Source organism: Bubalus kerabau, chromosome 4 (genome assembly GCF_029407905.1).
Source record: "Bubalus kerabau isolate K-KA32 ecotype Philippines breed swamp buffalo chromosome 4, PCC_UOA_SB_1v2, whole genome shotgun sequence".
In the NCBI taxonomy this organism is placed as follows: Eukaryota; Metazoa; Chordata; class Mammalia; order Artiodactyla; family Bovidae; genus Bubalus; species Bubalus kerabau.
In genome coordinates this window covers 31,436,859-31,508,947 of record NC_073627.1, presented here as the reverse complement: position 1 = coordinate 31,508,947, position 72,089 = coordinate 31,436,859, and the positions used below count along the sequence as shown (strand labels likewise).

General features: G+C 42.7%; 1 protein-coding gene across 1 annotated transcript; it reads right to left on the bottom strand.

The window, feature by feature from the left end:
- Window positions 1–15,897: 15,897 nt before the first annotated feature.
- Window positions 15,898–49,193, bottom strand: TEKT3 (tektin 3). The gene is made up of 8 exons (XM_055580039.1): window positions 49,104–49,193; window positions 40,182–40,789; window positions 36,786–36,869; window positions 31,527–31,597; window positions 26,614–26,757; window positions 24,764–24,986; window positions 22,503–22,657; window positions 15,898–16,332 (listed from the first exon to the last, which is right to left on the bottom strand). The coding sequence occupies exons 2-8, from the start codon at window positions 40,758–40,760 to the stop codon at window positions 16,116–16,118; spliced, it is 1,473 nt and encodes a 490-aa protein (XP_055436014.1). The 5' UTR covers window positions 40,761–40,789; window positions 49,104–49,193; the 3' UTR covers window positions 15,898–16,115.
- Between the last annotated feature and the right edge of the window lie 22,896 nt (window positions 49,194–72,089).

Genomic DNA, 72,089 nt, shown 5'->3' with positions numbered 1-72,089 from the left:
AAGGTGTTATCACACTTTCACAACTTAAAAAACAAAAAAGAAAGGGGAAAATATAGTCATTAAAAAAATCACTGGAAGGCACAGGCCTGCGTCCTTACTCATATACTGCTGACACGGTGAATACCAAGTCCAGCTGCTGAGAATCTAATTACACTTTATTGCATTTCTTTCTTTTTTTAATTTCCTTATTGATGTTCTCCTTCTAGGCTCTAGTCTTGGAAGGCTGAGACTTGTCTTACCACTCTTCCATTCCTATGGCTAACTTCAGTCCCTGGCATAACATACACACTTTATTAATATTTGTTGTATGTATGAATGAAGGGGTTGTTTGAAAACACATACAAATCTCCAAACCTCTGTGTTTCGCTAGAAATCTGCACATGAAGGTGGGGATCCCCTGTTTATATGCACTACACTCTGACTGTTGAATATTGCTTTGAGTTGCTTTACAACTCATTTATTTATGTTACTTCAATATTTAAAATTTCCAACCTCTTGGCTCATCAGCTATGCTTTCTGCTGCTTGGACTTCAAGGTGGGTTTAAGGAAAATAGATTTTGGTACAGTAGAATCGTAGGATGTCTCAAGAATGCTGGGCAGTGGTGAATGTGTTCTTGAAGGTCTTTATCACTTCAGCATTTATCACCTTTCTCATCATTTTCTATGTTTCTTCCTGAAGGCTAAGGTGTGCAGGAACTTTGAGAGCTTCCCCACCACAAAGTAGGAACCCTCTTTGCTTTTTAATCTGACTAAAAACCTAGAGCATGTATATGAAGACACACTATTATTTTATTTTTTTGGCCACACCCTCCAACATGCAGGATCTTAGTTACCCAACCAGGGACTGAACCCGTGCCCCATGCACTGGGATCATGGAATCTTAATCCCTGGCCACCAAGAAGTCTCAAGACACACTATTATTATCACTGTGCTTAGTCACTCAGTCATGTCCAACTCTTTTCGACCCCATGGACCGTAGCCTGCCAGGCTCCTCTGTCCATGGGGATTCTCCAGGCAAGAATATTGGAGCGGGTTGACAAACCTTCCTCCAGGGGATCTTCCTAACCCAGGAATCGAACCCAGGTCTCCCGAATTGCAGACAAGTTCTTAACCATCTGAGCCACCAGGGAATTATTTTGTTATTCCCATTTTAAACATGAGAAAAAGGGGGTTTTGAGTATAAAGAAATGTCCAAGTCTATTAGAATTGGACTCTCCTGCCACCAGCTCCATCTCAAGCATCAACTTTCTCCTGGTTCACTTTATCTCCAAGGATAAACACTTAATCGTGCTCAGTCTCTCTAACAGTGGATCTGATAACCCTTGACGAGCTGCCGCCTGGAACAGGCTCAGGATTTTATGTGAACTATTTGGAGGCCTCTGATGGAAGGCTGTGTGGTATGAACATTCAGTCATGTTCAAAACATCTGAGGGACTGAGCTATGTTTATCCAGACCTGGCAGTTCTTGTGTTCAGAACTATTTTCCTGGAGCACACTGGAGGGGCTTGCCTTTGCCAGAGAATGTTCCTATAAGGTTTCTCTCGAGTGAGAGGAGAGCATCGTCCCTGCTCTGAGGCCCTCGTAGGGGTGTGGGAACATAGTTTTCATCAGATGCTTATAGACACCTTGTTCATTACATGGCCCTCCCAGCGCACATGTGGAAATGCCACAGCCATACAGATTCACAGCACGTCCACACCGGCTTGCAGGCAAGCCCAGGGGTTGTGATGCTGGGTTCTACCATTCTTTTCTTGACCACCAACTCCAGCCACAGGCCACTTGTGGTCTGAGTCCTAACCCAGCTCTCAGCACATGTGACCACATGATTTCTGGACAAAATAATGGGCTGTGTGGGTGGGGATGCAGCTCTGGACCCTGGGGTGCAGGAGGCATCAATTCTTTCCTGAATGGGATGAGCCATTAGTGAGCTTAAAAAGCAAGCCATTTCTTACAAGCCTGATGACCTAGTTTTACCTTAGTGTGTGTCTGGTTCCTTTTTGCTGTGTTGCAAACTTTATGAACAGTTAAAGCTAGGCTTTTTCCAGTAGCCATGTATGGATGTGAGGGTTGGACCCTAAAAAAGGCTGAGCACCAAAGAACTGATGCTTTCTAATTGTGATGCTGAAGAAGACTCTTGAGAGTCTCTTGGATGCAAGGAGATCAAGACTGTCAATTCTAAAGGAAATCAACCCTTAGTGTTCATTGGAAGGACTGATGCTGAAGCTCCAATACTTTGGCCACCCATGCAAAGAGCCGACTTATTGGAAAAGACCCTGATGCTGTGAAAGATTGAGGGCAGGGGGAGAAGGGGGTGACAGAGGATGAGATGGTTGGATGGCATCACCAACTCAACAGACATGAATTTGAGCAAACTCTGGAAGATAGTGGAGGACAGAGGAGTCTGACATGCTGCAGTCCATGGAGTCACAAAGAGTCAGAGACAACTTAACAACTGGACAACAATAAACTTTACAGAAACTTGCCTTAAATGTTTGCTCTCAGCTATGTTCTTAGACATCAAAAGAAGTCACTTTCCACCCATCGTGTATCATTTTCCAGGATGGCCCTAACAAAGTACCCCAGAGAAGACAGCCACCTTCTCCCTGTGTCTTCACCTGGTCTGTCCTCTATGTGTGTCAATATCTAAGGTGTCCTCCTCTTATAAGGACTCTAGTCATGCTTGATTAAGACTCACCTATACAGCCTCATGGTAACTTACCTCTTTAAGAATCCTGTATCCTTATACATCCCATTCTGAGGTACTGGGGTTAAGACTTGAACATGGGAATTTTAGAGAACACACTTCAACCCATACCACATCCCTACACAAAACAGTGTTGGAGGGCTTGGTAATTAATGAGCAATTCTTCAAAGGGAAGGAAAATTTGAGAGGAGAGAATTGGAGCTTCACTCCTAAACTCCCTTCCCCCCAAAGGAAGAGACTTGGGGTTTCTGGGTTCCTTCCTTTTTCCTTTTGGAGTGACATACATATTCAAACCATAGAAGCCAGTGAACACTAGTGCCTGAGAGAAGGAACGTCTTTCTCTACTTTTTCATACTTTGGTTCACAGAAGAATGGACTTTCTCTCTCCTCCCTATAGACAACTTTTAAAGGGAACCTGGCTGACTTTTCTCTACCACTTCCCAGGGTCCTTCCCACAGGTAAGAATGGGATCACTGACCCATTGAACATGAAATTCATTCATGGCACTGGGGTCACTGGGTTCAGATCACTGCTCATGGGCCCATAATGTGGTATTTTCAGGGGATTATATGTAAGGCCAGCTAGTTATCCTCACTCCTGGGTGAGAGACAGTAGCTGAGGGACTTCCCTGTGGTGGTCCAGTGGTTAAGAACAGACCTTCCAGTGAAGAGGTTGCGGATTCAATACCTGGTCAGGGAACTAAGATCCCACATACCTAGGGGGCAACTAAGCCCACACACTGCTGCTACTGAGCCCATGTGTCCCAGCGAAAGATCCCATGTGCTGCACCTAAGATCCAAAGCAGCCAAATAAACACATGAATAAAATAGAATAGGGGGGGAAAAAAGTCAGTAGCTGAGTCAGGAATTTTTGAGGTCATGCCTCTCTCTCTCTCTCTCCATTGCCATCTGAGAATGTGGTCCCAGATTTCAATTCTGAGGTAAAAGCCAGGAAGTGAGAGACCCCTGTCTTTGATCCCAAGGTTGAGAACCCTCTTCTAATTACCTACATTTTGCATTGGGATATTGGGCTCTGAACTGGTATACTCAATATGCCATTAAAAAAGGAAGCATGAAAATGAAAATGTTTCTCTGTTGTTTAGTGAGACCTGTGTATATAATCAAATAGCAGGAGGAGAGAATGTCCCTCCCAACCTCATTTCACACCATGATAATTAGAAGGTTAAAGGGAGGATTAATTAAAATAATTGGGGGATCTCTTGCAATAATGGCCAAAAAAACCCACAAATTGGTTGGAGATATTGAGAAGGACATTGTCTGATAGAATGGCGGATCATATTCTCTGAGGAACCACAAGCTTTGAACTTTTCAGATCGTCCCCATTTCCTAAAAATAAAGACAGAAAGTTTTCTACATTATCTGTCTCTAGGGGTACTGAGTGTTGCTTATACTATTTCCACAAGTAAACTTTTACTGAATATATATATCCATCCTGTTCAAGGACATCTACCTAATTCATTTAAGAACTTCGTTTTATTTTCTCTTTAAATTTTTTTTTCAAAAATTTGTCATTTTTTTTTTTGTTATCACTCTGCTGTTTTAAATCCTCGGTTCACAGAAAAGAATCAACGGCTCCAAGGTGGTTTGTTAAGAATAAGAGTATATTGAAAATAGTAATGTAAATACTAGAGTTCAGAATAGCATCATAAATATAAATAGGAAAGAGGATTCCAGTCTAGTTCAACTATAGACTATGAATCTGCATGTGCCAGAGCCGTGATAGGAAAACAGATTTCCTACAAACAACTCCAACTGGAGGGTTGAATGAAAAGTCTGACAAGTGAATTTTTAAATTGGATTTCACTGGATGAAGGAATTTCTTTCTTTTTATTTCTGCACTGATTTGTCCTGTTCAGAAACTTTGTTCAATAGGAGTATGAAGATTTTGCATCATTTTCCACCAGTGACCTCTTTAATAAACCCATTGAGCAATTTTTTTCTAGAATGACCACAAAATACTGCTTTCCAGTCTTCAATGGGATCTTTTTCTCTAAGAAGTCTAAAACTTCAAAGCCAACTTTCAAAGCCTTCTCCAAAGCATCAACAGGTTGAGTCAAAATATTTTCCCAAAGTTCACAAAACCAATTCCATAGCCTTTGACACATTTGTACTCAGAGAGTAAGTCAAATGAGCATGTGGAAATCATTAGGGCATTCACTACCCATTTCTAGTTCTCTGCCTCCTGCGTGCCTGAGAGCTCTGCATCTCCCAGCTGCCTCTGAAGTCAGGCACAGCCACATGACCGGCTTCTGTCTGGAAAAAAGGGTGGATAAACAATTTTCAGAGTTCTCTCTAGCCTGCTGCCAGGACTTGTCCATCTTCCAGCAGTGGCTGTTCCGCCACCCTGGATCTCAGAGTAAGGATGATGTACAGCAGTCTTCAACTGCCTCGTGCCAGTCCCAAACTTTGCTGAGTGAGATCAGGGGCTCACTTGTTACTGCAGCATAACTTAGCTCAACCTGACTGATGTGTAGTGATGGGATTTATTCATCAGTTCAGTTCAGTTCAGTTCAGTCGCTCAGTCGTATCCGACTCTTTGCGACTCCATGAATCGCAGCATGCCAGGCCTCCCTGTCCATCACCAACTCCTGGAGTTCACCCAAACTCATGTCCATCGAGTAGCTGATGCCATCCAGCCATCTCATCCTCTGTTGTCCCCTTCTCCTCCTGCCCCCAATCCCTCCCAGCATCAGAGTCTTTTCCAATGAGTCAACTCTTCACATGAGGTGGCCAAAGTACTGGAGTTTCAGCTTTAGCATCATTCCTTCCAAAGAACACCCGGGACTGATCTCCTTTAGAATGGACTGGTTGGATCTACCTGCTGTCCAAGGGACTCTCAAGAGTCTTCTCCAACACCACAGTTTAAAAGCTTCAATTCTTCGGTGCTCAGCCTTCTTCACAGTCCAACTCTCACGTCCATACATGAGTGGACACCAGATGGATTATGCCCTGTATCAATAACATCTAATGTGAAAGAGCAACGTCATGAAGCCTGGTGGTAAGGCTTGTGTTTGTTTTTGGTTTGTGGTTGGATAAAACCCTGGTGTACCAACTTTTGAACTCACTTGGAACACGAGTGACCCATCTTCAAGGAAGAAGAAGCTGACAAATTTTTCTGTTTGAAACTTATAGTACAGAAGAGGTATTTATTTTAGTGAGAAATTATTGTGTGAGTCATGGTGAGGACTGGAAAATGTGTGTTGGGAACACTAGCTAAGTAGGTATGGTGAGAGGAGGAGCTGGTGAAAATAAATGTCAGGATTACCAGTGTGTGTGTTAATCATGACGCAGTAAAGCAGGGAAGACGCTCAAACTGGAAATTTAAATCAAGCGGTGTCCATTCAACATAGGCCTTTTGACACATGGTGTGAAGGTATCAGCAGGAGGTATAAGATTTTATTCTCTACAATAGACTGTATTGAGTAAAAAGCACTCACATAAGTATTTGAATTTAGGAATGAGCGTTTGGATTTTTAAAAAACATTACTTCATGGCACTGATAATATCTCTTAAGCCCATCTCAGTGATGCCCAGAGCTTCGCACTATATATTTGGAAATTCATGAGGATTTTTCAGGAGATGGACAATTGGTATAAATGAGTAAGTGAGTGATAGTCGCTCAGTCAGGTCCAACTCTTTGTGATCCCAGGGACTACAGCCTGCCAGGCTCCTTTGTCCATGGAATTCTCCAGGCAAGAATACTGGAGTAGGTTGCCATTTCCTTCTCCTGGTATAAGTGACTTACTAGCAAAGAATTTGACTCTTTCCCAATACCTGTTGATTTTTTTTCCATTATCAGAGGAAGAGAGAGATGACATTGTTGGGTAGACAATGTCTTAAAACTGCAACCAAAATGATGTCACAGAATTTGAAAAATTCAAAAACTCAATTCAGCCAAAAAGTGCATGAGGAAATGTTCACTGATCCTTCCCAGCTTTTGACTTTCACTTTTATTGTTCTTCTGGATGTTTGAATAGATACAGAGAGTGTATACTTTCATGATACTTAAAAATCTATAGTCATCTAGAATTTATACTAGTTTATCTTACTAAATTACAATCTAAATTAATTTTTTTGGGCAAATTGCCATTTATTGAATGATCCATCCTCCCGCCTACTATTATGGAGCATCGATTTTATTAGATCCACATATATAAGGGCATGATTTTGGACTTCTGTTTCAGTGATCTGTCTGCCTATCTCAGCTTTAATTACTATAATTTTAAAATGCTGCTTCTGTAATAATAAGTAAAAATAGCTGAAAGATTTTTAAGGACATTTAGAGAAGTCTTACCTTACAGTAACTTTAAAATTGTTATCAAGTAACTCATCTCTTTAGAAGATAATATATGCAATCTGACTCCTCCAGTCTGTTTGATTTCTTCCTCTTTTCCTTGGCTTCTTCTCTATACTTGCAAACGTGAACAACGTTTTCGTATCTTGAAGAAACTTGCACTATCTTGTGTTTTTCTGGGTGTTGCAATCCTGCCTTGTCCCCAGCACCTCTGGACATCTTCTGGGTGTGGGAGAAAGGAGCCCTTAATGAGAAAAAACCTGAACACGTGGTTTTCCTAGAAGCTGTCCCATCTTTCCGTTCTGACCACCACAAGCATATCCTTCCTTCTTCCTCGGTACCTTCCACTGAGAAGTTCATCAGAAGCTTCTCTGGCCTCTTGCTACCAATAGCTCAAATCGAAATCTCTCAGCCTGGCACTCAGGACCACCAGAGTAAGAGCACAAACTTACTTTGCAGCATCCATACCCACTGCCACCCTAGTTAACATTTGGCCTGAAAGGGTCTGGGTTTCAGTAGCTGTGTGATCTTGGGCCCTTAGCCTCACTCCCTACAAACCCTGAAGTCCACCAGGGAGTGGCTTAGCCAGTGGGATATTGAGTGTGTCAGGCAGTGAGGAACCTGAGAGATTGGGAGCCCCGTCTTTAGCACACATGCAGAACATGGCCCATCTTGTACAGAGGTAATGGCAACACCTCTAGACTCCTGGAGGTAAACACTGGGACCCTCCCTTTTTCTTCTGTGTTCTTAGAGGTCACCAAGTGGTTCTCTTTTCTCATTGCTCACCCTTTTTTGACCCAATGAAACTATTTTATTTCTTGGCATCCCCACACCTGCAATTACCCTTAATAGATGCTCTATAAAGCTTTGCAAATAAATAGAGACCACATGGTCACAACATAGAGAAAAGATCCCTGAGAGTCAGAAGGTCTGAGCTTCATCTAGATTTGCCCTCTTCCAATTCTGTGGCACTGAACCACTAAATAGCTTTCCTGAGTTCCAGTGCCCTACATTTTCATTTGAAGTGGTGTTAATTTTCTGTGTTTAAGAGTCACATGTGGCTGGTGGCTACTCTTTTGGACAGAGAAGACATAGGACATTTCCATCATTGCAGAAACTGGACAGTGCTGAGAGTTAATACAGCACAAGAAGAAGATGCTGTGGCTGGCAGGCATGTCATAAGATAATCTTTATGGGAAATGCCTGGAATAGAAGCTTCACGGACAGCAGAAACACGGCTGCATTGAATGGAAGAGATGGTCAGTGTCTGTGAGAGGCACTCCAGAGCTTCAGAGGAATTAGATTAGTGGAGATTCAGACAAGAAACTGAGAAACCTCACTGGAACCATCTGGGAGTCATCTGAGCTCACTGAGTCATAGGGAGGAAGAGGGGAAAGTGGCCCCACCTCATGTGAGAGTCTGCAGCATTAAACTCAAGCTACGGCACAGCTCCCCCAAAGTATTGTGAGGCTTCAAATGAGAAACAGTGATGTTCAGATCTTTAAGCTTCTTAATCGATTTAAGAAATTGAGCTTGATGAATGCAAGGAAGTGATTACTGGCCTTAAACAGAAATGTTTTGGTGAAGTAACAGAAATGGAAGCCTGATCACAGGAGGCAGAGTGAATGGACACAGCCTATCATGAAAAGACTCTTCACAAATGCAATGAATTCTCTGGCTCCTATATCTAATCTCAGAACCAAGGTCCTATGCCTGCATTCTAGCTGTAACAACTACTGGGGGAAAAAATCCTAAAAGAGGCCTAAAAATAAAAATCGAATTGATAGAAAGAAGGCCAATATCTTCAGAAGCATAACATCTTAAATTCTGAAGCATTGTGCTTTGAGAAGGATATGAAGAACTGAAAAGTTGGAAGGAAATTCTGGGAAGAAATCAGATTTATTCCTCTTATAATCTGAAACATAATAACAGTACCTTTTATTTGTATGGTACTTTAGAGTTCAAAAATGGCTCTTAATACATCTTTCTCTGAGTAAAAAGAAAGAAAAGAAAGAAATTGAGCTTGAGTTGAAGAGGCAAAAACATGGTGTTTAGCCCAGAGAAAAGAAGACTGGGAGGACACATATAAGAGATGATACCTTTCCCAACTCAGAAATGTCCTGTTAACCTGCTAACCCTCTGTTCACTTCTCAGGATCCTCTTCAAAGAACAGCCCTTGGCCAGGTTTTGCTGTACCAGCTGTACTGTAAGTTTCTAAAGGGCAACAACCATGACACCACTCCCCTCCAGTCTTCACATCACAACCAGAGCATCCTCCAGGAACTGAGACGATGACCCTCCTTGAGTCACACCCTCCAATGGTTACACATCACAAGTAGGGTCAAGATCAAACTCCCACAGCCAGGACCACCTATGAAAATGCAGGGCTCCGTGTTCAAAAATTATTAAGAATTTCAAGATGGTGGCAGCAGAGCACTGGCCCAAGCACGAGCTCCCCTGAGTCCAGGGCCTCGAGTGGCTGTGCAGGTCTCGTGCCCACGAAGCCAGCCCTGCCCATTTGTAACTCTCTTATGTTAGTGCCGTCACTCAGTCACGTCTGACTCTGTGATCCCATGGACTATATAGCCCACCAGGCTCCTCTGTCCCTGGGATTCTCTAGGCAAGAATACTGGAGTGGGTTGCCATGCCCTTCTCCAGGGCTTCTTCCTGATCCAGGGATCAAACCCGCGTCTCCTGCATTGCAGGAAGATTGTTTATTGTCTGAGTCACCAGAGAAGCCCTGTATGAAGCTCCTCAAATGTTCAGAGTCTTTGAAAATGCACTTCTCTGTACCACTGTGGGCTCTCCCACCCCCAGCACATTGCACATTGATTCTGTCCCTTTCAGATAGTTGCTTAAATGTCACAATTTCAAGACAGCCTCCCAAGGTTTAATCCCTCTCATAAATTGTCATAATTAGCTTAGTTCTTTGTTAAGAACTAAGGGTTCTTAATTCTTAAATTTGATTGGGTTGCCCGTCAAATTCACTGGGCTGTCACCTCCATGAGGGCAAAGACCATGTCAGTCTTGTTCACTGTCTTATTTCCAGAGCTCAATAAGCACAAACACATGGAAGGAACTCAGTAGAAATCTATTGATTCAGTGAATGAATAAAGAATGAATTGCAAATAACCCACATATTTTCTTTTTTTAAGTGCAATGTGCCACTTACAGAGAGATCTTCAACTTAGCTATCGAACTTTTGCTATTGATTTCTAACATAATTCCACAGTGATAAGAGAACAGACTCTATGATTTCAATACCTTTAGACCATGAAATTTTTGTACCTTGTTTCTTTTCTTGAACAATAAACACATCTCAAAACTTCTCTAAGAAGGTAATTACTCATCTGACCAACCAGAACTCAAATGACTCTTGAAATTCTCCCTAGGTAGCTCTGCATCGGTAGGTTTGAGGTTTTTGTTGACTCCTCATCTCTAAATTTCATAATTAGAGCCCTTTCTACATTCCCTAACACTGCTATTCCACACTGCTTAGCACCCATTTTATTAATGCATTCCTGTGTATCCTCAGCTCCTTGCAAACAAAGAAAAATGTGTCCTTAGCTAAGGGTCTTAAAATCCTCAGGATAAGATGAACAGAAACCAAACCAAGGTGAGAAAGGGAGGAACCTACTTCTAAATTCTCTTTTCTGTCTAGAGGAAGTTAGCTATTTCTGTTGCTATAACTCCAGCTCAAGAAGACAGTCCAAAATGCACACATACGGGAAAGAACCTATTTTAGTTAACTAGCACTAAAATGCCGGTGTCACAAAACACAATCGTTTTCCATTTGCAACTGAACACTCTTTAGGAAAAACATGCTGTCAAAGACACAGGCACATGGAGGGCAGTTCTACAGTCCATCAGTATCAATGGCTATTTCCAACAGGATGCTAGAAGATCTTGATTCCTAGAACTGAGTACCTTCTGTCAAGCTGTTTGAGATTTTTTTCTTCTATCTGTAAAACAGAGTGTACACTCAGATATGGTCCTTAAATTCTATTTAAAGATATACTCAAAGAAGTTTAGATCTAGGACTTTGCAATATTTCGGCAAAATTAATTCACTGATATTGATATTAGTGAGGATATATATAATATTCAAAATATTATATCCTCATGAATATCTGTTGGGAAAAATAATACGTCGGTCTTAAAATAATTTTCTTTAAACCACCACAAGCTTTGATAACGTCTAATTTATTCTAAACAGTCAGAGTTCCCTCCTCACTCTACCATGGTGTCACTGGAGCTGCTTTTTGGTCTTGATGAGCTCTTTAGAAGCTCTTTGCTAAAAGGAAAGAGTTGGCAGCAGAAAGGGTCTCCTATTAGCTTCCAGCAAAATGAGTGAACAGCAAGCCCCAGGGAACCAGCCATCAATCACAAAACAGAACCCTTCTGATGTCAGAAGAGAAAGATCTGGGCTGAGGGAGAAGTCAGAACTGTTAGAGCAGAGGCTGCAGAGTCTGTGCTGCTGCTTCTTCATCCTGGGCCCCTTCAGGTTAGACTCCCCTTCCGACGTCTAGATTCTTACCTGTGTGAACACACACGTGGCCCCAGAATCCTTCTCAACATTCTGAGTAAGCACAATTATGGTCCAGAGTTGGTCCTCAAGATCAGATAGACTTCCCACCCTTGGAGAAGAGATGAAGTATTGTCTCTTTTCCCCATGAATGCATGAAGGTATAGGGTTCTGGAAATACCATCATGGCACCCTGCCTAGAACGCTGGGTGGGTAATCTCAACAATGCTGGGTCCAGCACCACTGGGAACAGCTGAAGGGCCAGGGCTAGAGGAGTGGACACCGACAAGGTCAAAGGGGACACATCAATGAGAACCATTCCACCTCCTCCTGCACTGGGTCAGCCCTGCATACAAAAGGAAGGACTCCAGCCCCGTTTTCAGGGCAAAACAAAAATTATAACTGAGCACTAGACCCCACATCAGCTATTTACAGCATGAACTCAAGACTCAAAAATGCCCGGCGAGGTGTTTATGACAACACTCTCCAGGGACGTAAAAGGAAATTACTAAAATTATAGGTGACTTGGCTATTTAGGGGCAGTTACACACATTTCTAAATCAGAATGATGCTTGGCTGGGTGGAAGCCTTCAACATTCCACAGCCTTTCTTAAAGCCACATAATATTAAAGACAGTTTGAGCCTGAGTACACGAGGCCAGATCACGTGTTGATATTTGCAGACCTGGGATTCTTACACAAGATCACGCTCTGTGAGTCTTGGCTGTTCGTGGGTCCTTGTGTTTGAATATTTGCCCTGGTGAAGTAGTTGTGACATTTAGACCAGAAACCAAATGTTTATTTGTGGAATTTTGCCTTGCCCACACTTTACCAAAATAACAAGAAAACTAGCCTTTTCCTATGTCTGAACTGCGTCTTCTTCCCATCATATTCTTGTAATCCTGGGAGCATATGTTTAAGTAAAAGGACTCCACATTCACACATTCCTCAAAAAAATACAACAAATTATAATTCATGGAAAAAGTAGGCAAGACTTTTTACCGAAACACACAACAAATAAGAGACATGTGGAATTTATGTTTTTTCTCACCATTGTCTAAAAATGATGACCACCAACACTTGATTGCTCTAATTGCTAAGTGTTTGGTGGCACGTATATATCTTTGTTTCCATTAGAAGCAAAAGGAGGATGATGAAACCTACAATTTGATGTCTAAAATGATATACTGGGACTACGAAAATAACACGAGGACAAGCTTATCATGTTTATGTCAATTCTACTAGCATTTTGAGACATTTTGGGTTGACTAAACCAAGAATTGCTGGGGGAAAAGCTTTAGGAGACAGAGAGAGAGAGAGAGAAATAGACTTGGGGTTAGTAGACAGCGGTTAGGACAGAGCAGAAAGAACTCAGGCAGAAAAAGATGCTAATGAGAGAGAGAGAGGTGGGCCTGCAAGACACAAGTAGCGAGAAACAGGAGAGAAGAGACTTCCCCCACCCACACCCCAGTAATTTCATCTTCCCATTTCAGAGTTTCTAGACCAAAGAATTCAAAGCTAGCATGCTCTCTACATCGTATCAAATTGAATTCCAGATGGTTAAGTGAAACTTAAGAAGTCACGAACTGAATTAGAAGAAATTATAAGTAAATAATCCTGTGGTGAGAAAGAGCTTTCCTGGTGTAATTCCAAAGAAATAAATCATCATGGAGACATCTACACAGTTCACCCTCTGAACATTAAAAACTATAAGCAAAATGTAAACACAAGAGGCATATAAAGAATATATGTTCTGTATGTGTGTGGCTGAGACTCTTCGCTGCCCACCTGAAACTACCACGACATTGTTAATCACCTATACTCCAATACAAAGTAAAAAGTTTAAAGTTTTTTAAAAAAGACTATATATTCTTGGGAATTCTCTGGTGGTCCAGTGGTTAGGACTCAGCGTTTTCACTGCTTGGGGCCCAGGTTCTAAGACCCTACAAACCGCGCAGCAAGTGCAGCCAAAAGAAAATATGTTCAGTACATAGGATGAAAGTGTGTGTCACAGGATATAGAGGGAACTCTTAAAAACAAATGAAGAAAAGATAAATCCTTGGGGGAAACAGGCAAATTTTGCAATTTGCTTGCAAAGGACAAGCAATTGACCAAAGAAAGTCAAGGACCCAGTAAACAATGTCCTACCGTCATCATTTTCCAAAGATGAGACGTGAAAGCAATAAGGACTACTGTCTGTGATGGGAAAGACACAGAAAGTCAGGCCCTCTCATGGGCTGGCGGTAGGGATGCTAAGTAACACATTCTCTCAGGAATGCCATTTGACAAAATACCGTAAAAGCCTTTCCCAATGTGTGCCTGAGTTCTGATGTAATGATTACATATCTAGGAACTTATCTTAAGGGAAATATTAAAGATGTTTGCATCTTTGCAGACATTTCACTAACAAGATTCAGTCATGGCTACCTTTTTATAAAGAAAAGTTCCTTTTTATAAAGAGGAATTCCCTGGAGGTCCAGTGGTTTAGGACTCCATGTTTTCACTGCCAAGGGCACAGGTTCAATCCCATCCCTAGTCAGGGAACTAAGATCCCACAAGCTGCACAGTGGAATGAAAAGAGGAAAAAAAAATAGTTATTAAAAAATAAATTAAAAAAGAAGAGTCAGCCACAATAAAAATATCCAATAATGGGGGATAGGACATAAAGCATTCTAAAAACTCAAGACAATGGAATATTAAAAAGCCATCAAAATGATGCTGTGGAAAGGGATTAAATGACATGGAAAGAGTATACATTTTCAAGTGGAAAAAGCATAAATGAGTTGAGGTGAGCAAGGCTCTGGGGATGGAGTCAGTCACATAATAAGTTTCAGCTTTATAAGGGCTCCTTTATGGGGAATTCCATTTCTGAATGGAAAATGTGCACAAAATCACAGAAATAAAATATATGTATATCGAAACATCTAGTTAGTTTAGAAGTAATTGGAGGTTTTTATTTTCCTCTTTTGCTCATTTGTACTTTCTCTCTTTTATCAAAGTATAGTTGACTTACAGAATTATATTAGAGTCAGGTGTATGACAGTGATTCAGTATTTTTACAGATTATAATCCCTTTACAGTTACAACATAAAGGCTGTATTTTCCTGTGCTTATGTATTTTATACATAATAGTTTGTACCTCTTAATCCCTTACCCTTCTTTTGCTCCTCCCCCTGCTTTTGCCCACTTATAACCACTAGTTTATTCTCTGTGAGTCTGTTTCTGTTTTATTAATTTCATTGTTTGTCTTATTTTTCAGATTCCACATATAAGTGATAACATAGTGAAATAAATCAGCCATAGAAAGGGAAATATTCTGTTATCCCTTGTCTGTGTTTTCTGACATTTCCACGAGTGGTATTTATTGTTTTTACAGACACTGAGGTAAGGTTTTAAAAAATGATGCTGTGTATTAACAGCTAATGATAGAAACCCATTTGAATAAGGAAATGAGATTACCAATCAGCAGGATCATCCAAAATGTTATTAATCATGTATTTAAATATAAGCATTACATATTATACATATTTGTAAATAAACAAACATTGCATATTACCTATATATGCAAATAAATTTTATATGTACATATATTGTAATAGAAAAAGGACTTGAAACATGTTCCATAAAATGCTAACAAGCTTCAATGATTATTACTGGGTGTTGTGAAAATAAAGCAATTTTCAGGGGTTCTGTGTGTGTGTTTTCCCTATTTTCCAAAACAGGTGTTCAGCAAATGTTTTTCATTTGTAATAAAAAAAAAGTTTTTTTTAAAAAATACACAACCCTTGAGATAAGGCAGGACCTCCTACAATGTAAGTGATGTCCCATTTACTGGTCCATCCAGCATCAGCACCTTTTTGTCACCTTTTTGGACCCTCTGCACTCACAGGTAAGGTGAGCAAGTCCTGCTGATTCATTGCACCATGTCTGGCGTTTCTCCCCTCTTGGTTTCCACGGCCATCTCTCTAATTCAAGACTCTGCTTCCCCAGTCATGGCTTTCACAAGGACATGTCCCCACCCAGAGATGTCCACTGTTCCCCCAACCGACATGGAATTGAAACGTTCCCCCAACATTTCCAGGTGTCTCACCCATCCTATTTCTTCATACACACCCTCCATTAGGAATCACAGCCAACTGTCCCCTTGCTATTGTCCAAATGCACTCTGTTTTTCCAGCTTCCTTTTTGTTCCAAAAACCCGGACAACCACCTTCCCAGAAACCTTTCTCCTTCTCTCAAAACCCACCTGCCAGGACAGGATCTCTGTCCCCACACCTCAGAGGAAATACACTTCTCCTTTCCAGCCCATTCATGTTACACAGAACAACAGGAATAATACAAATAAATGTTCTTACCTAGTCTGTTACACTGTATTTATCTAGCCCAGGAGCCTAGTAAATCATAGAGAATGAAGGTTTGGATGCAAAGAAAGGCTTCTCCAAGACAGGACCCCAGTACGTATCTATAAATACGATCCTTTAATAAGTGAACAGATCATCCTTTGCATAAGTGCGGGCGCAGGGCCGTGTTCCCGCCTGGTCCCGGGAGCGCCACGTCTGGTCCGGGGAGAGCCCCTAACAGAAGCCCACCAGGCGCAGGGTGCTGGGGAAGCTTCTGCGCATGCTCATGCACTTGTCCTGGTCTATGTACAGGGAGTTGGCCTTGACTGCCAGGTCGTGCTCCAGCGTGGCCTTCGTGTGGGCCAGCGACTGCAGCGTGTCCTCCGCGTCCCTCAGGCGCTGCTGCAGGGTCTGGATGGTGTCGTCCACCTCGTACACCTCGTTCACCAGCCTGCGTGGGGAAGAGGCGCCCGTTAGGTTAGCAGAGGTCAGGCTGGTCATTGCTCCACAGGGGACGCGTGTGCTTACTGCATTCCCACCGGTCACCCCAACCTCAGAACTACTTCACGTCGCACGGGAAACAGTATCGGTGCGCAGTTGCATGAGACCAGGAGGAAATGTCAAAACCCAAGAGAACATGAAAATGACAATGCATGAAATCAGCTACATGAGCCACGAAACAAGTTGCAGTTCTGATTGTGCTGCTGATGAAAAACATGAAACATTTTCCTTAAGACTGAAAGGAAAAAAGGCATGATTTTATATTTAAAAAAAAATCTAGCATCTCCCTCTCAAATTATTTTAATCCACATTGTTTTCATTTCATTTCTTTAATTATCAGTGAACCTTTCTTCAATGTCTATTGGGCATTTGCAATTCTGCAAAAACAATTTGGCAAATGTTTCCCCTAATTTGTTTTTGACTTTTAATCAGCTTATGATATTTTTGTTAAAAGTAAGATTTCAATTTTTAGTAAGATGTCTTTGTGATTTCTTCTAGTGTATTTATATTTAGAAGCCTTTTCTCTTCCCAAAGAACAATTAAGCAAGGACTCCTTTACAGTCTGATCTGGCCAATAGTATCCAAAGGATATGACCACATGGTCAATCGAGAGAAAGAATATGAAACAGGTTACAAAATGACAATAATAATGGTAATTAATTTATTGACTGCATTAGTTTATGTGTGTATATATATACATGCATGCATGCTCAGTCACTCAGTTGTGTCTAACTCTGTGACTCCATGAACTGTAGCCCACCAGGCTCCTCTATCCATGGAATTTTTCAGGCAAGAATACTGGAGTGGTTTGCCATTTCCTCCTCCAGGGGATCTTCCCAACCCAGGGATCAAACCCACGTCTCCTGTGTCTCCTGAATTGGCAGACGGATTCTTTACCACCAAGCCACCTGGGAAGCCAGTGAAAACACCAACTCCAAATTCATCAAATTTTGACCAGTGATTAAAAGCTAGTTTTCCTTATTTGGAGGTTCATTTATCAGGAGACTGGAGGGCATGAAATTAACTAAAATGTACCATAATCTAAAGAGAAGAGTGACAGTAAACAAATAGGGATGGGGACATCCCTGGAGCTAGAAAATGATCTCATGATCATAGAAGAATATTTAGACCATGTTTAAATCATTATACCAAGGCCATCTTATAGCTCCACAGAACTTTACAACTGAAAAATAAATGTGAGAGGTCATTAAGCCAAGTTTCCTTGTTTTACAGTTGAAGAAACTAAACACCCCAGGGACTGATGAACTGCCCTCCCTGCAGGCACACATCCATGTTTATACACAGCATGGTCATCCAGGAAGATGGAAGGAAATCAGGGGCCTTGACAACCATAATAAAGAACTGGGTCCCATTTCCTGCCCGACCCGCTCAGCATCCAGAAGCAGAGAGCAGGGAAGTTGGCCTCTGCACTCTCTCCTACTCATGAATTTGAACAAAGTGAAGAGTTTGACATAGAAGGATAAAAGAATGATTTCTTCATTGTGTTAACTTGTGTTGAATAATATTAAGTGAGAACAAGAAGAAGTAACATCAATGTCTGATGATAACAGACACCATAGCTGGATGATGGGGTACTACACAGTCATACCTTTTATAAAAGAATTTGTTCTTGCCTTGGGATTCCCTGGTGGCTCAATGGGTAAAGAATCAGCTTGCAATGCAGGAGACGTGGGTTCTGTCCCTGGGTCGGGAAGATTCCCTGGAGGAGGGCATGGCAACCCTTGTCTAGAAACCTATGGACAGAGGCGCCTGTCAGGCTGTAGTCCATGGGGTCCCAAAAAGCTGGACATGACTGAAGTGACTGAGCACTCATGCACATGGGGAAAGAGACTCAGAGTATAATGTAGGCTGAAAACATTAAGCTATTTGGGAGCCTCCTGCAGCCATCCCAAGGTTGGGGGGCACTGCAAAGCACCCCCAAAAGGCTCATGGAGGCAACGACAAGCCTGTGCACACCCACACCATGACTTCATCTGAGAACCTGACCTGTTTTCTTATGTTGCAAGGGGGAGGGGAGGAATTAAACTTTTGTGCCAAAGTTTCCTTTGGTCTAAAATCAGTAAATGCAGCATCTGAGAACAGAGCTAAAAGCATATTTTGTTGTTGTTGTTAAGGTCAAGTTGGATTTTAAAAAGTTAAGTTTCTTTTTTGAAGATCCCAGGGTTTACAATACCACTAGCAAAGAAACAGGTCTTCAGAGAGACTGTTGGATAGGGCTGGTGGTAGGATTTACGAGGGCCCGTTGTTTATAACCACACCGGCCTGCTTCTCGTCTCGCATCCTTCACTGAACTGTTTTCACTGCTTCAAAAGGAACTCTGAACCCGAAGGTAGGGACGGAGCAGGATTATATGAGTCTTTACTCCTCCAAGCCAAATATGTTAGTCTAGTGGGAAATTTATCTGTGAGAGATCTTCTGAAGAAAGACACATTAAAATATCAATTTCTTAAAAGGAATACAATTTCTTAAAAAGATACTTAGAATGCAGGCAGCTAGCATCCGTGTTTCCCTATTGCTGTGTGAAGGCAGCGCAGAGGTATTACGCCTCCCTCAACTTGCGCCATTACAAATACATTTTTCCTCCTCTTTCAAGGCCACGTTCCCCTCTCAGTTTCCTTATTTTTTTGGCAGATGGCAGAGAGCCATTCCGCTGGAACCACTCCTTCTGGGGGAAATCACAGAACTGAAAAACAGTTTGCATTCAAATACAAATAAAACTACCATCGTTTGAAAAAAAAAAATCAAGATGAAGTACAGCAGAGCCTGGTCTGGCCTGCCACCAAGGATGCCAAGAATGTTTAGAATTGCTCTTGAAAGAACCCATTTAGAAAAACTTCAAATGCAAAGCAAAGTCTTGAAATGAAAACAGCACTTCTTCTCTGTCCCCACTTCCCTGAGTTCACGGTTCTTATGTTTTCTTCACTCAGACAGCCAAAGGCTGCTTTCAGAATGCTCGATGAAAAAGAAAAATAATCCCCTCCCTCAATAATCATCCTCAATTCCACAGTTGTTCCTCTAGGACCATATTTTTGGCAACGATATTTTAACAAGAAATCTTTATGGAAACAAAAGCAGATTTTGTCCTGAAGTTGGTAAAGGAGCAGAGGAAATAGACACACGGCAGGGTCGCCAGGAAGTAAAGGAAAAAAAAAGCAAATTCTGTTCAGCCAGGAAGGGGGAGAAAAGAGGAAAATGCATTCAGCATCTTAGAAGTGGCTGTAAACACCTCACTGTCTGATAACTGCAAAGTCAAATTTGACCATGACCCAAACCCTTCCAGAAAGCAACCCTGGCTGGTCTGATGGCAGCCTGGACAATTTCTCTTGCCCCGCCTCTACTTTCGATGACTTTGCAGAAATTGTCGGAGCATGAAACTGCAGCTCAGCTTTTCCTAATAATATTTGCATAAAACCACAATTCATGATCTACTGGCCAAATGGGTGTGACCCCACTCACTACCAGGTTCCTGTAATAAACAGACACTTCCGACTGGCTGCCTCCAGAGTAGAGGCCCACTTATCCTCCGAGATGGGCTGTGTGTGAGTAGGGGTTCTGAAGAACCCACTTGGATAAAGGTGGCCTGGGTGGGTGGCCTCCTCCAAGGGATGGCCGGACGACAGCTCCACTGAGAGAAATGCAGCTGCTGCGGGAGATGAAAGCCAGTGGCATGTGGTCTAGAGCCCGTCTCTCAGTATCCAACACAGACAACACACGTGCTGCCCGTGGAGGGGGCTCTGCAGTGATGCTTCCTCTGTGAGCCTCAGGTTCATCTTCTTCTCCAAGAGCCAGATGTAGCCTGTGCTCGGCTAAGACATCCCATGGCAATCCAGAAGCCAGAGGAGCTCAGGCCTAGGACTGGGGGTGCCAGGGGCCCCACCCAATGAAAGAGAAGCAGAAGCAAATCGCTGGGTTGGCTGAACAGAGCTCAGCAGCAGACAGACAAGGATTCTAACTATCCTTCCAGCAGGTGCCAGCCAGGCCACGTCACTCAGCTCACGTCTGCCTCAGTTTCCCTATTTATAAGGTGAAGATCATGCAGGAGGTAAAGTGTGCAGGACAGCGCCCAGCACAAAATAAGATCAATAAATGACAATGGACCTGGTGATTGTCGGGCTTCCCTGGTGGCTCAGACAGTAAAGTTCCTGCCTGCAATGCAGGAGATCCGGGTTCAATCCCTGGGTCGGGAAGATCCCCTGGAGAAAGAAATGGCGACTCACTCACGTATTCTTGTCTGGAGAATTCCATGGGCAGAGGAGCCTGGTGGGCTACAGTCCAGGGGGGTTGCAAAGAGTTAGACTTGACTGGGTGACTAACACTTTCATGGTGATTGTCAGCATCACCACCTTTATCATCTTCATCGTTTCCGGCCTCACAAAACCGCCCCCCCCCAACCCCACATTGGACATATGTATACCTACGGCTGATTCACATTGATGTTTGACAGAAAACAACAAAATTCTATAAAGCAATTATCCTTCAATTAAAAAATAAAAAAGACCCCCGCCCTTTCCTTCGCTCCGGGGAACACACAGCCTCACCCTCCTGCTTGTTCCCTGGGTAAGAGCTCAGAGTCCTTTTGTCCCTAGATAGAAGGGAACTCTACCATGGAGCAGGGCAGATGACAAGGCCAGTGGCCTCTCCCCTCTGCACAAGTTCAAGTGCTGCCCCATCGCTCCTCCAGTTGCTATAAATTTGACTTGCTTCTACACAAATTGTTTCAAGACCTAAGAAGAGCCATGATGATATCCAGAAAGAGGCAGACAGGCTGGTAACTGAGAAATTAGAAATGAAGCCAGAATGGGGGTGAGGGTGGCCAAGTCCACATGAGGCCATCTAAAAGGAATCTTCCAGGTTAAAATGATAAGAATAAAATACACCTAGTGTCCAGGCACATGTGGGAGATGCTTGATAAAGACCAGCTGCTTTTAAGTTCTACTGAGAACAAGAACAAACTGAAATGAGCTGAGATGAGCTGTCGGGGTTTAGGGAATCCTAAGGATGCTCTGAAGGACCAGGGCAGGTATTAGCTCCCCAAAGTGGTGAAAGAGAGCAGCAGTGAGAGCAGATAGATGGGGTCTGGGGAGCTGGTGCCCAAAGTCCCTTTTCTGATGAGTTCGGGGGACTGAGAAGCTCACAGCGGCCAACCTCTGAGCTGCTTCCAAGACAGGAATCTGGAAACCCCGGAGACTCCAGGGAGATATAAAGGAACCCAGCGTCTCCTCCATCTGCTGAAGGAGGCTAAATGTTTGTTAACACTTTTCTTGTACGTAGTGTTGATGTCATTTCCTTTTTTCTCTATCCATGGTAAAATATATATAACACAGAATTTACCATCCCAGCTCTTAAGTTTATGGCATTAGTACCTTCACAATCTTGTGCATCCATCACCATCTTCTACACTTCGAGAATTTATCATCATCCCAAGCTGCAAATACTAACACCATTACTGACACTTTAAAGAAGGCTCCTGTCAAAGCTATGGTCTTGCAAGTAGTCATGTATGGATATAAGAGTTGGACCATAAAGAAGGCTAGACACTGACGAATTGATGTTTTTGAATTGTGGTGTTGTAGAGGACTCTTGAGAGTCCCTTGAACTGCAAGGAGATCAAATCAGTCAATCCTAAGGGAAATAAACTCTGAATACTCATTGGAAGGACTGATACTGAAGCTGAATCTCCAACACTTTGGCCACCTGATGTAAACAGCCAACTCACTGGAAAACATCCTGATGTTGGGAAACATTGAAGGCAAAAGGAGAAGAGGGTGGCAAAGGATGAGCTGGTTGGATAGCAGCACCAATTCAATGGACATGAACTTGAAACCTCCAGGAGATGGTGAGGGACAGGGATGCCTGCCATCACAGAAAGTCGGACACGATTTAGTGACTGAACAACAATGACGACAAAAAAGGTTGCAGCACCAAGACCATCATTAGGTTCCCCTACATCCCCGGGTTGGCAGACACACCTTTGAAAGCAGGTCAGAGCTGCAGGCAGGCTGGGGGCTTCCCCAGAGGAGCCCAAGCAGACCCAGGAGGCGCCCCCCACCATCACCATGACCCCAACCTGATCCTCCCCACCTCTCGCCACCCACTCACCGCAGCTGAGCCATGTCTCTGCACAGTTCTATGTTGGGTCTCCTGGTCCGCTCGTCCAGACGGGTCTGAGCCACCTTCAGGAAGGCAGACTTCTCCACGATGGCCTTCTTGATGGATTCGATAGTCATCTCTGTCTGGAAAATCTCTTGCAGGGTCTGTACCAGGAGAAGCAAACGCCCGAGGCTTTGGTGCCAAGCCACCAACAATTTGCTTCCCACCCTGTGCATCTGGGACCCAGACTTGTCCTCTGCTGGGAACAGGGGTTCTCTGGGGGCCTCCTCCTTTCAGCGCCATCTGGGACCTGTGGTGGAAGGTATGGCTCCTGCTCGCACCCTCCGGAGAGCATCCTCCAGACGTGGCATGTGAACACTGACACCACAGAAATGGGCAAATGCTGCAAACCTGAGCTCGCTGTCCTCCTTTCCCCAGATGTTAGACATTGACTAGTGCACATTTGTACTTGACCCAGAGAAAAGGGGGGCCAGGAACTTTGAGGGCACCCACTTCCCACCCAAATTTGTGTGCCCTGAAGTCTTTATCTTCCTGCTGTCTCTTCTCACTAATCTTAAAGAGGTTTTCCTGCCAGTGGAGGATTTGCCTTGAAGCAAGTCAAGGTCAAGCTTTGGGGTGTCTCCATGGAAGGGAGGAGCGCTGGCAGTCTGGTAAGCCTGACTTATTCATTTTGCCTTAGAAAAGTGTTGCCCCAGTTACCTAAACCTGAATCCCTCCCCACCTGGGAAGCCCTTGAAGAGGTACTGAAGTTAAAATGAGGTCATTAGGGTTGGTCCCAATCTAGTCCGACTGGTGTCCTTATAAAAAGAAGAGACTGAGACAGACATGCATGCAGGGGAGACCACGTGATGATGCTGGGAGATGGTGACCATCTACAAGTCTAGGAGAGAGGACTTAGAAGAAACCAACCCTACTGATGACTTGACCTCAGACTTCAGCCTCCAAGACTGTGAGAAAATAAATGTCTGTTGTTTAACTTGCCCTGTCTCAGTGCTTTGTTATGGCAGCCTGAGCGAACTTAATACAGTGGTAAATAAAAATCTGTTGAACAAAGGGACTCCATTGTGTCACTTTCTAAAACGCCTTTAGATGATCTCTCACTGGCCAGGGGACCATGCCTCTAGATGACCTCTCACTCCCCTTTAGATGCCCAGGGAATCGTAACCCTTCCCATCAGTGAGATTCACGGTCTGGCTCCACCTAGTTTTCCAAGCTTCTCTTTCAGGACACACACTGTCCATGCCAGCCAGACCAGGCTCTTTACGCACCTGACTCAGCCCCTGATCTGCCCCCTCTCGAGGCTTTGTTCATGATACTGCCCCACCCGAATGTTTGCTTCTTCCTCCAAACCCCGAAAACAATTTCTTTATTGGCTATTTGGCAACCACAACTTGTAATTTTCTATTGTTTTTAATTATGTGTGAGCTTTTCAAGTTACACACACCTTCTCTACAAATATAAGCTTCCTGGAACAAAAACTACCTTTCATCCATCTCTCTGCCCTTCTCCGAAGTAGAAGCTGTCTGGCTTAAATGTTTGTGGCCCAAAGAATTCACTGTGAGAAGGGAAGGTGAATTCTTACAGCCTGGGAAGAATGGCGCCCTCAATCAAATAGTACCTCCTTAGAGAAATACAGCCAACAGTGTAAGATTCTTAAAAAGAGAAACAGAAAACTATATACAGCATAATCCACAGAAATAATAAGAGCTCCAAGCCCGAAACTAAGTAATACAAGAGCTCCTTGTTTATCTTGAAACCCACGAATTCTGCCTAAATCCTTCATTTTATTGTCCTTATAAAACAAAAGCACTTTAAAAAGTTCAATATAAGAAACATCTTGAACCACCTAATAGTTTCCTGTGTTTGGTTTTATATTCCAGAAAAAAAAAGGGGGGCTGAAATAATTTAACAGAAAACATCCCTACCATATGTTCTAATAATTAATTCACTTGCTAGTTACATACAGTAATTCATTAAACTTTAATAATAATATTTTTGTAACTGTTAAATAGTAGGAGCCTTTCACGATATAGTGCATTCTTTGTGCTCCCCAAACCGGTGGATTCCAATTTCATGCTGACACCTGGCTACCTGGCTAACATAAATGGTGCGCTTCCTACTGGCTCTCATTTTCTTTAGCCTGTATGGCCAGGAAGTCGTGTGCCTTATGGTGGAGTTCTGTGGTCCCAGGGCCCCTGCCCTATCTCTCTAGGTCAGCCGTGGTGCCCACCCCCCAGTGCCGGGCTTACCTTTGCCAGGTGAGTCTGAATCTTATTTTTCGCATCCGCGGTTTCAGCAATGCGGTTGGTGAAAGCCAAGTTCACCTTGTTGAACTGATTCCACATCTCATTGGCCGTCACCACCAGAACGTTTTGGATGTCGTCCCTCAGTTTCGCAGAGGCGGCTCGCTCACTCTGGGAGCGAAGAATGTTGTCGTCGGTAAATTTGGCCCAGGACTCGGGCACTGAGACCCTGAAGAGAAAGGAAACAGATCCAGACAACGGAAACAATGATGCATCAGCCTAGACCGTCTGCAGGCAACCGTCCATCTGGCGAAAGGAAAAAAAAAAAAAAAATCGCTTGATTCTGGTTTTATTGCATGAAGTGTAAACAGCAGAGCAAAGCGCCTTTTAAACCTGTCTTGATTGCTCCTTGTTTCACTGCTCACTCTGGAAAGCCACAGCATATATTAAGTTCACTACCAAGGTAGGGGGAGAAAGGATTGCTGAAGGGTGTGAGTATGTCCATTCATTAGAAAAGTGTCTCACCAGCCCCATAAGTGTTATGAAAAACTATTCAACCTCAGGACTAATCAAAGAAGTACTGCTGAAAACAGCTTGCTAATAACCCTTTGTCAGAACAGCAAAGAGCTAAGAGAACGATTATTTTCCGGTGAGCATGTTTAGAAACAGATTTGCTCATGTCCTGCAGGTATATGCATTAGTTGCTCAGTTGTGTCAGACTCTTTGCAATGCCATGGACTGTAGCCCACCAGGCTCTTCTGTCCTTGGGATTTCCCAGGCAAGAATACTTGAGTAGGTTTGCCATTTCCTCCTCCAGGGGATCTGCCTGACTCAGGGGTTGATCCTGCATCTCCTGCACTGGCAGGCATTCTTTACCGTCTAAGCCGCCAGGGAAGACCTATCCTGCAGGTAGGAATGTTGAATTGCTACAGACCTGGTGGAGAGCAATGTGAACTGAGTCTCTCAAATGTCATAACCCAGAAATTCCACTTCGAATTGACATGTAACATTACATCAGTTTCCAATGTGCAAATTATGATTTGATTTATGGATATATTGCAAAATGCCCACCACAGTAAGTCTAACTAACGTTCAGCATCACACACAGTTACAAATCTTTTACTCAGGATGAGAATTTTTAAGATCTCTTCCTGGTGGCTCAGACAGTAAAGAATCTGCCTGCAATGCAGGAGACCCAGGTTCAATCCATGGATCAGGAAGATCCCCTGAAGGAGGGCATGGCAACCCACTCCAGTATTCCTACCTGGAGAATTCCATGGACAGAGGTGCTTGGCAGGCTACAGTCCATGGGGTCGCAAGAGTCAGATAGAACTGAGTGATTGAGCACACACACAAAGAAAGGTAACACAGGGTTATCAAGATGCAGACAGACAGGTCCTCTCAGAGAAAAGACCATCCATCCCAGATCACATCCAGGGACCTGGCAAAGAAACCATGGACAGGGCAAGTCTAACAAAGAGTGGAAATAAATTATTCAACGTTCAGCTGTTTTTCAGCTTGTACTCCTTATCACCCCACCCTCCATTCAGGGCATCTAATATACTGGTAACATTTTATTTTCTTTATGCTTAATTGTGTTTTCTAGGTTTTCTGCCTCAAGCAGGTGCTATTTTCATAGTTAGGATTATAAACAACAAATAATTATTTTGCAAAAGATCACAGGATACAAGTGGCCACAGAACACGTGAGCTTACTGAAGACCTGTCCATAGCAGCTGAGTCTTACCTTTCTGCGTCCTCCCATGGCTTCCAACTTACCTGTATGCTGCATCCTTTGGAAAGCGGAGAAAATGAACTCAGCGGCATGGAAGTCACAGGCAGCCTGTGCCTACTTACGTGGCATCCACCCTCTCCACTCCACGGAAGTAGCTGACGCCGTCCGACGTGTTTCGCAGGTGGTGGCATTTATCGTCGATCCTGTAAGCCCACTGCTTGTCACTCAGGTCCTTCTCCAGCTCGTGCTGGGCAGCTCTGTTGGCTCTAAAAGGCAGAAAGAGACAGAGCTTCAGGCTTAGGAAACAAGGTCACACAAGGAAGTGTGACTGCCCTTCTGGGTGGGGAACCACCCCTACCCCCTCCCTACCCCCATCCCCACACCCACTCCCTCCCATGACCTCCTATGAAAGTCTGCTCCTTCACACAATATCCAGCTTCTCCATTAAAAGGAGTTTCCCCTGCAACCTAGACATCCATCAACAGATAAATGGATAGAATTGTGGTACATGTATGTGGTGGAATATTACTCCATGAAAAGGAATGAATTTGAGTCAGTTGAACTGAGGTGGATGAACCCGAAGTCTGTTATACAGACTGAAGTCAGTCAGAGAGAGAAAAACAAATATTGTATATTAAGGCATATATATGGAATCTAGAAAAAAATGGTACTGATGAACCTATTTGCAGGGCAGGAATAGAGACACAGATGTACAGAACAGACTTGTGGACAAAGCAAGAGGAGGAGGGAGGGTGGGACGAATTGAGAGAGTAGCATCAAAACGTTCATTCAGTTCAGTTCAGTTCAGTTCAATTGCTCAGTCATGTCCAACTCTTTGCGACCCCATAAATCACAGCACGCCAGGCCTCCCTGTCCATCACCAACTCAGACTCATGCCCATCGAGTCAGTGATGCCATCCAGCCATCTCATCCTCTGTCGTCCCCTTCTCCTCCTGCCCCCAATCCCTCCCAGCATCAGAGTCTTTTCCAATGAGTCAACTCTTCACATGAGGTGGCCACAGTACTGGAATTTCAGCTTCAGCATCATTCCTTCCAAAGAAATCCCAGGGCTGATCTCCTTCAGAATGGACTGGTTGGATCTCCTTGCAGTCCAAGGGACTCTCAAGAGTCTTCCCCAACACCACAGTTCAAAAGCATCAATTCTTCGGCACTCAGCCTTCTTCACAGTCCAACTCTCACATCCATACATAACCACAGGAAAAACCATAGCCTTGACTAGATGGACCTTTGTTGGCAAAGTAATGTCTCTGCTTTTGAATATGCTATCTAGGTTGGTCATAACTTTCCTTCCAAGGAGTAAGCGTCTTTTAATTTCATGGCTGCAGTCACCATCTGCAGTGATTTTGGAGCCCAAAAAAATAAAGTCTGACACTGTTTCCACTGTTTCCCCATCTATTTCCCATGAAGTAATGGGATCGGATGCCATGATCTTCGTTTTCTGAATTACCATATGTCAAATAGCTAGCTAGTGGGAAGCTGCTCTATAGTACAGGGAGCTCGTGACAACCTAGAGAGGTGGGAATGGGTGGGAGGTGTGAGGGAGGTTCAAGAGGGAGGGGATGTATGTATACCTATGGCTGATTCACATTACTGTATGGCAGAAACCAACACAACACTGTAAAGCAATTATCCTCTAATTGAAAAACAAAAAGGAGCTTCCCCTGGAGATGTCCATACATATGAGTGATGAGAACGCTGTCCAGACTGCCCCTGCTATGGGCAGAAGATGTGTGGGCACACAGAACTGGGTATCTGCAGCCCCTCAGGCTGGCCCCCATCTTCCTAACACACAAACCGCCCCAGACAGGACACTGGCTTGGAGCAATCTGTCCACATCTGTGCCTCCCTTTCCTTCTTCTTTTTCCTCCTCTACATCCTAACCCCTTTCCCTTCTATTCCTGGAGAGCAATCCCCTGTGAAGTTATTAGGAATTCAAAGTCAGCCTCCTTCCATCTGAAATGACCTCAGTTTGTGGTCACCCCAGGTCTGAGAGGTTTGCCAGGAGATAGAAACCAAGAGTCAAAATGAACCTCCCTGGTAGGAGCCAGTGTGCAGAAAGAGATCAGGAATTGCGGTACCCAAGCTCGTGCCCCAGCGGCCACCCTCCTGGGAAGGAGGAGCCCTTGGGGAGCTCTGAGATGCTATAATCACAGAGTGCCTACTCAGCACCCAGGAAGCAAAGTGGACAAAGCAAAGGTCTCCTCCCTAGAGGAGCATACATCCTACTGCAAGGCAACAGGCAGTCCCCATAAGGAATAGACAAATCCTGTGGCTTGTTAGCAGAACAATTCAGAAAACAACGCAGAAAAAGGGGGCCAGGAATGTGAGTGATGATGTTAAACAGGATAGTCAGGGTAGGACTCCTAGAGGAGGTGGTGCTTGACCCAAGACTTGCAGAGGGAGAACCAGACCACACAAAGCCTTACTGGCCATTGGAGGGAGTCAGGTTTTTCTCTTAGATGGAATGAGAGACCACTGACTTACATTCTTACAGGATCATTCTGATGTGGGGTTTACAACAGACTTCAGGGGACAGAGAGGTCCCATTAGCAGACACGTGCAGTTACCCAGGTGAGACACGGTGGCGGCTTAGACCAACAGGGCGAGGGGGGAAGGGAGGAGGAGAGCAAGGCTTAGATTCTGGAGATGCTTTAAAGATAAAACCAGGGGAATCTCCTAGGAGATCAGACATCAGTGAAAAAAAAAAAATAAAACCTGATGTTGAGTCACTGGAATAGCAGGAAGCCATCAGTGGAGGTGGGCGAAATTGAGGGTGGGTGGGGGAGAAGAACACAGAAGGTCTTGCTTAATGTCTGAGTGTCTATTAAACATCCAAGTGCAGATATGAAGTGGGTTGTTGGAACTGGGGAGAAAGTTCTGGGCTAGAGTAAAAATTGAGGAGGCAGTCGCATAAATCACATACAGAGAGCACCTGAAAGACGCAAAGAACTGGATAATCCTAGTCATTTCTGAATTCTGGTCTCAGCACAGAAAAGCCACCCAGGAAAACCTGCATGGGACTGAACCAGCTGATTTCTAACTTGGCCTGTGGCTTTGGGTACTTCACCGGACCTGTCAGAGCTCTAAATTTTGTGGTTTGTAAAGTAGAAATGAGGGTAGCGGCGTGCAGGTCGTCTGCATTTTGTGAGTTCTAAGTCAGTGCATTCGTGTCCACAGGATGTGAGAAGAGGGAGCTGCCTTCCTGCTGCTTCCCGAGTCCAGTCTCTCGCCTCAGGCTACTGGGATGAATCTCTGGGACTCGAAGACCTTCCTCATCTGTGGTCTTGGACCAAGATGCTCCCCAGGTTTCCTCTCTTGGGCTGACACCCTTGACCTCCTCTGACCTGACTTCAGAACCTCCTTAGGAAGGTCTTCCTTCCATCCACCTCCCTAGCGCCCAAGACAGGAGAGATCTATGCTGCCATGTTGGTTCCTAATGAGACTCCATTCTCAGCTGAGATCCTCGCTGGTCTCGTTGTTTCTTCCTTCATTATTCCTCCCAAGACAAGTAGAGTTGAAACCCCTCTCCCACTGCCTCTACTAGACCAAGTCCAGTAACCACGTTAGGGATTCCAGCCCCCATCTCCTAGATGGAGAAACCATCCCAGGAAATTAGGTGGGCATTTTGGCCACTGTGTATTAAAGAGCAGAGGATACGGAAGATGGGTGGCAGATTTTAGATTATGGAAAAAAATGAAGATTAGGAACTGGACCAGAAGAAAACAGAACAATCATTGGAACCACACTCAACTGATTCTGCAATTTCCAAGGAACAGAAACCAGAAATTAATATCACAGCTGCTGTGTCTTGCATTTATAGCTTAAGTGAACTGTCAACTTACTTAACCAAGCCATGGGCAGTCAGCCATCCACAACCAGTCCTTAGCTATTTCTGAATTTAAAAAGCCCTTTCAATCACAGCTTGAGAGACACCTTAGCCATCTGAACCTGACTGACCTTCACAGCATCCATCCTGAAGGTCAGCAGACTGAGAAAAACCACCACTTTCAGAGCACCTGTTCCCTTGGCTGCATCACACATTACTGCTGACATCAGTACAGGCAGAATGACCGTTCCCTTTGTGTGACATATTCCACACTACTTCTTTCCATGGTCATCACCAAATGCATGTTGATCTTTCTAGTCCTTTCAGCCAGTACTTTTTCTATGCTGACAGTTGTAATCAAGGCTTCAAACCCTCCTATTCTTCTTTGCCCTCAAACTCCACTATAAATTTTAAGTACCTTCTATCTACTGTAGAGTCAGACAGAGGAGCCTGGTGGGCTACAGTCCATGCAGTTGCAAAGAGTTGGACCCGACTGAGAGACTGAATTGAACTGAACTACCTACTATTGCCAAGAGAAGAAGAATTTGTATTTGGTTAGAGAGGAGGATGGATGAATGATTGCAATGCCATGGATGTAGTGAATGCAAAGATGTCACCACAGCACCAAGGACCATGTACCAGGGTTGCAGGAAACCAGCGAAGGCTGAGTTTTTAAGGAGGAGCAGAGTAAATATAAAAGTGAAAGTGAAAGTAGTTCTCAGTCGTGTCTGACTCTGTGCAACCCCATGGACTACAGCCTGCCAGGCTCCTCCGTCCACGGAATTCTCCAGGCAAGAATACTCGAGTGGGTAGCCAGTGCCTTCTCCAGGGGTAAATATAAAAGTGTCACAATTCATCACTTTTCCAGCTGTTGATCTGAACATGTACAAGTCAATCTCTTATCAAAAAATAAAGTCTTTTGAGTTAAAAGAAACCTTGGTCATACCTCAATTTAGGACAAAAATCCTTTCTAAACCATTGCAAAAAAATATTTCTTAAAATAAAAATGTAAAGTAAATATCCCAAGTATTCATCTTAACCTCTAAATAAAAACATATATGTGCATATGGATGTGTGTTCATGTATAAGAAATCCTTACATAAGAAGTTAAGAGAAATCTGATTGGGAGGCATGGAAGTATAGCTTCATGATAGATTTTTAATTGTATAGAGAAGTTAAAGTTCTTACGCCAGTTGGGCAATGGCCTTGTCCAAATACAGCTTCATCCTTTCTTGACAACACAGAATAATATCAACTTCCTACTCAATTGAAAGAAAAGGAACATTAACGTTTTGATTATTGAACATAACGTTCAAAGTCAACAATGTAACAAAACATCAATGAGGAAAACCTTGTTACTGGGAGAATTGTGACATAAAATAAGAAAATAATTTGATACCCCCTTGTTTACCTATATGCCCCTATGACATTGCTGTCTCAATAGTAGACTGAAATTCAGTCTACTTTACAGGGTTTACTTTAACCTTTACAGGGTTGTAGGGAAATTATATTATGGAACAAGTTGAGACAGGGGTAAAATTTTAGGAGTTTTATCTTTTATTTCTGGTCTTTAAATCAATGGATCAATTAATCAAATTCTGGTGATGCACAAGGTTGAATTGAATGCATGGCTTCTCCTGTACTAAGTACTCTTCCAAGAAAAGCAAATCTGGGAGGGAAAAGGAGAGCCTAAAAGGCAGTTCTCTCTGAAAGTGCATGTGACTTTCAAATAACCCAGTTGTATGTTCCAAACAGAGCCCAACCTCCACCCTGGGAGGCCAGCCCTCCCTCGCCCAGGCTCTGTCCTCAGCCCGGCTCCTGTACTGGTATAAAAAGCTGCACTATCCTCACCATCTGCTTGGCCACACACATGGTACTTTGATGCTGCTAGAATGTATACACTGTTGACATATGTTGTAGCAGAGATTGTTTCAATATTTACTTCCCTTTGAATTTCATATTCACATATCGGAACCCTAAATAGCACCAAGAAGACATTTAAGAAGTGCACATAAGCACTGTTGCCACTTTTACAAGTGAAAAATGATCACACCATCCTATTGAACAATGAACTGAACACTCTCCTGTGACATAAAATAATACTGTGATAAACAACCTCAAAAATATTTAGACACCACTAATGGGGATGCCTTTTTTCAAGGTTTTGACAAGTGCAGCCAAGTTGCCCTTCAGAAAAGTTAGCCCCAGTTATTAATCTAACAATCAATGAAGGTGAATTTCCTCACCTCTCACACCCAGTGGACACTATGATTGCTCTCAATCTTTGCCGACGTGACAAGCCCACCACATAAAAGCACACTTGTATAGATTTGCATTTTAATATTATGACTATGTATTTGTTCGTGATTTGACTTTCTTCTTTTGTGAACCACCTGTTCATGTGCTTGTATAACTTTTCTGCTATGTTTTTCTTATTTATAAATATTCTTATGTTTAGAATTCAATCTTTTCCCATTATATGTCATAAGTATAACATATGTGTCATAAATATTTTTTTACCAGTTTGGTCCTTGCCTTTGTATTTTGTGTGTAGTGTTTTTGATACAGACATTTATGATTTCTATGGTGTTAAACTCTTAAAAGTTCCCCCTTTGGGTTTCTGCTTTCATTAATTTGATTTTAAAGTCCTCTTCTCTTCAATGTTAATTATTACTCAACCATATAGTCTTCTTATTCTTTCATTGCTTAATAGGTGAACATAAAAATATTATGCCTAGAGCTTATTTCAGTGATAAGCCTCCTGCCTGATCCTCTGATACTCTGAATGATTGGAGTAAATGAAAAGCTAAATTCCCACAACATGTGACCAAGTTCCCCGACTCTTTCAGGCAGCAAGGATTTCTCATGTGTTCTCATCGGAGGTTGTGCGTGTCTTTGATTTTTAGTACTATGCAGTCTTCATCTTTCTCTCGGGCCTGGTGTGTGTGTATAGCTAGTTCAAGAGGTGTTGACAAAGGATCCATGGAATACTGCTTAGAAAACACCACTTGAAACCCAAAATCTCAGTGTGCTTTTATGCTATATGTACACAATGCACAGAGGGAATTCCTGGAACTTCAAGTGGAAAAAAACTACATTTAATGAGACACTTGCTATGACATCCTTCAGCAGTATTTTTTACATCTGAATTTAAATAATGTCATATGGTGAACGTCATGGTTGGAGGTATAAGGCTTCGTGGGGATAGGGAATGCCTGAAACCAAAGACTTTTGGAACCTGTTCCCCAACGCTAACACCTACTAATCCATACTCATATATGGGCCTCCAGAAGTGCTCCCAATGGAAGCAAATGCAGGTCAAATGCCTTAACCCCTCAACTGCCCATGAAACAAACGTTTACAGAAGATGGTGGACACAGACAGAAGGCAGAAGTGTGAGAAGAGCCCAAATGTAATCAGATCAATAGCTACCATCCGACACCCAGGGAAGCAAACCCAGAGATCATGGCAAGAAACCCAAGAACAGCATACTAGGAGCCTGGTAAGTGGGCCCACTCCCTCTGGATCCTAAATTTGGGGAAGAACAATAAACCCTATGAATAAAAGGGTCACGGTGACTGCTCTGCATTTCTCAGAGTCTCAGTGATCAGAGTGAATATGTTGTGGCTTAAGATGGAAAGAGAACAAGACGACGCATCCAGGCATTTGAAGAATCTCAAATGAATCCTACTCTTCAAGCAGGTGAAACCTTTGCGAGGCATCTCATTACGGTTCTCCTCTTGGGAGCTATATAGTCTTGGGATGGGGAGAGGGGTTGGGGGATAGAACAGAGACTTCACAGCCTTTGGCTTCCCCTCACCTCAAGCAAAACCCCGCCTTGTGGTCTCACACTCCTGGGTCTTGGGTGGGATAGTGGTTAAAGACACTTTGGCATCAGTTAGTCCAACTCCAAGGCTGGCTTTGCAGATGCTGGTACCAAAGGCAAGTTATAAACTAAGGGAGATAACACTTACCTCTCTAGGCTGCAGGGTAGATAATTACATGCCTTGCAGGTGAAAAGTTCTCAATAAGACGTGGACCTTACAACATGACATGGGTCATAGAGCGTGACTTAGAACTTGATCCTCACGCACAATGTGGGCTCCACCCTGTTCTCAGCTGAGGGACATCGGCCAGGTCACAAGAACCCTGAATGCTGACCACACGTGTGGCTGTGTGCTGTCTGGGCTACACCCTGAACTGTGGACATACAGTCATTTCTGGGACCTCACTGTTAAACCCAGACCCTGCTTCTAGCTGACTGTCATTCTATGTATCCATGTTAACTGAACCTTTTTAAGTTTGGGGAAAGTGGGTCATTTAACACACTCTTAACAGACAGAAGAGGTTACTAAAATCAAACTTTAAAAATCAAATTGTAAGTCCGATTGTATCTGGAATCTGGATGATGTCAAATATCACCTATAGGGGTGGACACACCATTTCTTTGTGGGGTTGTTTTTGTTTTTGTTTGGTTTTTGTGGTTGTTGTTGGGGGTTTTGTTTTGTGGAATCTTAGTTCCCCAATCAGGAATCAAACCCATGCCCCCTGCAGTGGAAATGTGGAGTCTTAACCACTGGACCACCAGGGTTTCTATATACAGTGTTTTGTAATGATAATACTCTCAAATTCTCACGTATCCTTGAGTTTGGGATGCAGAATCTGTTTCCTTAGAGATCTGCATTCTCAGTATTTGCTCCTCAATCACTTGAAGTTGACCCATCACCCAGTTAGTTGTGAGGGGGCTATAGTCCCCCAACCTATTTAGAGGTGGAAATCCCAGATAGAGAAGGCATGTCTTGCTACTGGCAGTGAGAACCCAGCCAGACATTCTTTCCATGCTGGCATCAAGGTTCTATTCAATACTGTCTCGGAGCAGAATCCTCCTGGGACAGAGTCATAGAACCAGTAACAGGCCCCTCAATAGGAAGGGAAGGCAGAAGGCATCAGGGTCCAAGAACAGTTCACTTTCAGGCTTCATGAATGTGAACAAAAAAATGAGTTACCAACAGACATATGTTTGGCACTTGGGGATGCAGAATGCTTAATAGAGTATGCAAACTGAAAAACAGAAACGGGAAGAGTACCAGATACACAAGAGCTGAAACCTTTAAGGAATGGCAGAGACCTTGTGAGAGAGAGCCTAGGAGGTAAGGTCAGAGAATGGAGAACAAAATCATCTTTAGTTGGTGGAAGGTGGAAGAGAGCCTAATGGGAGGACCAGCACCATACATCAGATATAACTATAGGCTTCTGGATGGCAATTTCACTGCATGTCCCCTTTGACAAATCAATTAGATTTTCAAAAATGTATTCTAAGGAAATAATCAGAAATACATACAGTTATTAATACTGTGCCTGTATGAGGGCAAGGGCCACTTGGAAATCTCTGTACCTTTCCCTCTATTTGGCTGTGAACCTAAAAATGCTCTAAAACATTGTCTTAAAAAGTAGCACTGCCTTTCCAAATCTACATTTAAGAATAAACACCATTGAGTGTGTATCCCACCAAAAAAAAGCACTGTTCAAATTCATAGATATAGTATAATTCTAATCTTGAAGATACGTTTGTGTGTCTTCAGACTGGGTGACATCTATCTAAGCGTGATTAAGAAAAAGACCAAAACACTCTAAAATGAATAGTCATTCCTAACTGAACTTTGAGTGATTTTTATCTTTTCTTTTTTTATCTTCTTTATCTATTTTTATATTTATTGCATTTTTCAAATTCCCTCAGGAAATATCTATTACTTTTATAAACCCCCCCCAAATATGCCTTTATAAAAAAAATAACACACTCATAGCACAGGGAACTATATTCAATATCTTGTAAAAAACCATAATAGAAAAGAATATGAAAATGAATATATACATGTGTATATTTTATACACACACACACACACTCATATATGAATCACTCTGCTGTACACCAGAAGCTAACGAAGTGAAAGTTGCTCAGTCATGTCCGATTCTTTGTGACCCCATGGACTATATATATAGTACATGGAATTCTCCAGGCCAGAAATACTGGAGTGGGTAGCCTTCCCCTCTTCCAGGGCATCTTTCCAACCCAGAGACTGAACCCAGGTCTCTCGCATTGCAGGCACATTCTTTACCAGCTGAGCCACAGGGGAAGCACAAGAATACTGGAATGGGTAGCCTATCCTTTCTCCAGCGGATCTTCCCAACCCAGGAATCTAACTGGGGTCCTCTGCATTGCAAGTGGATTCTTTACCAACTGAGTTATCAGGGAAGCCTGTTGTAAATCAACTATAATTCAATAAAAAAATTAAATGTATTTTTTTCTAAATGCTATAAATATCTGATACTACAACTCCATACTTATAAGTGTCTTTATGTAACATCGTTTTTGTTTCTATACATTAAATGGTAAATGCACATTTGCAAGTAAGTTTCTTGTTATTGAAGGATTTGCCCCATATTTACCGTCAGCAGCTCTTTTTCCACTTCATCATGAACTAGATCAATTCCCATTCTCTTCTCTCGATGAAATAGACATTCTCGGGCTACCTACAGACACAGAAATAATGGGAAACATGAATACAAACTGACTAAAATCAGTGACCAGTGCTTCTAATAACCTGTTTCTAAGACAAGTCAATAAATACTCCCAATACCAACTTTTCAAGCCATTTTGGTGGAAACCAAATAAGAAACTCACTGTGACAACTAAATGAATCCTTACTGCTGGTGAAAAGGTAAAGAATTTGAAAAATTACTTGTTTGAAAAATTACTTATTTGGGAAGTTGACAAAATGAAGCAGATGGTGTCCTGCTTAATCCTCACAGATCATCTGAGAAAATTATTTGGCATTAATTCCTTCTAGAGAATAGTTCAATAACCCAGATCATAGTCTTCAAGATATTATTTCTAAATATTTTCTACTGAGAAGTGAGAGGAATAAACAAGTGATTATTTAAAGACACCAAAACATTTGTGTAGCCAAAAATCCAGGTGATTGTTAAGTACCATTTATTGCTTTCCTAATTATAAAAATAATACACCTTAATCATTAGAAAAAAAGAAAGAAGTTGAAAATTTTATTCATACTCTTATCACCATTGTGTTTGTTTATAACAAAACAGAAGTTATAATGCCCTCATAATTTTACATTTTAGGATTGATATTAAATAGCAGACCTGAAATATTGTCTTTGAGACAAAGTATGTTAATGACTCCAATAGAAAACAGCTTAGGTAGCCAACAACTAAATTATGTATGAAAGAACTTTATGTGTTAAAATACTGCTTTTCAAAGAGTATTTCATGACATGGGATGACTGTATAATGTTAAAATTTTTTAAAGCATAAAACATAATAGTACGTATACCATAATCTGGATATAATATCATTGAACAAAATCTTGGAATGAATCTCTAATTTTTTAATAGTACAATGTACACTTACTAGAAGATGAATTAATGGGTTGAAGGAAACTCTGATTTTAATGTGTATTACACAAAATTGCTTTCCAGCAAGTTTCTACTCATCCATAGACTACTAACAATATATGGAGTATCTGTCTTCTACATTTTTGCTGATAGTCTACTAACAATATACGGAGTATCTGTCTTCTACATTTTTGCTGACCCTATACATTATCAGTTTTCATTTTTGCAAATTTGAATGAGCCAAAGAAGTTTACTTCATGCCTTAGCTTGCATTTGTTTCAGCTTGGATGTTTATCATTGAGTTTTAATCTTTTTTCTTACATACAGTGGACCATCAGCATATCCTCTTTTGAGATGTATATGTCATGTGACTAATTCTCATTTTAATTAGGGTCTTCTGCTACTGTGCTAATTGTAAATGTTTAAACACACAAGATATCTGGACCAAAAAAGCTACAGAAAAGAAATTTAAATTATATCCATCTTATGGAAATCAGTCATCTCTGAAAGGAATGGTAAGGGAAGAAATGTAATCTCCTCTGGAATTAAGTAAAAATAAGTGGCTATCATTTTAAGTGTTCATTAAAGTGGGAGTGGGGAGGGATGTAAAACAGACCAGAAATACTCAAAATGATCCAGAGATCAGAGAAAGTATGGAAGGACTTCTGATCCCCAAAAACAATTCATGCTAAGTTCATTTAAAACAATCTCGTTAGCGTGCTATAGACCTTTCTCAGCGTTTCTGTGGTTCTGTGTATTTGTGTGCACTTGTGTTCAGGGGGAGGAGGCACAGTGAGAAGTTACAGTGTGGGGGAGGGGTCTCCGGCAAACCCTCCAATTCACTAGACTTCCAGCTCCTCAATACTCTAATCTCTTCCACTACAGACGCCATAAAATAAGACCAACTGGAAATGCTTATCACTTGGAAAATGAGTTATACAAACATGGGGTAAAATGGTGTTAGCCTTGCCCATCCACATACATACAACTTCTCAAATAATTTGTCATTTGCACATCTTCAAAGACAGAATGTTTTCTTTCAATGGTAGTGGATAGAATGGGGTCGGGGTAAGGGGGCGGGGGGCGGGGGGCAGGCGGGGTAGGGAGCAACATACACTCAGAGGGTTAGTGGTAACTGAATCTCCACTCAGAAGCCTAATCAGAGGCCAGTAACCAGATGAAAGGCTGCCTCCAAGACCACAACTGGCTCAACCTCCATCCCATTTCTCTATTTAATCAAACTCATTCCATCTCCTAAGAAGGTCTCATTTGATCATTTCATTGTGCCCCAAAGTGGAATCACCACATGCACACAGAAGGCATGTGTGTTTCAAGACATGTGTTTCATGACATAGACTAAAAGAACAGCTTATCTTTTTCCTTTCAAACAATGTTTATGTTATACAATGGACAGCAATGACCAAGCAGCATATTTAAGAGATGGGAAAATGGCATTTTCACTATAAAATACTGTGTCCTAAGAATGTCGCTTTTTCATACTGTTTATGGGGTTCTCATGGCAAGAATACTGAAGTGGTTTGCCATTCCCTTCTCCAGTGGACCACGTTCTGTCAGAACTCTCCACCACATATGGTGGGAGAGCTGGACTACATGTATGTATGGATGGATGTGAGATACAGTAATGTATGGATGTGAGAGTTGGACCATAGAGAAAGCTGAGCACTGAAGAATTGATGCTTTGGAACTGTGGTGTTGGAGAAGACTCTTGAGAGTCCCTTGGATGGCGAGGAGATCAAACCAGTCAATCCTAAAGGAAATCAGTCCTGAATATTCATTGGAAGGACTGATGCTGAAGTTGAAACTCCAATACTTTGGCCACCTGTTGTGAAGAACTGACTCACTGGAAAAGACCCTGATGCTGGGAAAGATTGAAGCGGGGATGAGAAGGGGACAACAGAGGATACGATGGTTGGATGACATCACCGACTCAGTGGACATGTAATTGAGCAAGCTCCGGGAGTTGGTGATGGACAGGGAAGCCTAGCATGCTGCAGTCCATGCGGTCACAAAGAGTCGGACACAACTGAGTGACTGAACTGAAGAATGTTGCTTTAATTAGCCTGTATGCAGAATTTTCTCCTTTTTTTTTTTTTTTTTTTTTTCCGGCTGTGCCACTGGGCCTGCAGGAGATCTTTGTTCTCTAATCATGGGTTTTACCAGTGACCTCAGCAGTGAAAACACAGAGTCCTAACCACTGGACCACCAGAGAATCCCCAAATTCTTTCTACTTAAACGCTGTTCTGAAAAATGTGTGAAAAATAGCAGTGGTTTTATCATCAATGAAACCTGTTACAGATATATTGATAGGGGCTTGGCACCTACAGGTTAAGTGGAATATACTGCAATAGATAAATGATCTTGACAATTCAATGACTGGGTTATAATCCTTTTAATAAAGTCTTATATTTACCTGAAGAGGGGCTTCTGTCTCCATCAAAGCCCTCTCCAATCTTTTCTTAATGTCAGTTAGTTCATTTGTCTCTCCAATCATTGCATCCAACTCATGAATGATTTCAGATTTCCAAAACCCTATGTCGTTAACTCGTTCTCCCAAATTTTGGGTGGAGTCTGCCTGGGTTTTTCTTGTTTGTTGGTATTTGTCTTGAATCAAGCAAGATGTGTCCACCCTTAGTCTCTCTGAATTGTGTCGGGAAGTGTTGGACTCTTGAAAGTTGGTTAGGTTGGACCTGTACCAATCGTCAGGTGTATACCTGGTGAAGAGGGTGGTTCTGTTGGAGACAAAAGGTAGCATGGTGCTCTCGGACACCCTCTGAGATCTGGTGCAGTATGGGTCCAGGGTTGGCCAGTTGGAGGCTGCTTTGTAGTATGTGCTTGGTCTCCAAGGCAGGCTCAGGCTATGGGTCAAATTGTAGTGAGGAAAGCGATCCCTGTAGGTTGAAGCCATGGTACTGATGGCTGGTAGGAAGTTGGTTGGTGTTGGTCTAGGATGGGCATAAGTTGCTGTTAAGGTAGAACCTAGAAGCTCCATGATGCTCAAACGCTATTTGTAAATCTCTCCTGTTTAAAAGAGGTCGGGGGGCGGGGGTGGGGAGCAAAAATAGATAGTCACATAAACTAACTTAGGCAAAAACTTACACATAAAAGGTCACATCTGACTTACTATAAATAGCAGTGATAAGGTATTAGATATTTGTTTTAATTCAATGTCCACCTTTACTAGTGATAACATACCCCGATTTTTTTTTTAATCTCTGTATCTCTAGACTGTATTCAAATCACATTTTTGTAGATTGGCCATTTGAGTTTTTGAAATATTTTTTTAAATTATGAGAAGTAACACTGTCTTGTAACAGATTCAAATCAAGAGCCTGAACCATGCTTTTTAACAGATTGGGTTCAAATCTTGGCTGAGCTCTTTAATAGCTGTGACACCTTGTGCAAATGATTTAACCTCTCAGTGCCTCATCTCTAAATTGGGAATAATAATAGCAATCACTACTTTGGATTCCTGTGAGCAGTATTAGCAGCAAGGGGTTACTTCGTATTCCCCTGCCCCAGCCTGCATCAAGCTTCCTAAATAAACATGCAATCAGAGAAGCAATGGCAAGTATGGAAACACAGGTCAAGGAAGTACCCTGATACCCTTTTCCTGGCAACTTGCCACCTCCAATATACATAGACATGTAACTCAGCCCCTGCAGGGCTATGAGGATTGAGGAGGACGAGGCTGAGTGTTTGGAATACTTAGCACAGTTCTGGGCACAAAGTAAATGCTCAATAAATGTTAACTTTAAAAACTACTAGTGTAGAGGAATAAACAAAGTAAAAGATGAATATCCATTCTTTCCCATCAAAAAACTACTCCTCAGAAGTATACATTGTGAATAGTTCATTAATAGTTTTATCTTTCCAGATTTTTCCTTTTCTTATACTAACACATATACTACTTTAAAATCTATATACATCTCCTAACATACATACACACAGGGCTTTTTAATACAAAAACTGAATTATCGTAATCGTTATATGTATCATTCCAATAACATGCATTTTTAAAATTAAATGTATTTTGGATCTCTCTCCTTATTAAAACATACAGATGCACTTCATCCTTTTGGGGGGCTTCCCAGGTGGTTGCCAGTGGTAAAGAACCCATCTGCCAATGCAGGAGATGTAAGAGACACAGGTTCGATCCTCAGGTCAGAAAGATCCCCTAGAGGAGGGCATGGCAGTCCACTCCAGTGTTCTTGCCTGGAGGATCCCATGGTCAGAGGAACCTGGAGGGCTACAGTCCATAGGGTCGCAAAGAGTAGGACACAACTGAAGCGACTTAGCACACCCTTTTTCACCACCTGAAAAGTATTCTATTGTCTGGAATTTGAGGTCACTGTCAGTCCACAAAGCCAAGGATGCCATAGACTATGACATACATTTCAGCATCTAAATGTCATTCTACTTGGGGGTTAATGTCTATGGACTCATTTACTGAAAATAAAAAATAATATCAGATCCGATTTTGTAGTCTGCTCAAAAAAAAAAAAAAAAAACAGACAAACAAAACAAATACAAGTTCAACGATTCTTTAAATAGCTGTTTTGACACCATTCGTACCCAAACCACAAAATGATCTATTTGTCAAACTGTAGCTAAATCAAAATCCACTCAGACCACATGTGATGAAACAGCTACCCGCCGCCACAAGTGGTATCCCCCACCACACTAGCTCCCTGACTATTTCCTACTTCTCCCCTCCCTCAGCCCCCAAATGCCTTATACTGGCCAAGCTGAGGTTACAACAGAAAAAACAAAAGCCTTAACAACCACTTTCCATTGTGAATCTCTGTTTGAAATACACTGCTTTTTGAAAAAGCAAATTCAAAGTAACTTGAGACCTTAGGGTCCTCATGGCTACTTTTAGTTTCAACCTCTTCCTCAAGTCCCATATAGAAATCAACTGGTCAGTTTCCTTTGAGCCAGAAGCTTCAAGTAAGACTAGGCCACTCTTGATTCGCTTTTTTGAATTACTGACAACAATGAATTGAAAAGTTAATGTCACACTTGGTTCTTCAGCCATGGAATTCCAGGTGTAGAATTACTACATGTATTTAATCAACACCTATGATGTTGAATCTTAAGGCATTTCAATCCATGTTTGTCAAATATTGGACCATGAGTCATCCACTCCAAAGGGTGATATGTGAAAGGCTGAGGTTCACAAGCCAGAGAAGACCTATGAATCAAGAAAATCAATATGGCTTGTAAAAGCATCCAGTGATATTTTTAAATTAGAGATGGGATATAATTTAAAACCTGGAATCTGAAGTATAAACTCAGTTGTTTAAAAAGTTCCCAGATATAGAGCTCCTCACATATGGCAGTAAGTTTCACATGAGAGACAATATTCTCTCTCTATTCCATACTCCAATATTCCATATTCTAACTCCAATAGGCCATTTTATCAGTCATGACTCTGCTCAATTGCTCAGTCGTGTCTGACTTTTTGTGACCCCATGAACTGTGGCCTGACAGGCTCCTCTGCTCATGGAATTTTCCAGGCAAGAATACTGGTGTGGGTTGCTGTTTCCTATTTCAGGGGATCTTCCTGACTCCAGGGCTCGAATCCATGACTCTTGTGTCTCCGGCATTGACAGGTGGATTCTTTACCACTCCACCACCTGGGAAGCCCTATAAGTCATTTAGGAAGGCCTAATAAAAGACAACAGCATGGTAATTTTTTTCCCCACATTGGCCAAGAAAATTAAGAATCTCATGGCCCCTAAAATACTTAACTCAAAATAGATTTCTGCCTTCAACCAGGATAGAGCAATAAAAAGTAGACTTAGCCTCTTCCAACTAAAAAACTAGACAAAATATACGCAGCAACTGTTTTCAGGCAGCACAGGACTCCAAGCCCCGAGAGAAGAGAAACAAATACGGTGAGCCCTCTGATCACCTGGAGGCAATTTCCAGACCATGGGGAAAACAGATGAAAACCAAACAGCCTGGACGCTCTGACCTCAATTTGTGAGTTTAGGAAGAGGTCAGAATTTGGAAAGTCTGAGACAGCTGGAAGTTGTGATGCAGGATTCTGGAATAAAATGATTTATGCAGAAACAGAGCTCCATAAATCTATGTAGGGTCTACTTGAGTCTTTGCTGAGTAATAGACTGTACAGACATCAAGAGACATTCCACAGACCTTAGCAAAGAATGATGGCAGTGTTGTTAGCTGAACAATTCCTAGAGCCAGAGAAAGCACAGAGACATTTTGAACCCAGACCAGCTGGAGTAGAAACCTGTTAGTGATCACCTACAGCATTCGGTGGAGACCCCAGAGAGGTCACTCATTAGAATGGGACTGATATGTCTAGAATGAAGGTACTAAAGACTCTAGCAAAGCTTGAATACAGGCCTCAAAGAACTGAAGCTAACCCACAAGTAAAGTGCCTGACAACACCAAGATGCTGAAACATATAATATCACAATGTCCAGCACCCAATCAAAACCATCCAGACATGCCAAGAAACAGAAAAATGTGACCCATAAATAGGAGAAAAATCAGTCAACAGAAGCAGGCATAAAAATGGAGGAAATGTGATAGAAAACTATGTACAAGTATTTAAAGAAAGATGAGAACATAAAAGTGATATGGAAGACTTAAAAAAGAACCAAATGAAACTTTAAGGATAATGTGAAACAGATCATCAGTCCAGGTTCAATGCATGAGACAGGGTGCTCGGGGCTGGGGATGGGGATGATCCAGGGGGATGGGATGGGGAGGGAGGTGGGAGGGGGGTTCAGGATGGGGAACACATGTCCACCTGTGGCTGATTCATGTCAATGTATGACAAAAACCACTACAATATTGTAAAGTAAATAGCCTCCAATTAAAGTAAATAAATTTTTTTAAAAAGAAACTTTAAGGATAAAACATACAATATATATTTTCACAATTTCACTGGATTGGATTAATTGCAGAATAGACAAAGAAGCAAAGATTAGTGAGCTTAAATCTAACCAAACCAAATCACAGAGTTTTTTAATTAACTAAAAAAAAAAATGAAAAGGGGCTCAGTAAACTATGGTATAATATCAAGTGGTCTAACATCATGCACTCGGAATGTCATATTAGGAGGAGAAGAGACAAAATATCTAAAGAAATAATGGCAGCAAATTTCCCAAATTTGGTGAAAACTATAAACCCCTAGGTCTAAGGAGCTCCACACACTCCAAGAGGATAATAAGTACATGCCTGTGTGTGTGCACACACACCACCACTACGATCACCTCCTCAAGGCTCATCTTAATAAAAGTGCTGAAAGTCCACCATAAGGAGAAAACTTCTAAATCAGAGGAAAAAACACATTAGGTAGGCAAGAAAAAAAATAAGTGAAGAATTCTCAGAAGCTCTGCAAGCCAGAAGACCATTAAACAACCTCTTTAAAGGACTGGAAGAAACTGTAATCCTAGAATTCTATTCCAGTGAAAGTATTCTTCAAAGATGAAGTTGAAAATAAAAGTTTTTCTTAATAAAAGAGCAAAAGCCAAGAAAATTCAGCAGCAGCAGAACTGCAGTAAGAGACTTGGTAAAGGAAATTCTTCAAGCAAAAGGAGATTATACCAGATGGAAACTTGAATCTGCCCAAAGGAATGAAGTGTCAGAAATGTTAAGTATGTGTGCTAATAGAAAAAAAAAAAGAAAACCCTTTTCTAACTCTTAAATTTCTTTAGAAGATGGTTGTTTAAAGTAAAAATAATAAAAAATATACTGTGAAGTTTATTATAAAAGAACAAAAGTTGTATGATAATAATAGCACAAATGATGGGAGAGCTGAAATGGAAAAGTACTACTGTAAGGTCTTATGATTAAATGGAATAATGTTATTTAAACATATACTGCAATAAGTCAAAAATGCATACTGTAAACTTTAGAGCAGCAGTTCTCAAAACATGATCCAGAAAACCATAGGCTTGCCTCAGACCTCCTCTGGGGTGACAAGGTCAAAATTATTTTTACAGAAAATACCCAGATGCGATTTGCCTTTTTCATTCTTGTTCTCTCACAAACGTACACTAGAGGTTTCCAGAAGTGACATTATATGTGCTATCATGACAGACAATACAGAAATAGATATGAGAGGCAGATAAGAGTAATTTTAAAACTTTACCAAAAATGTAAAACAACACCACTCTTCTCACTCAATTTGTTTCAGAAAACATGGTTTTTCAATGGAAAGTGTTATTTATGCTACTAAGAGGCTTTCGTCATTATTTTTTAAAGAGTTAGTATTTTTAATTTCTCAATTTTAATTTCTAATAAGTATCAACAGTGTAATTAAATTAAAGCTCTACAGGATATGTTCTCTGACCATATCAGAGTTAAACTAAAAATCAATAGTAGAAAGGTATTTGGAAAATCTTCAGAAAGTAGGAAACTAAACAACACATTTCTAAATACCTTTTGGGTCAATGAAGAAATCACACAGGAAATTAGAAAATATTTTGAACTGAATGAGAATAAAAAACAGACCATATCCAATTTATGAAATGCAGCTAAGTGTATTTTGAGTGAGGCTTTTAGCTTTAAATGCTTATACTAGAAAATAATGAGCTAAAATCAATGATCTACACTTTCATCGTAATGGCTAGCAAAAAAAAAAAAAAAAAAAGAAAGCAAAGTAAACCCAAAGTAGAAATAATAAAAGTCAATGAAATAGAAAATGAACAAATTTTTGGAAAGCAATGAAATCTTAACAGTAAAATTGATAAACCTCTTGCAAGACTGATCCAGATTTTAAAAAGGAGAAGACAAAGTACTACCAGAAATGAAAGAGGGAATACTACTAAAGACCTTGCAAACATTAGAAAGTTAATAAGGCGCTATTACTAACAACCTTATGCCAAGGAATTTGACAACAGAGAGGAAACAGACACAATTCTTTAAAAACACAACCAACCAAAATTAACTGGAAGAAAAAGGTAACCTGAATAGCTATATAGGAATTAAAGAAATTGAATATGTAACTTAAAATCTTTCTTCAAAAAAAACTTCAGGCCCAGATGGGCCCAATGATAAATTCTACCAAAGTTTTAAGGAATAATATCAGTTTTTAAAAGCCCATCACTTACTTGGGTGATGTGCCTTTCACAATATTTAAATTATTTTCTAAATTCTAACTCAGCCTCTTCCCAAGAGGCCATGAGCAGCACATACTAAGATCATTAACTGATGCTATAAATATCTCATATTTGCAAGCAAACTAAACAAATTCTTTGGGAAGATGACTGAAAATAGCTGTGGAAAAATTCATCCCCTAAATCATGCAATTGTGTTTTTTTTTTTTTTTTTTTTGCTTTTAGTCATGACCAAAAGGCATTTTAACAAATAAGACCTGTTGCAAAGTCAAATACAGTATTTGACTGTATTCACTGAAGGTGGGGTCAATAGTTATTTACATACTGGAAAAATGCTATAATAGTCTTCTATAAATATTAACATGCTAAAATATAATTAATCACACAGAGATTGTAAGTCCGCGAACGCTCTATTTAAAACCCAAAAAGTGGCCTCAAGTTGGAGAAAAACATTAGCACATTTAGGCAAAGCTTTAAGATCATAAATATTTTAATGTATAAAAACCTATAAATTATAGTCTACAGAAGGCATGACAAGGACAGAAAGTTTCCATGAATTGTTTCACACTTGTCTCAGATCAGTGCCCAGCACAGGCTTGAAAGAATCACACAAAACCTCTGTTTCTTTGGCCATATGTATTTAATTATAATTTCAAGCTGAAACAGAAATAAAACACTGCCCTTAACACATTAATAAGTACCAGACTTGAAGAAATTATATCATATTTCAATGTTTAAGTAATTTCTCCCTATGCATATATTAAATAAGAATGCAGGAAAAGTTTAATAACTCTTTCTTCTAAAATAAAAGCTTGATAAGAAACTCTCTTCATTGCTCGTGAGAGTATAAATCACTACACATTGAAGAACTACATATGGGCCAGTATCTATTAAAATGGAAAATGTGCATTCTCTAAAAATGAAAATTCAATATATATTATATGTACACACACAAATACAAAAACCCAAGTTTGTATACAATCAGAATATACAAGAATATGTTTCTAGTAGTTTTTAAAAGGGAAGAGCCTGAAAGTCCATCGACAGGAGTATGCATGCGTAATTTGTGGTAAATTCATGCCAGAGTTATCACACAACAGTTAAAAGCAATGACCTAGAGCATGCATAGAATGGTATCATTATATAACTGTTCAAAAGGACACTATATATTGGTTTCTGGATAAATACCTAAGGAGTAAAAGTATAAAAATATGCAGAGTATAAATAAACACTATATTCTGGTAGGTGGGGAAAGAGAAAAAGGATGTGAAATTCCCAAGGGACACATAAGCGGCCTCTTCCATGTCTGTAACAGCTGTTTGGTTTTTTGTTTTATTTTTTTTAAACAAGGCGTACATGTATGCTTGAACACTTTATTTTGTGAAATATTTTCTTTTAAAAAGAAAAAGAAGATTTTATCAAAACACTTGGCCTATAAGTCAAACAATTTGCTTGCTTTTTTCACAATAGCCAAATGAGTAATTTTATCCATTTCTAAACGACTGAGCGACTTCACTTTCACTTTTCACTTTCATGCATTGGAGAAGGAAATGGCAACCCACTCCAGTGTTCTTGCCTGGAGAATCCCAGGGACGGGGGAGCCTGGTGGGCTGCCGTCTCTGGGGTCACACAGAGTCGGACACGACTGAAGCGACTTAGCAGCAGCAGCAAAATGTTTATTTACCTACACCTACACAAGAATTCAGGGAGAAAAAAGGGACTTGGTGTAAACTGTCAAAATACAAGTGAGCACGTCATAGCTAGAGCTAAACAGAAAAGGCCATGGACAGTGAGCAACTGCCATGATCTGAATTTCAGCACCTCTTTGACAGGCCAGGTGACTGCTTGTCCAGCCCCCGCCTTGGCTGCATTCTGAAGACCTGGGTAAGGAATCCGGGAGAACAAGGACCAAGGTTGGGGCACCGCACAGGTAACAGGTGTAAGGGTTCTGACGCCCCTTCCTGGTTCTGCATTTAGAAATAACTTCTCAATCCTTGAAAAGCATCAGAAATATGCATTAGGAAGGCTTGGGGGACTGGGTAAGGGTGCCTGTGGGTTTGTATAGTTTTTATTTGGAAGGGTGGGAGGAGAGAAGTGAAGATGGACGGGGAGGTGAGAATTCCAGGGTTTCCAAGACTTCACCCCGAATTAGGAGGCCAGACGTTGGAGTGCGAATCGGGGCGGGGGCGCTGTAGGGGTCGTCCCAGCGGCAGTCAGGAGCCCACGGGACCACTCACCTGTCAGGGGTGCCGGACGAGGGGCAGGGAAGCGGGCGGTGAGCGGGAGGGGTCGCAGCCCCACCACCTACAACCCGCTGAGGCTCGGAGGATCGGCCCCGCCCTGGCCCCGCCTATCCCGCCTGTGACGTCAGCGCCACGGACCACTCAACGGCCGCCGCTGCGGGCATGCCGAGGCAGCCGATTGGCCGGTGGAGAGAGAGAGGCGGGTGGTGGGAGCTGGAGGGAGGAGGGAAACCCGGCGGGCTGGTGATGGTTGCCATGGACGCTCTGACGCGTAGTAACCACAGCTCCCTGGAGACCTCGAGGCGGGAGGGGTGAAGGGGTGAGGGATTACCCGCCAGATGTTGGTGGTCCATTCTAGGAATGCTGACAGGCACCCACATTTCCACCTGCTTCGCTCCATGAAGGGATTATCCAGCGAGCTTTCCGCATTTCCTCACTCTCAGGAAATGATTTGGAGCTTCTGTAAACAGGAATCCTCGCTGTTTGGATAGGTCTGGGCCACGTGTCTTACCTACATCAGGGTTCATCCATGCACCTTCCATTACATACTCAAGCTTGGTAAAGTTCATTGACTTAGGCAAGGACAAACCAAGTCTAGGCTCCCAGACCCTTACCAGCGCCCTGCCAGCGTCATCCTATTTTCCCATATTCAGTTCAGTTCAGTTCAGTCGCTCAGTTGTGTCCCACTCTTTGCGACCCCACGAACCGCAGAACGCCAGGCTTCCCTGTCCATCACCAACTCCCGGAGTACACCCAGACTCATGTCCATTGAGTCGGTGAGGCCATCCAACCATCTCATCCTCTGCTGCCCTCTTCTCCTGCTTTCAATCTTTCCCAGCATCAGGGTCTTTTCCTTCCCATATTCCTTACCAGCAACTCTTTCTATATCTGGCATAAAAAACAATTACCCTGATCTACCCTTTTCACTGGGCTTCCCTTGTGGCTCAACTGGTAAAGAATCTGCCTGCAATGCAGGAGACTTGTGTTCGATCCCTGGGTTGGGAAGTACCCCTGGAGAAGGAAAAGGCTACCCACTCCAATATTCTGGCCTGGAGAATTCCATAGACTGTATAGTCCATGGGGTTGCAAAGAGTCAGACATGACTAAATGACTTTCACTTCTCCCTTTTTACTGGGGCTTCCCAGATGGCTCAGTGATCAAGAATCCACCTGCCAATGCAGGACACACAGGAGACTCAGGTTCGATCCCTGGGTCAGGAAGATCCCCTGAAGGAGGAAATGGCAACCTACTTCAGTAATCTTGCCTGGAGAATCCCATGGACAGAGGAGCCTCAGTTCATGTCAGTTCAGTCACCAGGCCTCTCTGTCCATCACCAACTCTCGGAGTTTACTCAAGCTCATGTACCTTGAGGTGTTGATGCCATCCAACCATCCCTCTGTTGTCTCCTTCTCCTCCTGCCTTCAATCTTTCCCAGCATCAGGGTCTTTTCAAATGAGTCAGTTCTTCACATCAGGTGCCCAAAATATTGGAGTTTCAGCTTCAGCATCAGTCCTTCCAATGAATATTCAGGACTTATTTCCTTTATGATGGACTGGTTGGATCTCTTTGCAGTCCAAGGGACTCTGAAGAGTCTTCTCCAACACCACAGTTCAAAGGCATCATTTCTTTGGAGCTCAGCTGTCTTTATAGTCCAACTCTCACATCCATACATGACCACTGGAAAAACCATAGCTTTGACTAGATGGACCTTTGTTGGCAAAGCAATGTCTCTGCTGTTTAATATGCTGTCTAGGTTGGTCATAACTTTTCTTCCAAGGAGTAAGCGTCTTTTAATTTCATGGCTGCAGTCACTATCTGCAGTGATTTTAGAGCCCCAAAAATAAAGTCTGTCACTGTTTCCACTGTTTTCTCATCTATTTGCCATGAAGTGAGGGGACTGGATGCCATGATCTTACTTTTATGAATGTTGAGCTTTAAGCTTACTTTTTCACTCTCCTCTTTCATCAAGAGGCTCTTTAGTTCTTCTTCGCTTTCTGCCATAAGGGTGGTGTCATCTGCTTATCTGAAGTTATTGATATTTCTCCCGGCAATCTTGATTCCAGCCTTTGTTTCATCCAGCCCGGCATTTCTCATGATGTACTCTGCATATAAGTTAAATAAGCAAGGTGACAATATACAGCCTTGACATACTCCTTTCCCTATTGAGAACCAGTCTGTTGTCCATGTCCACTTCTAACTTGTTTCCTGACCTGCATACAGATTTCTCAAAAGGCAGGTCAGGTGGTCTGATAGTCCCATCTCTTTAAGAATTTTCTACAGTTTATTGTGATCCACACAGTCAAAGGCTTTGGCATAGTCAATAAAGCAGAAGTAGATGCTTCTCTGGAACTCTCTAGCTTTTTCAATAATCCAGAGGAGGTTGGCAATTTGATGTCTGGTTCTTCTGCCTTTTCTAAACCCAGCTTGAACATCTGGAAGTTCATGGTTCAAGTACTATTAAAGCCTGGCTTGGAGAATTTTGAGCATTACTTTACTATTGTGTGAGATGAGTGCAATTGTGTGGTAGTTTGAGCATTCTTTGGAATTGCCTTTCTTTAGGATTGGAATGAAAACTGACCTTTTCCAGTCCTGTGGCCACTGCTGACTTTTCCAAATTTGCTGGCATATTGAGTGCAGCACTTTCACAGCATCATCTTTCAGGATTTGAAATAGCTTATCTGGAATTCCATCACCTCCGCTAGCTTTGTTCATAGCAACGCTTCCTAAGGTCCACTGGACTTTACATTCCAGGATGTCTGGTTCTAGGTCAGTGATCACACCATCGTGATTATCTGGGTCGTGAAAATCTTTTTTGTATAGTTCTTCTGTGTATTCTTGCCACCTCTTCTTAATATCTTCTGCTTCCATTAGATCCATACCATTTCTGTTCTTTATTGTGCCCATCTTTGCATAAAATGTCTCCTTGGTATCTCTAATTTTCTTGAAGAGATCTCTAGTCTTTCTCATTCTATTGTTTTCCTCTATTTCTTTGCACTGATCACTGAAGAAGGCTTTCTTATCTCTCCTTGTTATTCTTTGGAACTCTGCATTCAAATGGGTATATCTTTCCTTTTCTCCTTTGCAGAGGAGCCTGGCGGGCTACATGGTATTACAGAGTAGGATATGACTGGAGGCACAAGCACCCTTTCTATTGCTTTTCCCATGCACAGTGTGTTGCATTTTGTATTAATCCTCAGAATTCTGGATGGGCCTTTCTGATGCCTCAGGCTGTGGATGAAGTCATTGCCACTAGCCAAAAGGCCTGCAGCAGTCGTGAAACAGACTTAACTGCCTGCAAACTCATTCCAGATGATACTCAACCTTTGTGCCTGCATACAACAAAATGCCCGGTATCATTGCTAATTGAATATCAAAATCAGTCAATGTCTGATTCCAAAATAAATATGAAAAATGATAGCAGATTTGGTCTTTTGCATGATACTTTGAGTCACTGAAATTTAAAACTTCCTAATTATTGATCAACTCTGATCTCCACAGAAATAACTGGATGATTTCCTAAAATAATTTAGAAACTGTCCCTCCAAAAAATTGTTCCTTGATTATCAAGTCTTTGCCAGAATTAAGAGGTTAGTTATCTCACTCTTTAGCTTTATTTTACAATAGACACCTTCTAACTGCTTATTTTTCTCTGTTTATAAAGAGAATAAACCTAAACAACCTGCATTCTGTGATTCAATCTCACTCTTCTCAGCAGCTCCAGAAACTCAGGGATGTATCTGTTTCTTTTCATCCCTGTGTCTGCAGCGTGTGGCTTAGTCCAGCCACACGGGAGGTGTTTTGTTTTGTTTTTTTGGTTAAGTGAAAGGATGTGTGTGATGATTAGCAATAGGAGATCATCAAAGGTATGGAAGACAAGCAATAAAGCAGATCGTGCCTGTTTTTTAACTTTGCTCAAGGAACACACTGCTTGAGGCCCTCTCTACCTCTGACTTCCTTATCTGCTATGTTTCATCCCCTCAGCCCCATAACCACCCATCCTCCTCGCCTGTCTCTCTGGGGCTTCCCATCACTCAGCCCTTTACTCTTTCTCAAAGATGCTATCAGCCAGAGACATCCCTGGAGGTCCAGTGGTTAAAATTCCACCCTTCTACAGCTTGGAAGTTAGGGGAACTGAGATCCTGCCTGACACATGGCAAGGCCAAAAAAAAATTATTTTTTATTTTTTAATTTAAAAAAGATGCTATCAGCCCTTTCCCAGCTCTACTTCAGAAACAACATGTGGTCCCTCCATCTTCACTTCTGGATCCCCACCATTGTCTCCACCCCCACGCTGGCTTGCCCTTGGCCTACTCCTCTGTTCCTCCTCTCAAACCCTGAGGTTATGCATTGCTTTAGATTTGCTGCTACTGGACATCAGTGCCATTCCTGTTTGGTCTAAGATCTGATGCTATTTGAAATCTGTTGACTCAGTTTTCCCTAATTCATGAAGGACTATTGTCCTAAAACTCCCATTTCACCCCTGTTTGCCCAAGACGAGTGGTAAATGAAAAGCTTAGCCTCCATCTCTATGAAGGCCTGTTCATCACCCTCCGTACCTCACTTTTCTCTCACTCACACCCTCATCATTAGAGAAAAGTGAAAGTGTTTGTCACTCAGTCGTATCCGACTCTTCGCAATCCCGTGGGCTGCAGCCCACCAGACTCCTCCATCCACGGAATTCTACAGGCAAGAATACTGGAATGGGTTGCCATGCCCTCCTCCAGGGGATCTTCCCAACTCAGGGATTAAACCTGAGTCTCCAGCATTGCGGGCAGATTCTTTACCATCTGAGCCAACAAGGAAGCCCTCATCCAATGAGAAAGAAGATTTTTCACAGAAGCACACTGCCTCCCTCCACTCAGATGTCTGAAATATTTCTAGCATCTTTCACTTCTCCTCCTCCCTCAGGACCTTCCCTTCCACCTTCCAACACAATGCAACCATGGCTGGTACTGAATTAAGCCCCTGAGCGTTCCTGCTTCTCTGAGTTATTGACCTATACTGCCCTTCCTTGCCTTGTCAAATCCTTGGATAAATGATCTATGCACATGGCCTCTACACAGATTCCTCCCTGATCTCACGACTATCCCAGTCTCCATGGGCTCAAGGTCCATGTCTAGTGGTCAGAATCTGTGTCTACATCCCTGGTCCAGGAGTCCAGCCTGGTTTGACACACTGCATGCAGAAAAGCCAGCTGTCCCAACCCTCCACTGGAACTTCCCTGGACTGTGAGCTCCTTAATCTATAATTGGGTATGGGATCCCAGTGGCCTTCATGAACAGAATATAACACTAATATTTACAGAAAAGCACTTTATGGAGGGTTTATTGGCAACTTGAGTGTGTGATGCATTCACTGAGAATTTTATCTTCTACAACAACAGAAAGGTAATAGCAGTTTTCACTGTTATGTTTTGCTTATGTTACTAGGTTATCTATAGGGGTGTGTTTTACCATCAGCTTTTTTCACTGAATGACTGTTTTCAATGACATGAAATTGCAGGGCACACCTTGTTGGGAATATTTCCAGAGAGCCAAGGTACACTGACTCCATCAAGCCTAGATATCATATTCCAACTCCCTTGCTTAGCAAGTGAGGAACTGTGTCCTAGAGGCTAAGTTACATGCCCAGGGTCACATTTTTGCGTTGCTTTAGGATCAAGTAGAAAACAGTGGACGCTGCAGGTCCCTCACTCATTATGTTCCCATCCTCTGTGATCTCATTGTTGTATGTTTCCACGTATAGCCTTCCCCATCAGACAATGTCCCTGGGAGGACAGGGACAATATTCTTCAATGGTTCCTTAATCACAGGAACCATTTGGAAGCACTCCCTCTGTGCCAGCTTCATACACATCCTCTATGACCTTCATCATAAAATATGATCACCATAAAATTGATGATATGATCCCCCTTTGGCAGGGACTTACCAAGGTTAAATAAGTTGACCAAGGTCATGTTAGCCAAGAGGTCTTAGAGTCTAATCTAGGTCTGTCTGACTTGAAACCCCACAGTCTTTCCTCTACATCCAATGGCTGTATTCCTTCTCATATATTCTCCTTTCTAGCCTCAGCACACCATCAAGCTTGGTGTGTGAGTGTGCGCACACATACACACACACATACACCCAAGTGTGTCCAACTCTTTGCAACTCCATGGACTATGTATAGCCCACCGGGCTCCTCTGTCCATTGGATTTCCCAAGTAAGAATACTGGAGTGGGTTGCCGTTTCCTTCTCCAGAGGATCTTCCTGACCCAGGGATCAAACTCGCCTCTCCTGTGTCTCCTGCATTGGCAGACAGATTCTTTACCACTGTGTGTCTCTTGAGAGAATGAATGAGCGCTTGGAAAAAGAAGGATCAGCTTCTCTCCCCTACTCTTACTGATGACGTGGTCTTGGGCAAACCCTGAAAAACACCCCAGGTCTGTTGTATCTCTCCATAGAATGGGGCTAATAATGCCTCATGGGCCTGAAAGGAAGAGTATTAATCCTATGCTCTGTTGAAACTCTTCCCAGAAAACAGATTGAAATTCAGATGCTCACTTACAAGTGGTTCTGGAAAAGCTAAGGGTACTTAGCTCATCTAAGGGGAATGGCAACCACTTCAACAGGGCCAGTTGGGCTGCCTCCCCATCTCCCTAAAGAAATGAAACTCTAGGGATAAGCAACCCAGATTGGAGTTATCAGGGGACGTGCATTATAGAGTATTAATCAGCAGCTGAGATGGCTAGACAGTTTATTTATCTCCATAACATAAAGTCTTATATGATCTGGGACGCCTCTAAAATTCAAAGTTCCATGTAGAAGGTCCTGGTATTTATTGGCAGGCCAACATCATCAATTAATCATCATCAACAACAAAGATGACTCATTTTAAGTGCTGTAACTTCTATGCAGAGTACATCATGAGAAACACTGGGCTGGAAGAAGCACAAGCTGGAATCAAGATTGCTGGGAGAAATATCAAGAACCTCAGATATGCAGATGACACCACCCTTATGGCAGAAGGTGAAGAGGAACTAAACAGCCTCTTGATGAAAGTGAAAGAGGAGAGTGAAAAAGTTGGCTTAAAGCTCAACATTCAGAAAACTAAGATCATGGCATCTGGTCCCATCACTTCATGGCAAATAGATAGGGAAACAATGGAAACAGTGTCAGACTTTATTTTGGGGGGGCTCCAAAATCACTGCAGATGGTGACTGCAGCCATGAAATTAAAAGACGCTTACTCCTTGGAAGAAAAGTTATGACCAACCTAGACAGCATATTGAAAAGCAGAGACATTACTTTGCCAACAAAGGTCTGTCTAGTCAAGGCTATGGTTTTTCCAGTAGTCATGTATGGATGTGAGAGTTGGACTATAAAGAAAGCTGAGTGCCGAAGAATTGATGCTTTTGAACTGTGGTGTTGAACAAGACTCTTGAGAGTCGCTTGGACTGCAAAGAGATCCAACCAGTCCATCCTAAAGGAGATCAGTCCTGGGTGTTCATTGGAAGGACTGATGCTAAAGCTGAAACTCCAGTACTTTGGCCACCTCATGGGAAGAGTTGACTTATTGTAAAATACCCTGATGCTGGGAGGGATTGGGGGCAGGAGGAAAAGGGGACGACAGAGGATGAGATGGCTGGATGGCATCACTGACTCAATGGACGTGAGTTTGAGTGAACTCCGGGAGTTGGTGATGGACAGGGAGGCCTGGCATGCTGCAATTCATGGGGTCGCAAAGAGTCGGACACGACAGAGTGACTGAACTGAACTGAACTGAACTGAGGGGAGGTCCTGGCCATCTAAAGGAAGAAGCCAAGGCACAAACAGGACAGTTGGGGTGGGGGAACTTTCCATTTAAAGTTGTTCAAAGTCATACAATGGTAAAGGTTAGGTTGTCAATTATAGCTCATGCTATGTATGAACAAGCAGAGGACTATATCAAGGCTACTCAAAAGATCTGACGTTTTAAGATCTGAAGCCATTTTATAATATTCTTGCAAAGATTCTTCAGAGACTGTATGATTTTTTAAATGTGACTGTTACAAGCAAAGAGACTAATAGGTCTGAGTAGGCTGGTTTTTAAGCAGCGATACACCATTTTTCATCTAGATGACCCTTTATCAGTTAAGAAAAATTAGCTTCTAAGTAAGTTCATCTGTATCATTTTTTTTAGATTCCACATATAAGGGATGTCATAACAATATTTCTCTATCTGACTTACTTCACTCAGTATGACATTCTCTAGGTCCGTATGACATCCTTTATGTGTGGACTCTAAAGAGACATGATACAAATAAACTTATTCACAAAACAGAAACAAACTCACAGACTTTGAAAACGAGCTTATGGCTGCCAAGAGTACGGATGGGGGGACGGGATAGTTAGGGTGTTTGGGATGGACATGTACCCACTGCTATACTTAAATGGATAACCAACGAGGACCTACCATATAACACAGGGAACTCTGCTCAATGTTATGTGGCAGCCTGGATGGGAAGGGAGTTTGGAGACTGGATACATGTATATATGTATGGCTGCGTCCCTTCACCGTTCAACTGAAACTATCACAACATTGTTAATTGGCTATACCCCAAAACAAAATAAAAAGTTTAAAAAAAAAAGAAAAATTAGCTTCTGAACTCAGCTACCACTGAGAGGTTTTAAACTTTAGTGAAAGCGATAGACCATGTCAAACAGAGACAGTCAGTGTCTCGAATTTATTGGACCAAGATCACGCAAGCTACCAGAGTGTTTTTTAACACTGGACATGCAAGGCAGTGAACTAGGTAACTGACTGTAGTTTGGTTTATACTGGCTCACAAGAGCCCATTGGTAAGTTCTCAGGAATTCTGTAAGCCTGTTGTTTTATAGTCATTATTAAAAACTAAATTATATCAATGTATAATTAAATAAATTGTATTAAGACAATGGCAACAAATACTCAAAACATTACTTTCTAATTCTTTTATAGCACTTTACTATTTTTCATCCTCTTGAGTTTATTTTCTCTCTCTCTTTCTTTTTTTTGTTTTTGTTTTTGTTTTCTGGCTGCTCCACACAGCTTGTAGAATATTAGTTCCCCAACCAAGGATTGAACCTGGTCCCTCAGCACTGAAAGCTCCAGTTCCTAACCACTGGACCACCAGGGAAATCCCTTCGAGTTTATTTTCATCTGTTGCCCTGTTACGGTAGAAAATCAATACATAATGACAATATCCATTCCCATTTTTAAGTTCAGTGATATCACATTGGTAAATTGGAATTGACCATGATGGGAGTATTTAAACCATGAAAATCATTAAAAGCTATAAATCAAGGATTGATTTATTGTTTTCTTGATTGTCTAGACTCAAGAACATCATAAAAAAAAATGCTATATAATACTGATGAAACTTAAGAAAAGTCTTGTGTCTGTAGCCCTACATTGTGATAAACAAACAACAAAAGAAGCTATATTCTTCTTACTGAAGGCAAACATCTGATTCAGCAAAGAAGCAGTTCATTTTATTAAGTGAAATTTTGGGATATATCTCCAGTTTTGTCTTATTCATTAACATAAAGGAAAATATCGACCAACGGTCAAGTTGAAACTCTTGGTCATCGTTGCAGGGTTGGCTAGACATAGAAGAGTGTAGGAAAAATCAATAAAAGTGTGTGGTGAAAATCAGTTGGCTATGTGGAATTTACAATCCAGAGCCCTGTGATTTTTGCAATTATTTATAACTTGTATGTTACTAATATCTATCTTTGTATAGTAATATGTGTAGTAAACTTATGTGTTTATATATACAGACATTTTCCCAAGAGAGCCAGCTGTTAAATGTTTACATCACTGGAAGTGGGCCCCTGTGCTTATCCTTAAAGAGATTATCATCTGGCAGGACCCAGGCAAAACCCCTGTGGTGCAGGCTCCAGGGTGGTGAGAAGTGTTAGAAAGGAATTCAATCTGGAGTTCTGACAGGGCAAAGCAGCAGTCATCCAGGGACTCCTGGAAGATTGGTTCACAGGTTACATGGAAAATCATGTAGTTCTTTAGACTGATAAGTGTGTGGAAATAAAAATGGAGTTGGATATACATAGACATGCTATATGTGTATGAGATATTTGAAATGGCATTTCATATGACTTAATGAGAAAGTTAATTTATTTTTGTTGATGTGAGTGAAAATAGTTAATCGCTTGTTTGTAAACTAGAAATAGGCAGAGTGTGGTTGGTGGTGATTGTGGTCTGCCTGGTGTTGGCCTTTGTCTGATTTCTGTCCACTTCAGTTGATCGCTTCTGCTGAGGTCATGCTGTGGACAAAGTTACTAGAAAACTGAAGGTGCCTGCTACAACCTGCTCCTAGTTTCTATTTGGGTTTGTTGTTGTCATAAGCCATAGAGGAAAGACTTTTCAGTTGATGAAATCAGCCATGACCTCAGAGCCTGGGGAACAAAGCCTCTCCAGAGAGTTATTTGGGGGGCTGTAGAGGTGCTATTGGTGCCCCAATCCCCCCAACCTTGGTCCCTTTGACCATTCTTGAGCACAGGTGTCTGGTGGGTTTTCCCTCTAGCAGTGGACTCTACCTCTCCCTGAAGAAGGATCTCCAGAATCTAGCTTGCCTGCACCAGAAAAGATGGGAAGACATGCATCACGCCAGCCCTTAACCAAAGACCAAGTTCAAGAGTGGAAACAGTCCAGCTGAGACAATACTGAGCAATTAGACAATCAGACAATGCTGATGACATATGCCATCCCCAGGGCTCCCCTGTAGGTTTGAACCAAAGTCACCCCCCACTGCCCACCACTGGGACTTGCCCTGCCATCACACTCCTGCTTCTCCTGACTTCCCTTCCAGACCCACTGCTTTGTTTCTCCACCAGCTTTTCCACAGGAACATCCTCTGATCAATCACTTCCACATGAATCCTCAGAGGAACTCAAGCTAAGACAATGGCCACATTCCACATCATGTGGTCCTCACTCCGTCTAGCACCCACAGCCACAGCTGACTGGCCACAGGTGGGCACAGGTAGCCTGTCTGCAGTTTGGCCAGCACGCTGAGGAGTTGTCACCCAGGCTGCTCTAAGCAGATCCGCTCTCTTAGAAAGTCTGATCTTGAGTCATCAAGAGAGTAGCCTAGTCATCACATTCGATGTTGCAAAACTCTGGTCGAGAATCACACACTTGGCCTGCCTGGGAGCCACCAGATACCCTGTCATTGGAAGCTTATTGTCTCCTCGGTGACTTCCCAGTTTCCAAACAATCTTCCAAGAGATTTCTTACTTCTCCACATCCCCTTCTTCATATCCTGCTGGTAATCATTGTCTCTATTTCTCAAAGAGCCTAAAACACAAGCAAGGAATCGCCTCTGGCTGGCCACTCATTGTCATATTCTTAGGGAAAGGGTCCTGAAAACTACTGTGGAGGCTGTAATGATTCAGCAGAAGCAACGTGAGGTCGAATTATTATTCATATCACTCAAGTAGTGAAGATGGAAGGAAACTGTATGCAATATTGAAAAGCTGGAAGAGGCAGATGAAGTTGCACAAACAATACACATAGTAGTTACCTGCACAGGGTACTGCTACTGGGTCACCTGCCACCCGGCCCGACACCACCAGGGAGTCTCCAGTGACCTCTTCGCCAACACTGCTGCCAGAGCCGCGGTGCCGGCAGAGGCTGTGCTGGAGGAGCGGGCCCTGGATCAAGATGCCATTTTTGTTTTAATTTTAATTCATTACTACTACTAAGTCACTTCAGTCGTGTCCAACTCTGTGCGACCCCATAGACAGCAGCCCACCAGGCTCCCCCGTCCCTGGAATTCTCCAGGCAAGAACACTAGAGTGGTTTGCCATTTCCTTCTCCAATGCATGAAAGTGAAAAGTGAAAGTGAAGTCGCTCAGTCGTGTCTGACTCTTAGCGACCCCATGGACTGCAGCCTACCAGGCTCCTCCATCCATGGGATTTTCCAGGCAAGAGTATTGGAGTGGGGTGCCATATGTAACACTAAAATCACAGTATGTAATAATAACATCACAATGTTATTATGATGTAATAACATCGCATTATGTAATAATAATATCATTGGAAAAGACCCTGGTGCTGGGAAAGATTGAAGACAAGAGAAGGGGACAACAAAGGATGAGATGGTTGGATGGTATCATAGATTCAATGGACATGAGTTTGAGCAAACTCCAGGAAACAGTAAAGGACAGGGAAGCCTGGTGTGCTGCAGTCCATGGGGGTGCAAAGAGTCGGACAAGACAGAGATGGAACAACAACAACAATAATAATATCACAGTCTGTTTTATGTGTTAAACGTATGAGAACGTATGAAATAGAAATGGTAGGAAAAACATAAACGTGGGTCAGGAACATGAATTTTTTTCCCAAACCAGGGGCCAAAGGAAGGTGTGTCACCTGCAAAGCACAAAGAGGAGGCAAAGAAGGTGACAGGACAGCATGTGTTTGTCCCTGTGTCTACTCCAGGAAGGAGTTGAGGCAAGCCCTCTTCCCTGGTCCGGAACTGGGGGTTTAGTTTGGTCAGTGGGAGATGCTGGCTTGAGAGAAAAAAAGCCATCTGGTTACCTACACAGAACTGGTCCCCTGGTGACCACAGGTTGGTTTTGCCACAAAAAAAACTGGGGTAAAGCAGAAGTAGAAGAAGCAGCTGGCTCCCCTTTATCTTCTATGCCCCTTCTCTCCCGAGGTGAGGCTCTCAACATAAGGAAGAGAGAAATCGCAAAAAGAAAGAATGGGAAGGCTATAAACCAGGAAACCCTATAAATCAGGGATGCTGCAGCCTTTGGCTTGGAGGTGATTTTTGAGTCTTTGGCTGCCTTTTGCTCAAGAAAGCACTGATTTCTAGGGATCAGTGGAGACTGAGGCTCATTGTCCAGGCTTGCTCCAGGTTTGCCTTCTAACTAGATTTAAAAAGGACTTCTGACCTAACCTGGCTCACCAGGGCCCCCAAAGAGGCAGGAGCTCAAGGCAGACATCTTTGTTCAGAAATGGAGGTTGAACCGTCCTCGGGGTAACCTGTCAGGTGGGGTGCAGAGAAGAGAGATGCCAGCTGCAACCCTCCATATCGGAGATGGTAGACCAGCCCTCTGCAGACTCCTGCAAACAAACAGGATCTGTGCTCGCCTGGAATCAACATCAGCTCCTCCACGCCCACCCCACACTTCCCCGGAATGCTCATAAAAATACTAACTGCTTCGCATAGGCCAATAATTATCTCACCAGTCACAGCACAGGGACGCTGTGGCTCTGGGAGAACATTCCCCAGTGAGGAACAGGCCACATCGGAACTTCCCTGAGAGCTCTTAGAATGCAGATTTCAGGACCTCATCCACAGAGGACCTGATTCAGTAAGTCTAGGGTGGGGCCTGGAAATCCAGGCAAACTTTGTAACAAAGAAGGGTTTTACTTGGATTTGGGCAACCATACCAGATCTTACGTTTGTTCAGATAGCCCTTTCTTTAATCTTTATAAAAATATTTGGGGATTCTTAAAGGTAAAGAAGGCACCACCCATGGCTCATCCCGTGAAGAGGCGCAACTCTGCAGAGGCCCCGCTGTCGACAGCGGTGGTCCCCTTATGACGTGCTTGGTGGGTCAGCACCCGACACGCAGGAAGGGTGCCTCCTTCAGCAGCCAGGTCAAGGTAGGGCCCCCGGCCTCCAGCCTTGGCCAGCTCCCACTGTATAACTGCAGAATACATGTTTTCCTTTTCTCTTTGAGCCTTGATGTAGAAAGGGCTGGGTAACGCTGCTCAGGACTCCTATCTGCCAGGCATCCCTAAAGATCCCAGCATCACCTGCAGCGACTGCCTACATCCCCTCCTGGTACCTGCCCCAGCCAGGAGCTGCGTGCTCCAGCAGTAGAAGAATCATGAAAAAGTTCTTTCTGTCTGATGTGGGCTCATGATGTGTTGGAAAGACGTGGGCTCAGTGATGAGACAGACTCAGGCTGCAGTTTTGTTTCTGCCTCTTCTGGTCCAAGATGATGAACATGCCATTTAAATCTCACTGGTTTCAACTACACCTTCTCAAGTGCACATGGAACGTTCTCCTGGATTGACTCCACGCTCAGCCACAAGGCAAGCCTTGGTAAAATTTAAGAAAATTGAAATTCATATTAAGCATCTTTTCTGATCACAATGCCATGAGATTAGAAATAAACTCTAAAAAACAGAAACTCGTGGCGGCTAAACAATATGCAACTCAACAACCATGGGATCACTGAAGAAATCAAAGAGAAAATAAAAGAATACATAGAAACAAACAAAAACGAAAGCACAACGGGTCCACAACTTCTCGGATGCAGTAAACCTCACTGGTTCCGATCTGCAATGTTGGGATAGTCATCCCAACTCCCCAGCTTCTTACTTGGGTTCACTGAGAACACAGGTGGAACAGTCCCTGCCTCCCAGCCACAGAACCCGCTCATTCCCGTGGAACAAGAGAAGGGTACCTGGAGGGGCGGGTTTGGAAACCTACACAGCCCCAGGCGGCTATTTTCTCCCCGCTGGAAAGGAAGCCTCTCACGACAGAACCGCAACAGGACAGGATGTAATTACAGGTGGCTGTAACTCAGCCACAACCTGGGACGGTTCACCAGCCCTTCCTGAAAATGACCAAGGGCTTCTTGAAAGGTGACAACTATTTTTAAATAACTAGACCGGGGAGGGGGGAAGTTTTTTTTCTTCTCCTCTCAGCTTAAGGCAGATGGGCTCTGAGTCCTGGGGCTAATTTTTTCCCCTAGTTCTACATCCCTAGAGTTCCTATGCTTTTCAAGCACAAGCCTAGAAATAATCATGGAAATGGATTCTCTGATTCCTGACACACACACTCAGGAGTCTCTCTCTGGAGTCTCTGTGGGAGCCAGGAAGCCATGGCGAGGATGGAGGCAGGTGAGGGCACCCCACTCCGAGGATGCGGCCCAGAAGCACAGAGCAGAGGGGGACGCAGGGAAGAGTCTTAGCTGGGTCTGGGGCACTGTCTGAGACGCAGCCCAGTTTTCTTCTCCAGCCCAGGGAAGACCACCGGACCTCTGGAGGTACTGGAACCCTTTCCAAGGGGCAGGTAGGCCCTCCAACCATTTCAGGGCTTCCGCTTCTGTACGTGTTCATTTCTACAGCCTACCCAGCCTCAGGGAGAAGGGTTCGGAAACCCTCCTCCTGGCTCCCCATCTCTTTCACTAACAGTCTTCTCTCTGACTTTCAGGAGTGTGTTGCCTTGGGTGTAAAACATCCCAGGATGTCCAACTGCGGGACACTTCAGAGACTTGTTAACAGGTTCAGAAAGCGTATCACTCTGATAATTAGGTAGTGAATTCTGTTGCCAGTTCAGGGGTTTCCAATCAGTTTCCTACAAAATGGAAAGAAGACCTAAACAGCAGTTCACTCTTCAGATAAATTTTGGTGACAGATGATCTTGTTATTTTCGACACATGACTCAGAAGGTGTCCTATTTCCAGCTGTGCTGTGCTTAGTCGCTCAGTTGTGTCCAACTCTCTACGATCCCATGGACTGAAGCCCACCAGCCTCCTCTGTCCAGGAGATTCTCCAGGCAAGAATACCGGAGTGGGTCACCATGCCCTCCTCCAGGGGATCTTCCCAACCCAGGGAATAAACCCAGGTCTCCTGCATTGCAGACCAATTCTTCACCAGCCGAGCCATCAAGTAGCATTCACATAAGAATACTCTCCATAAATTCGAAGGAGAAAGAAAAGTAACATATGCTATCAGTTACATGTGGAATCTAAACTAGGACACACACAAGGATAAATAATATACAATAAAATAGGACACTAATGAACTTATCTGTGAAAGAGAAACAGACTCACAGACATAGAGAACAGACTTGCAGTTGCCGAGGGAGCGGGATGGACTGGGAGTTTGGGATTAACAGATGCAAACTAGTGTATATAGGGTGCATAAACAACAAGGGCCTGCTGTATGGCACAGGAGACTATATTGAATATCCTGAGATAGACCATAATAGAAAAGAATATTAAAAAAAGAATGCATACACATGTATAACTGAATCATTATGCTGTACAGCAGAAACTAACACAATATTGTAAATCAACTCTACTTCAATGAAGTAAATTAAAAAAAAAAAGGAATATTCCTTTCACCCCTATCTGTATGAACAAGGTTTCTCAATATCAACTGCTCGAAAAACGAGGCATTGGCACAGAACTGACATTGAAAACAAGCCCAGTTTAGCAGTAAGAGTTGCATTAATTTAATCATGAATGTATGTTGTTTTGATTCACAGTTTGTTTGACTAAAAATCACCACAATATTTAAGAATGTGTTTGGGGGCTTAAATACTAGCCAGTAATGGCACCCCACTCCAGTACTCTTGCCTGGAGAATCCCAGGGACGGGGAAGCCTGGTGGGCTGCTGTCTATGGGGTCGCACAGAGTCGGACACGACTGAAGTGACTTAGCAGCAGCAGCAGTGAATGAAATGGCTCAGGCCAGTGCAAGATCTCAAGAAAGATGATAATAGGGCCATTTGTCCTTGGCGGTTCTGTCCACAATCATCACACTTGTATAGACCAGCCTGAATTCAACATTGATAGCTACTCACCCAAAGGAAGGAAGAGCAGACTTTCAGAACTAGAGAACAAGTCAAGTGGCTTTGTTTTTATTTCTTATTCCAGTATCAGTGTACTGTTCCACAGGAAGTGAAACGTATACATGCTTGCACTTTTTTTCTGGAAAAAGTTCATCCCTGACCTCTTCCTCTTGCTCTGCAAAACAAAGACTGCTGGAAATCTAAGGAAACTGAAGAAGTATGCATTCAGTCTCATCTCTTTACAAGCAAGGAAACTAATGGGGAGTCCAGGGAGTTTGGGTGAGTTGCCTGTCACACCACTGGAAGATTCTGGACCACAGCACAGGTGCTCTGACCCCAGCCAAGGAGGAGTGTCCCAGCCCGAGTCAACATGGCTTTCTCAGAGAACTGTGAGCTTCACTCTGCACAGCTGACACCCTGAGGCTTTGATTTACTTTTCATTTACCTTTTTCCCTCTATTAAATATTCTGTTTCCTGGCTCCTTTGTTTATTTCCATGTCTGGCCTTCTCTCTCACTTTAGTGGAATACATCCTTATAGTTTCTGACGCGAAGCTCCATGGTCAGCAAAATGTGTGATTACCTTTTCCCTCTGAAAATGTCATATTTTTTCCTCACACATGAGTCCAGTTCATCTCAGTAGTAAACACTAGGTGGAAAATAATTTTCCCTCAGAATTTTGTCATGAACCGTCCAGGGCTGCATGATACCATTTTGATTCCTTATCCTTTTTGTTCGTGACCTGGTTTCCCTCTTGGAACTTTCAGTGTCTTTTTAAAATCACTATTGTTCTGAAATTTCAGAAAGGTAGATTTCTTATGCATTTTTTTAAAGAATTCTTATAAATCAATAGTAAAACAACCTACTTTTTAAAAATAAATTCATTTACTTGTTTGTATTTGGCTGCACTGGGTCTTGGTTGCTGCGTGGGCTTTCCTCCAGTTTCAGCAATCGGGGGCTGCTCTCTAGTTGCAGTACACAGGCTTCCCACTGAAGTGGCTTCTCCTGTTGCAGAGCATGGACTCTAGGGTACACAGGCTTCAGCAGTTGTGACTCGTGGGCTCAGTCGTTGCATCGCCCAGGCTCTAGAGCACAGGTTCCATAGTTGTGGTGCGCGGGCTTAGTTGCTCCATAGCATGTGGGATCTACCCAGACCAGAGCTCGAACCAGAGACTCCTGCACTGGCAGACGGACTCTTCACCACTGACCCACCAGGGGAGACCCTTGACCCACTGACCCACAAGGGGCTTGTTATTTGTTTGTTTTGTTTTATTTGTCATGATGATGATGCTGGACACTTGGCTGGTTACCATGTGGACTCTCCCATCCTTCTCTTCCAGAAAACCTTCTTGCACTATTCTTTGATAATTTTCTTTCTTCCACTTCCTCCAGAACTAATATTAGATGACTTTATTTCCCTTAAATTGATCCTCTAATGTTCCCATCATTTCTCTCCTGTTTCCTATTAGTCATTTACCTTTTATGTTCTGGAAGATTTCCTCAATTATATCCCCCAGACTTCCTGTTCCATTTGTTTTGCTCCAAAACTTAATTTCCAAGAGCCCTTTAACATGGCCTGACTTTTGTTTTATTCTGAAAACAGCACTCTTGCATGACTGCAATGCTATCTCATATCAGTTTGGAGATATCAAACTGCATGGTATCTTGTTTTCTTCTCTACCATGCATACCCAAACCCTCTTTTCCTGTTCATTTTGGACCCTTGCCTCAAATGTCTAGTGATCCCTAACTCCTTTTTATGTTTTAGACCGAGGCTCTAAGAAGGACACTGGAAGTGTCCTTCCAGTGAATAAGTCTTGTCACCTGGTGGCCTCCACATTCAGGCAGATTTCACTGTGCAGAGCCATTTTCTCTGGGGAGGAATCCCCAGACCCCCACCTCTGCATGTAGCAGCGAGGACTCTGTGAACAAAGTGGGGGAAAGGGGCAGGGAGGTGGGAGGGGACCAGACATTCATTTCATACCTCCCGCACCTTGCACCTGAAATGCCCAAGACCAGCACACCTGCTGTTTAATCCGTGCAGAACACAAACCTGCAGTTTTCTGAGAGGAGCGGGGAGGACCTAGAAGACCAGGAGCCCTGGATGGAGACGACACCCACTGGAGACAGTTTCCCATTTCTCATCTCCAGCTCAACTCAGCTCTGACTTTATTCCATAAGTGATGCTTCTGAGTCCAGAGCCTTCAAGGGGTTACATGAAATTACATAGCTTGTTTTCCTTTAATGTTCCCTGCCTACACACATCAGAACATACTCTCTTCCTCTTCACTAAGTCAGTTTCTCTCTCCCATCTGTTTTCCATCTTGCAGAAACTTGTTTACATCTCTTGTCCATTGGGGACGTCTCTCTGGCCTTCCTAGCCCTTACAAGCTTTATACATTTTGTCCCCCTATAATGTTATTTTAGGCTGGCCTTGAGTGAGGAGGTGGGGAGAGAGAAAAGATACACACATGTATTTCATCTGTCATCTTTTATTAGGTCTTTTGTTTTCTTATATTTTTGTCTAATTTCAAAGTTAAGCTTATGGTACAAATTGGGAAGGTTTATATCTTTTTCTAGGCTCATATGTTTCTCAGCAGAACTTGTCCAAGAAAGGATCTGGGCCTTGTATCCTTTCAAAGGTTTCTATCTCTTTTCAAAGTTGTTCAAAATGTATTCTTTGGAGTTTCTGGGTCTCAGATCTTTTACCTTTTGTCCCATCCTTTCATCTGTTTGTTCTATAATATAAAAGTCACTCTCACTATCAGAGTCACTAGGCAGAAGGCATTGCTTCTTGAAGGAGGAAAAGGGGGCTCCCCAGCCCAGCTGGCCTTCCAAATATGGCTTCCAACTGGCCCTCCCTGAAGTAACCCCAGGGTCTCCTACCAGGGGTCTCCTACCTGAGCCTGTGTTTCTGTCTGAAGACTCTGGGCTTCCTCATGTCACTGCATCTCGTGGCGGCCTTTCAATGGACTGTCCTGTGTTCTGGCTTTTCTGTGTCCTGATTGCCCCTCATCTTTAAAAATTGTCCTCCATCCTTGCTGGCTCATTTTGTATCATCATTCTTTCAAGAAGCTTTCATACAGGTGTTCAGCCCACCCCCTGGTCATGGCCTTCCTCTGTCTCCTTTTCAAAGCCTCTCTGGGTAGGAGGTTTTTTCTTAAATCAATGCCTAGTGGGTGGACTGAACACCTTTGCCAGGTGCTGACAGTTCACCATGCAGGACTGTACCCGTGGAGTCAGTCCCTGGGACACGTGCCCAGAGGAACCTTACTGGGACTGCCCTGGTGATCCAGTGAATGAGACTTCACCTTCCAATACAAGGGAGAAGGAAATGCAACCCACTCCAGTACTCTTGCCTGGAGAATCCCAGGGACGGAGGAGCTTGGTGGGCTACAGTTCACGAGTCGCAAAGAGTCGGACATGACTGAGTGACTTCACTTTCCAATACAAGGGATTCAGGTTTGATCCCTGGTCAGGGAGCTAAGATCATACATGCCTCTCAGCCCAAATACAGAAAACATAAAACAGCGGCAATATTACAACAAAGGAAGCTATAAGCAAGGTGAAAAGACAACCTTCAGGATGGGAGAAAATAATAGCAAATGAAGCAACTGACAAAGAATTAATCTCAAAAATATACAACCAGCTCATGCAGCTCAATACCAGGAAAATAAACAACCCAATCAAAAAATGGGCCAAAGAACTAAACAGACATTTCTCCAAAGAAGACATCCAAATGGTTAACAAATACATGAAAAGATGCTCAACATCACTCATTATCAGAGAAATGCAAATCAAAACCACAATGAGGTACCATCTCATACCGGTCAGAATGGCTGCCATCAAAATGTCTACGAACAATAAATGCTGGAGAGGGTGTGGAGAAAAGGGAACCCTCTTATGCTGTTGGTGGAAATGCAAACTAGTACAGCCACTATGGAGAACACTGTGGAGATTCCTTAAAAAACTGGAAATAGAACTGCCGTACAACCCAGCTATCCCACTGCTGGGCATACACACCAAGAAAACCAGAATTGAAAGAGACACATGTACCCCAATGTTCATCGCAGCACTGTTTACAATAGCTAGGACATGGAAGTAACCTAGATGTCCATCGGCAGATGAATGGATAAGAAATTATCCATTGGTACATATACACAATGGAATATTACTCAGCTGGTAAAAAGAATGCATTTGAGTCAGTTCTAATGAGGTGGATGAAACTGGAGTCTATTATACAGAGTGAAGTAAGCCAGAAAGAAGAACACCAATACAGTATATTAATGCATATATATGGAATTTAGAATGATGGTAATGACAGCCCTATATGCAAGACAGCAAAAGAGACAAAGATGTAAAGAACAGACTTTTGGACTCTGTGGGAGAAGGCGAGGGTGGGATGATTTGAGAGAACAGCATTGAAACATGTACATCACCATATGTGAAACAGATGACCAGTCCAAGTTCAATGCATGAAACAGGGCACTCAAAGCCAGTGTACTGGGACAACTTCAAGGGATGGGATTGGGAGGGAGGTTCAGGACAGGGAGACACATGTACACCCGTGGCTGATTCATGTCAATATATGGCAAAAACCACCACAATATTGTAAAGTAATTAGCCTCCAATTAAAACAAATACATTAATTTTTTTAAAAAACAGCAGCAATATTGTAACAAATTCACTAAAGACATTAAGAATGGCCCACATCAAAGGGAAGGGGCCAGTGGAAGGGGCTTCCTCCCAGGCTGCTAGGTGAGTGGATGCGCCATCTCCCATACCCTCAGCCTCACAAGCGGTCCCCAGGAGCACAGGAGACCCAGCACTGTGTCCTCCCTCTGGGAGCAAACCGTCCAGAGGAAACACTGGCAGTTTTGATGCCAACGCCATAAAGAATCAGTGCACAGCCATGGAGCAGAGAGGACATAGGCATCCTTTTGTTCACAGCAATTACTGCATTCCAGCAGAGCCAGTTCTGGGCAGGGGGCAGAGGGAGTCACCACAAAATGGCCTTTGTCCAAACTCCCATAAAAAATTCCAGCCGGTGGGAGTGAGCACAGAGCCCAGAGACTCGATTGTAGATGTCCTGGATCTCAGCTTCTACAGCGAAACTATCCCAGGAATTCGTGAACCGTGGTCTATTCAAGGAGGAGGAGAGCAAATACCTCCTGAAGAAAAGACGTCGTTTTCAAAAGATCTGATCTGATGGTTGAGGATTTATTGCTTTTTAGAGCAAATCCCTCTAGAAAACTGGGTGGGTTCTTTTGTTAATGTGTGTAGATATGGCCATGGAGAGACATCTTCCATCTTCACTCACCCAGCCTACACCCAGTTCCTCCTGACATGTGGAAACAGGAGTTTGGCCATTTGATTCACAGATAAATCATCTTCAAATTGTGTTATTCTTTCTAATGACAGACGCACACAAGAAAACCTGCTCACTAGGTAGTTGTCATTATTCCCACTACAGAACTAGGGAAAACGATGATCTGAGTGGTTAGGTAGCTGGATTATCTGGCAGAGCTGAAATGTTAATCTAGGTCCACCTGCATTACCCGGACATCAGATCCACTGTGCAATAAGACCATTGCTCTTCAGTAAGATGAGCACAGCTCTGTGCGCTGTGACAAGCACGACGACACAGCCTCCATCACAGGAATTCTCCAGCCTCCAATGATGCAAAGTGTGGAGTCCTTGGAACGGTACCCGGCACTTAGTAAACAGCATGTGGACCTATTTCAATTAGGTCAAGGGCTCAGAGGAAGAGCCCTCCCAAGCCTAGGAGGATGTGCTTGAAAAGATGTTTTCAACTTGGAGGGATTTGCTCTGATTCGCATATTTTTAGTCCCATTTTGAGCTAATTTTATGCATTCAGAAGGGGGCCAGCTGGATTAACGACACACTTTTGGACAAGTTGGAGGACGTTAGCTAAGGGCAGATGCCTTAAGGGCTGACCACCACAGGGAAGAGTGGAGAAGATGGACAGGCCACACCCTAGTGTCCTAGGGTCCACCCAAGCTGACACGTCTTTTTCCAAGAAGATAGGATTTGCTCCATCAACTTTAGGCAGAGTGTGGGCTCTTAAGAACCTTGAATAGAGGGCCTGGGATCTACTGACTTCAAAAGAGCAGGGCTTGAATACATATATACACATTCATAGGAATGTACATTCATATACATATACATATATGAATCATTTTGCGGCACACCTGAAACTAACACAACACTGTACATCAACTCTACTTCAATAAAATAAAATTTCAAAGGTGGCATGGAGTCTAGACCCAGGGCTCCTAATTCACTCCCTGGGGTTGGTAGTGGGGGCTTGATTTCTTCATCTGCACAAACAACGAGAGGAGAGGAATCCCCATCTACGCTTGCTTATAGTTCTAGAAACATAATTCTGCAGCTTTACTTCTTT

Bases quoted from the DNA above. Each gene is read 5' to 3' on its own strand.
- TEKT3 (XM_055580039.1), bottom strand. From the start codon at position 40,760: ATGGAGCTTCTAGGTTCTACCTTAACAGCAACTTATGCCCATCCTAGA. The intron at 26,758-31,526 runs GTAAGAACTTTA...TCTGCCTTTTAG, and splicing joins AAGGCCATTGCCCAACTGGC to AGCCAACAGAGCTGCCCAGC. The intron at 16,333-22,502 runs GTGAGTGGGTGG...TTCCCCACGCAG, and splicing joins AGAGACATGGCTCAGCTGCG to GCTGGTGAACGAGGTGTACG.